The 71,586-nt window shown below is 41.6% G+C and overlaps 2 protein-coding genes across 4 annotated transcripts; one reads left to right on the forward strand and one right to left on the reverse strand.

Annotated features, from left to right (window-relative positions):
- Positions 1-4,385: 4,385 nt before the first annotated feature.
- Positions 4,386-18,702, forward strand: CLTA (clathrin light chain A). Its single transcript, XM_030237209.2, has 5 exons — positions 4,386-4,659; positions 11,074-11,111; positions 12,966-13,083; positions 14,444-14,555; positions 18,259-18,702. The coding sequence occupies exons 1-5, from the start codon at positions 4,449-4,451 to the stop codon at positions 18,428-18,430; spliced, it is 651 nt and encodes a 216-aa protein (XP_030093069.1). The 5' UTR covers positions 4,386-4,448; the 3' UTR covers positions 18,431-18,702.
- Positions 18,703-24,437: 5,735 nt separating this feature from the next.
- GNE (glucosamine (UDP-N-acetyl)-2-epimerase/N-acetylmannosamine kinase) lies at positions 24,438-56,116 on the reverse strand. 3 transcript variants are annotated; one of them, XM_050986904.1, is made up of 12 exons: positions 56,068-56,109; positions 43,192-43,400; positions 40,420-40,871; positions 39,257-39,409; positions 38,592-38,804; positions 38,269-38,356; positions 31,738-31,948; positions 29,218-29,347; positions 27,357-27,578; positions 26,357-26,539; positions 25,654-25,770; positions 24,438-24,924 (listed from the first exon to the last, which is right to left on the reverse strand). In XM_050986904.1, exons 2-12 carry the CDS (start codon positions 43,353-43,355, stop codon positions 24,689-24,691), a joined length of 2,169 nt encoding a protein of 722 aa, XP_050842861.1. In that variant the 5' UTR covers positions 43,356-43,400; positions 56,068-56,109; the 3' UTR covers positions 24,438-24,688. The 3 variants fall into 3 exon arrangements, with proteins under 3 accessions (XP_050842861.1, XP_050842862.1, XP_050842863.1); XM_050986905.1 differs by lacking the exon at positions 56,068-56,109 and adding an exon at positions 47,239-47,323; XM_050986906.1 differs by lacking the exon at positions 24,438-24,924 and having other exon boundaries at positions 25,648-25,770; positions 26,288-26,539; positions 56,068-56,116.
- Positions 56,117-71,586: the final 15,470 nt, after the last annotated feature.

The raw sequence follows: 71,586 nt of genomic DNA on the forward strand, positions 1-71,586 counted from the left end.
TTTCAAGCATCTTGATACTGTATTTGCAAACCATCCTCTTTATATTATTCTTGTCATATTACTTACTTACTACTGTTCTGCTCTGGCAGTCTAACCCTCCACTCTGCTCATCTCTGTGCAGCTCTGTGTTTCCCTTAGGTAGGGAACAATGTCTGTTCTCTGCTTACTCAGATTCTGTTTGAATACCATGCACAGCTGTGATGATTAGATACAGCTGTTGGAGCAACAAAAAAGCAGCATAGCGCCACATGTTTATTAGTTGTAGGTATGTTCCTTGTTTTACTGACTACTGGCTGTTCCTCAGAAAGCAGCTGCACCTCTTATCTTGGGATGTTTGCGTTTAACAGTGTGGACACTACCAGCAACGTCTCGTCATCCCCCCATCTAATTAAATTCTCATGGCAGCAAATCAGCTTGATAAACTGAAAGCAGCGTGGGCCACTTCAAATCCTCTTGCATTGAAGGTGACTTGATGCATTCAAGCAGCCTCTCTTATGAAAAAAACTGCCTTTCTTCTGGGGATGAGAAATACATATATTTAAAGACTGGGTTCTCTCGCACACTGCAGCAATAAACATGTTTCCAGTTTGATTGTCTGAATAGGAGAATTACTCTTTGGTCTTCCTAGGTAGTCAGAGTGGGCAGATGGCTTATTTAAGCTGCTGCTATCAGTATGAGTTATAGACCCTGGCTTGGCTTTAAATCCAGCCCCATCAAAACAAGGTGAACAGCCGCAGCATGACTCTGTAATGCAGATGGGCTTGAGCTGAATGGCAGTGATGTGTACAAATGTTTTCTTTGTGGGCTTTAGTCTTCATAAACCCATTTAGTAGAACTGTTAATTGTAGCTGTAACTGCCCAAGTCAGTGTATGTGCAGTGACCTTTAAAAATCTGCTTTGAGGGAGAATCCAGATTGATGTGAAGTGATGTGCACGGTAGCTGTTGTGGTGCAGACTGATGCTGGTAGCTTTATGTGCCTCTCAAACCAGTTCCTTTTGGCTTTTGTACCTTGCAAAGGAGTGGCAATCTGACCCCAAGTAGGCACCATCTTTCTGATACAGGAATCTAGTTATAAAGTACTGGGTTCTCATAAGTGAAAAGCTGTGAAGTTTTTCTAATGTCTTTCTGTAGCTTGAAAGTCACTAGCCATCAGCAGTTTGAGGGAACCTCTTAACTAGATTCAATGGAACTGGACCAAGTCCTAGTCACTGTGTGCTCTTACCTTCGACTTCTCACCAACTGCAGGCTCTTGTGCCGGGCACTTCTAGTTAGAGAGATTTCCTGAGAAGTGATTCATGTCCAGATGTCAGCTGTGCAATGCCTTTCTCATTTGCATACTTACACAGTGTTGTAAGGGCTTGCATTTCAATTTTTTTTTCTCTAGAAACATCTGTTCTACTAATTATTTAATTTCTTACATCAAAAACATTGTGAAAGAGTCAGAGAAATCCACTATTGTGGGATTACAATGCCTTTCTATTGCAATGACTTTCTTAATGTTGGAAGTGCAGAGTTGCAAATCCATATTTTCATAAATGCTCAAAAACATATTTTTAAACTACTTCTAAATGAAATCTCAGTACATATAAAAACTGGAATTAAATTTTATCATACTTGAAAGAATGGAGAGAAACAGAACAATCCTGACACTCCTTTATAGTCTATTTGCCTTTTCATATTTCCATAAGGGTTTATTCATCTAATATTTCTGTAATAAATTCTTCCCTCCAGTGTGACACATCAACAAACCACAATGGATGAATAACAAAGGGTATGATACTCTTGTACTACTCTCTAAGGAGTAACACCTGCCTTTAGAAAAGGAGGTATCCAAGGTAAGAAAGCAGGAAAGTAATAATAGCTTTGTCAGTGCAAGAACATTTCATAGTGCATCTGAATGATAGATGACATAAAAATTTTTTAATTCCTCATCAAAACAGATTTAATGGCTCACTATATTTTCCCTTGCATCTAAAATAAAACATTCAGTTACTCATTCTGATAGAACACAGAAAATAATTTTCTTGGGCCATTTGAAAAATTGCAATTCTGCTTATATTTCATATTCCTTAATCCCTATTCTGCAATTTTTAGACAAGCAAGTAACCGGATTTGCTTTTCATTTTAAATCACAATGTCCTACTTGTGTTTGTGTCATCAAAAATCCCCCAGAGGGCTTAGAGGCAGTGGCAAACCAAAAGAGGAAATAGCTAGACAGTCATCCAACATTCAGTAGTCATAGTTAAAGGGAAGCAGTGCAATATTCCTTTATTTGCACATAAGGAAAGAAGAGTGATAAAAATGAATGTGGGAGTGTCTTTTTAGAAGAACTTGTGGGACAAAGTCAGCAAGTTTCTGTTAGAGAGTGGCATATACTTCACGGTGGCATTCCATTTTTATTGTCTCCTGTTGTAAGTTATGGGCCAGCTTACTGCTATTGGTTTTAATTCTTCAGCTTTCCCATGGCAGCTGGAGATTATTTAAAATAAATAACCTTGCTGTTTTTCTGTGAGAGATGAAATTCAGGAAAGTCTAGGCTCCGGCCATACCAGATTCTGAGTTTTCAAAGGAAAAGCTAGGCACGTCCTTTATTTGACTAAATGAGATGAAGGAAGCTCTCTGTCATACTACAGGAATTTACTTGTGCTTTTTTTCTCAAGCAAATGATATTGATGGGAGGAAAAAGTGTAACTGAGCATGTGGTTTATCTCAGCCATTAAACTCCCATTTACAACTGTCTTTCAGAGTTAAATTTTTCTCTGAATTTGGCCTCCTGAAATATGTCTGAACCCTTGTTTGGGACTATAACATAAGCCTGGATAGAATTACCTCTGGGCAACATGTAAGCAGAATTAAACAAGTACCTCTTGCAGCAACTACACCAGCTTGAGGGCTGCCAGCGTCATCTTCTCCTTTCTTACAGAAATATTTTCCCCTTCCTCTCTGCAATGCCAATAAACTACATCCACGGCCAGCAGGTCAAAGGAGGTGATTGTCCCTCTCTGTTCACGCAGAGGGACAATCACCCTGGACTACTGCACACAGTTCCCATGCCCTCAACCTAAGAAAGACATGGAATGGTTGGAGCAAGTCCAGAGGAGGCTACTATGTTGATAAGAGGACTGGAGCACCACCCCTAAAAAGACAGACTGAGGAAGTTGGGTCTGTTCATCCTGGAGAAGGTTGTGCAACCTCCCACTCTGAAGGGTACTACAGGGAAACTGTAGAGGGATTCAATGTCAGGAACTGTAGTGACAGGGCAAGGGGTAATGGGTACAAACTGAAACGGAGGAAATTTAGGTTAGATATTAGGAAGAAATTCTTTAGTCTTCTAGGGAGAGACTGGAACAAGTTGCCGAGGGAGGCTGTGGATTAGAGGGTTGTGTCCCAGCCCTGGCAGTGTTGAAGGCCAGGTTGGATAAGGCCTGAAATAAGCTGCTCTAGTGGAAAGTGTCCCTGCCCAAGACAGCAGGGGTTGGGACTGGATGATCTTTTAGTCCATTCTAATCCATTAATATTCTACAATGGTATGATTCCATCTGTGTTATAAGCCAGATAAGAGAAAATGATCAAAGCAATTGCCAAAAAAATTGTATCAGAAACCACTGCCCTTCTGATGAAAATTTTGTCAATAGAACACATGCTTCCTGAATTTACACTGGTTTGACCTCATCAATGTGTATAAATGTCTAAAGGCAGGGGTGTCAATAGCAGGGAGCCAGGCTTTTCTTGGTGGTGCCAACCACTAGGACACGAGACAACTGTCAAAAACTGATGCACAGTAAATTCCACTTGAACATGAGAAAGAGCTTTACTGGATGGGTGACTGAGTATTGGAACAGATTGTGTCCAGAGAGGGTGTGAAGTCTCCTTCACTAGATTTATTCAAGAACCACACAGACACAATCCTGTGCCAAATGCTCTGGGATGACCCTGCTTAAGCAGGGAGGTTGAACCAGATGACCCACTGTGGACCCTACCAATACCTTCCGTGTTTCTGCGACTTAAGCTTCCCTACATCAGACAGAAGACTCCCAAAATCACGAGAGAAAGATGTTTGACACAACTGATGTTTTGAACGTATTCTGCGGGTTCAAATTTGCCTCCAAGTTGCCGACGGACCCCTGTCTTGTCCCAGCGGAGCGTCTGTGCTTTGTCAGGCTGGCAGAGGCGACTCCGGTCCGGCTACAGCCCGATGGAGCGGAGCCCGCTGCTGCCACCCGGCTCTCCGGGTACCGGAGCCGCGCTCTGCCCCGCCCCGCCCTCCGCTGCTCTCTGGGCAGTGATTGGCTCGCTTTCCGCAGGTCCCGCCAACGGCCGCTCGCTGATTGGGCGGAGCCGGCGGTGCTCGCCGCTCATTGGCGCAGGGGGGGCGGCCCCGCCCTTTCCGCGCTGCTGCCCGGCGTAGGCGCGGTGCGGAGCCGCAGCTGCCTGCCCGCCTTCACCCATGGCCGACACGGACCTCTTCGGTGCCCAGCAGCCGCAGCAGTCGCCCGCCGGGAACGGGATGCCCGACGGTGGCGAAGAGGATCCCGCCGCCGCTTTCTTGGCGCAGCAGGAGAACGAGATTGCGGGCATCGAGAGCGACGAGGGCTTCGGCATCCTGGAGAACGGCGAGGTGCCCGAGGCGCTGCAGTGTCCCGAGGGCCTCGGCACGGGTACGCCCTGCGAAGGCGGCGGGTGGGGCTGGGGCTGAGGGGTCCCGGGTCCCCTTGTCCCTCGGGGCGGCGCGGCCGGGCGGGGGTTGCCCGCTTGACCCTCGCCCCGGCGCTCTGCCCCGAGCGGGGCCCGCTGCCCGGGGGTGGGTCGGGGCCGTCCTAGGTACGCTGTGCCACAAGGTGAGCTACCTCCCTGCTCCTTCGGTTATAGTTTGTGTCCCCTGAAGATGCCTAAGGCGTGCCCGTGTCCTAATGCGAACGGCGCTGATCTCGTCTAATCCAGGAGCCTGTCTGAAGGAAGGCTTCTGAAAGCTGAATGAATCCGCCCCTTGAATTTCTGTCTTCAGTGGGGGTGATCTCAGTCTTGAAGCATAAGAGCAGTTAAGCTAATGTTTAATTTTACTAAACCTTTAGCCTTTGTTCCTTGGTAACCTTTGTACTGAATGTAGCAAGCCCGACACTGCAGAACCCGCGTTTGGAGAAGGGTGGGAGCTGTGTATTGAGAAGTATGGGTTATAGTCTAATGGTGGCTAAAGCAGCCCAAAATAAACACTTCTCCTTCTGAAAGGTTTTAACTGAAGCCTGAGTGGAAAGGGGTTGATGTTGCAACACTCTCAGAAGACTTTGCTTCTACTTGTCACCAGGGCCACAGGAACATATTTGTGACATCCCTTTGTCACTGCAGTAGGTTGCCACTCTCCTTCAGACTAAGTTGAATACCTGCTCCCCAGTTCATTGTTGGAACATCTTTAGAATTAAGTCTTCATTTTGCAACCTGATATCAGAGACTACTGATGTATCTTATGTATGAGGGGACAGCTTTGTAGTATCTCAGTCAATAAAGCTCATCTGGATAAACTAGGAGACCTTCCAGTGCTTATTTAGAGGTAGCACTGTACTTAACATCAGCTCGCTCATAAGTTCCAAAGCATATGGATTACATACTCCTGAAAAAAAGGTATTTACTGGGGACTGTTTTGCTCCAGCACAAGAATTTGAGGATAATTGTTATCAGAACACCATCCTGTTTTGGTACCATACATAATTTGACTTCCGTATTCTATGTATAGTGCAGAAACAGACACAATGGTCACTTCCCTTCTTGCTTTCAGAAGCCTTAGACAAACATCATGCCTTACATGGGCTTTGTGTTCCAAACAGACTCTGGAACATTAAAGTGGCTGTTTGAAAACTAATTTAGTTGAAAAAAAAATCTATCATTGGCCTTTCCCACAATATACTAAAACAACTGGAAGAGTATGTTCTTTACATACATGTAATGATGACTATTGCAAAGTGTTTCCTTGTCAAAAAGTTGATTTGTTCAATGCTTCTAGATTGGTTTGTTATTTAGAAGTAGCTCTTAAATTGCCTTTCAAGCACTTTTTTTCAAGTCGTGTAAGTTGACTTGTCATGAAGTGCAAAAGGGTTATTGGAGAACTTTAGGAAGAAGTTAAAATAATAAATATGATAATATGATCCAAGGATCTGGGAACTCTAGGCAGGAACTGTATGTCATCTTGCTTTCTTTTATATCCTGGGATTGCATTTGTGCTCTGGCCTGTTAAATAGGTGTGGTAGATGATGCTTGTGGACTTGTGGTGGCCCTGTTTTTTAACAGAACATTGATCTCTGAGCCTGTACTCTCTTGCTCCATGTTAAAAAACACAAACTTCAGCCTTGCAAAATGTACTGATTCAGGCATGGTGACAAATGATGTAATGACTTCTGTTGCCATTTGTGTTAGACATTTCTTATCAGTACCTTAATAAATATCAGACAGTTGTAGTCTCTGGCATATTAACTAATTAAACGCTTCTCTAATTGAATAGGTGAATGCAAATTTCTTCTTGAAACAATGCAAGTTCTTATGTAAATCCTTAAGCATCATGACCAGGGATTTGTGGATTTACTTTTTTTAACCGTAACCTTTCTTGAACTCCTTATTTACAGGTCTGTTGGATAAGTTCTTTCTAAACACTGGGCCAAAACTAATAACTTGGGCAGCTCTCAACTGAAGTTTGAAGATCTTAACTTCATATATAGTCACAAGCAGTTATCAGCATCTTGAAATACACTTTTTGGAATTATAGTTTCTCATCAACAAACAGTCTTTAATTTCATTCTCTTGGTAAATGATTAGACAAATATATGGGCAGAAGTGATCTTCATGAATTGAAAATATCAATATTGGGAATTCTGTTAATTGTCATAATGGTGGATACTGGGTGAGTATGGTGGGAATGGCGGAATGTTGCCAGGCTCGTGCGTCTCACACAGCATCATTTCATGTTGCCGTGATCAGGGTTGGAATACTGATCCAGGCCTGATCCAGTAGGGCATTCATTATGTAAATAGCTATGCCATTCAAGCTGCCTGAGCTTGCAAAAACCTAATCTTATTTCCCTTGGAAGGTGAAGCATAATCCCTGTTCCAGAAAGCAGAGAGTACTGTATAAATCAAGTAATACAATGCTGTTGCCTAGGTGTGGGTAACATGATATCTTATGACATTTATTTTTCAGTGATGAATCAATGTCCATGTATTTGCAGTGAGATTCTGACAGTAGTATCTTGAGGTTGTATTGGTTCACTTACTATGTTCTCTGAGCAAGAGAGAGAGTTCTAGGGGAAATGTGTGGTTTCTAGATGCCAATACATCATGGCAGTTTGTTAAGTAACTTCTTATGGGGAATTTCATTCAAAGACAAGCAGTTCTATATGTTGAAAATCATGCAAGTACACAAATTTAATGTAGGCTGACTAGTCTCAAACATTTCTTTTACATTTTCACCCCTGTAAGTTTTATATGAACTTGACTGAATTATGAATTATTATTATTTTCCATCTTTCTTCGAAAGATGTTAGTGAGCTTCTAGCATTTAAGAAAATTAATTGTGTCTGGTGATTTTTCTAGGTATTTCATTTAATAACCTTTCAGGAGCTGAGTATCCATTTGCTTCAAAATTGTTTAGGAAAGAATTGATACCTCCTGACTCTGTAGTTAGTACCATAAACAGAAAGAGTTCTTGTCTGCGACTATTGATTTTTTTCTTAACTGAACAGCCGTTGATCTGGGTTTTGCTATGCAATCAGCATCTGAGGCTTCAGAGCCCCATAAGACAGCCCTGGTAAAGGTATGAGAAGGGAATGGTATCTGTCTAGCTTGTGTTAGTGATGCTGCATTATTATGAAGTCAGGACAGAAAAATCTTTTTGTTTTGTTTCCAAGAGAATACTAGTGGAAATGTGCAGAAGGTGGAAATTACAGAAGCTGTTACGTTGGAAAATTATAGAAGCTGTTCTGGCAGAGTGTTACTGCAGGTGTGTTTTTAATTTTAGCCTATTGATTATATTGAAAATGAGGGAACTCGGGTTTTGATAGGACAGCAGATTAAACTAAAACACTGTAAAGAAGCACTCTTCCTGAGCTGCTTGCCTTTATTTTGCACACAGGCAATGAGAGTGAGTTATGGCTAGAAAAATTATTTCTTCTCCAGGTTCTTGCATAACTGGAGAAGAAATACTTTCATGTAAATGAAAGTTTTGTAAAAGATTCTTCTTTCTTATCATGTTAGGGGTTAGAGGTAGGTAAAATGAAAGCATGACTGTCCCTAAAAGAAAAAGGATGATAAACTAGGCCTTGAGTGGTGAATTTACTTAACCTTATGTCAGAATGTATTAAACTTTATGTTCTTCTGTAGCTTTAACTAGAGCTGCTAACCAACTGAAAGTAGCAGCACTTAGAGTATTTATTGTTTAAAAGAGATGCTGAAGGTAACTCATAAAAAATACTTACATTTTAAAAGAGTATAAGAAAAATGTTTCAGTGTACTGCAAAGCCCTGCCTCTGATGTTTCAGAAAACAGTCCTCTTTTGCATTGAGAATAAGACTTTAGAGAGGCTGGTGAACAGGGCGACGCTAACTTCCTTTTAGGCCAAGCGATACTGAGTGGTAATAATTATAGTAGCAGCCTTCAGAATAGTTGATCATCATTGTGATAAATGTCTGAGGCCATATATTGACTTCTGTGACTGAAGTGACAAAATGGCTTTTGTATTTATCTTCAAACGCCCTAGCCTTTTCTTTTGTAAGCTGTAGTAAATGTGGAGGGTATTAATGCTAGCCTTCTATTTCTGGTAAGCCTTGGTGTTGTATCTCCTGTGAATGCAAGGCAGCTGATGTGACTTATCCTCTCCAGACTCTTCCAGACTCTAAAAGGTGTCTGTGTTGTTGTATCAATGTTCATTATTACCATATTGTCAGCACGTGTTGCAGAATTGTAGATGTTTATATGTGTTCATTGCGGCAGTACTCTTAAAAATAAGAGTTTATCTAAAGTTCAAAAGCAAACAACAAGGAGTATGGATCATTGCCAACTGAGATGTTTCTAAATATGTGGATTTTAACTTCAGGAGATACAATACTATGATAGAATTGGATAGACTCTGAAGCCAGTAGAGAAGTCTCGTTGTTCATGGCTGCTGAAAATGTTAGGACGGCACTAGCAGTATTTAGGCTTTTTCTGTGGGAAGCTTATGAAATTGCATGTTTCTGTGAACAGAAAAATCTGATACACACTAGCATCGATTACTGATATGAAGGCTGGCGGACTGTTTCTCTGTTACTTAGACAAGCCTGAAGGCAGGAGAGCTGAAATGAAGGCTTGACTATTGGTCTTGTTCCAGTTAGCACACTTGTACTGGCATTTGACAGCATGCTGGTGCAGTTCTGTTTCCTCTTCTGCTTGTGATAAACTCAGTCAGCATGCTGACTCTGCAGCTTAATTGCAAGTTCTAGGGAGGTCAGAACAGATGGGAAATTTGTTCTAATACTGCTAATGCTTCTAACCTGGGTGCCCTCTGGAACCACTTAGTTCAGTGTCTGTTAGTGGCTGTTTCTGTGCAGAACAAAAATGGCCTTTAGACAAAACTATGTGTTTCATCTCAGGCACAGCCTTAAAAAGTAAAGTTGTTCCTTTTACCTGCCAGCCTGAGTAGTGAAGGCCATAACAAATGTTTTGGTATGACAAGAAGAGCATAATCACTGTTCTTGGAAGCATCCTCAAGATTTATGAGCCCTCTCACCCATCTCGTGACTTTAGTCTTTTTAAAGGCCTCCTGTACCTTGCAGAGGAATAGCAATCAGACAAAGTAGCAACCATTTCTCAGTTATGGAAGTCTAGTTATAAAATATCAGTTTCTCATAACTGAAAAGCTATTTTTTCTTAATTTGAGCCTTCCCTTGCAAAAGTTAGTAACTACGTTCTTGGGGACTAGTATTCTCCAACTTAACTGCCATTCTTGAACTGATGAATTTACAGTCCTCTACATAGCAGAGTTAATGATTGCTCTTCAGGGCTCAGAGATAAAGACTTAAAACACTTGCCTAGTTCACTGATAAAGGAGTATGAAGAACTTCCTGTGTGCCATTCACTAGAACTATGAAACTGGTGCGTACCTAGCCACAAACAAGAGGACAAAGCAGGATAACTTGCTTCATTTTAGGTCAGTTAGCTATCTGTTTTTAAGAAGGTGGTGCAAAATAATGTGATTTTTCTGCTTACAGTTTGTTACAGTCACTTCTTTCACGGAGGGGTGTAATATGGACACACTTTTGTCTGATAGATTTATCCATGGTGGTATGAGTAACATGAGTACTTGGTATAGCACGCTGACAGATGTTACCTGGCACTGCTCCAAAGAGATGCCCTGCTGAGATTTAGCACTTTCTGAAAATCTTGGTGTATTTTGTATAGTCCAGAGATTTAAATAGTTTCAAGAACTTAAAACTTTGACTCACAAGTGGTATTTGTTCCCTGCGGGTGTCTTGCCACTGTCATTTCAGAGATAATAATGCTGCAACTGAACTAGGAGCTATCAAGCATGTCATCACCGATGGTAGCAGAAAGGTGACTTTGCTAGGAATGTTAGCCATATCTTTGAGCTAATTAGGAGATAACACTAGGATAAGAATTACCAATTGTTGGCTGCAGCATTGCTAATCTTCCAGGTAGACACTAAAAAACTGGTAGTCATCCTTCTTAAATTCAGAGCAGTTGTATATTAGTCAGCTTCTAAGAGAGGGAGGACAAAGTGGGAGTAGCTTTAGAACACAGTCTATAGCAGCTTCTCAGCAGTATCAGCTCTGCTTTTTTCTGTTGTTAAAAGCAGGATCTCATGATAAAGAAATGACCTTGTATTTCTGGTTCTGCAGAACAGTGGCTCACTTGGTTTTTCATGCCTGTCCAGAAAAGTGCAGGGAGAAGGAAGTGTCCTTGCAGGTATCAAGTAACATTCACTTTCACAACTCCCACATTACCTACTTTAGTAAAGCTTTCCATACAAGTTACAGAAATCAGTAAACCTGGCTGTTCTATCTTTCTCAAATGACTAAACAAGTCACCTCTTTACAGATGCTGTTGATGGAGTGGTTAACGGGAATGTCTATCAGGTAAGATAGAAGTATTCTGTACTTAGAATGTGCTGTTCTACTCTGAGAACTTTACCTTAATATAGACTAATACTTCCTATTTCTTGTCTTTAAATAATTTTGTCTCGTATCTGAGGAGGGTCTTCTATTCTGGTAGCTCGTCTCATGGAGTTGTCAGTCTTCTTAATTATGCCCATCCTCTGAACTTAGAGGCCACATAAAGCAGCAGCAGTTCATTTTGAAATGTGGCTTAACAGTACATAAGCACTGTAAAGCAGACTGTTAGGCTCTGTGATATGACTTTACATTGACTTGCACTGGCTGCTAAGCTGAAAGTGTGCTCTGATTACCTATTTAAAGAAGAGTTTTCAGATTTGCTTGCTCTTTAAAGATAATTCATGCATCCTGTTTGTCTTACCAAGATAGTCTTACAAGGAATGGACTGAAAACATTATACATTTCTCAGTGACATGAAGATGGATGAAATTAAGCTTCTGGCTAAAAAGCTCAATCACAGTGTGAAGGCATGTTAGACAGCCATGGTAATGACAAAAGGAGGAGATACCTCCTTTATTGGTGTCAGGGAGGAATGAGGCACGCTAAGGCAATCGCTTTGTCATAACTGAATTTCACACCAGTTTATCCATGGCATAGTCATTACCTGGTGTCACAGTTGGCTTGTTAGCCTGATTTAATGCATGCTTGGGAAGGAAGCAGCATGGGAGCGATGTACTTCTCCTTAGAGTTTTAAGTGAATGCTGAGTTTTGTGGAGATGCAAACAGCTTTCACTGCCACTGACATTCTTATATCCTCAGCATTACTGTGAGATTGATGGGACAACCTGTATTTCACAGGCCCTTTGCTCTTCCTTGTACAACAGAAGGTAGATTTCCCTCTTTAGATACCTTGATTTTGTGTTTGGAATTCTAAGTGATTAGTTGCTTTGGTTGACAGAGCTTCCTCTTAATCAGAAAGAAGAGACTGAATGGGCTATACATAACCTAGGTTTTAGCTACTTGTAACTAGCTAGCCCTGCAGCTGGCCAGTTTATTTTGCTTTGGATATGAATGTGAAGCCTAGTGGTGTTGCACCAGCCTAGTGTCTTCTCTTTATTCCGTCATTGAGGGCTACAGGAGGTCCAGAGATGGGCAAGGTACAGCCAAATCTGTGGTCAGCTGCAATTGCTGCTCTTAGGAGTGGTATTTCTTAACTCTGTTAGGGGTAGGATGAAGCAATAAAAGTTGATAAATTAGAGTATCTTCTGTAGCAAATACCAAAATATTCATTAGCTTGTAAATCTGGTGTATTAATGTTAGCCCTATTAATTTCAGGTCTTTGAGATGTTACATTGTGAAAAGGATGCTAGTACTGTTCCGATGATTAAATATTGAAATGCCTCTTGGGTTATAAGCTGTATACAGCAATCCAGATTTTGTAATGTGGTATGCCAATGTCTCTAAAAGTAGACAGATAAGGTGCAAAGAATGTTTTATACTCCTGTACACAAACCATAAAGAAAATTATTTCACAACAAATAATTAAGGTGAGATGAACTCAGAGAATATATGGCCTACAACTGTGTAGTGAGATCCAAGGCATTGTCTTCTGCATTCTGCAGGCTTAGTGCTCTGGCACTAACTGCTTGAGGCACTTTTATTTCCAGTTGTCTTGAATTTTTGTTTGATCCCTGATTTCTGGAGGAAGCCCTGTGTTAAATTCCTTTGATTCTGCTATAATTTGTAGCAAGATGTTTTTTAATGGTGGAAATGTGTTATTGGCTCAGTTCAAATAGAGTCTAATTTTCTATAGCTGGCAGGCAATTATTTGAAATCACTTGTTATGCACAAATGACTTTACTATTCCTTTCCTCCAAGGAGAGTAATGGTCCCACAGACTGCTATGCTGCCATCTCCCAAGCAGATCGACTGCAATCAGAACCAGAAAGTATTCGTAAGTGGAGAGAGGAGCAAAAAGAGCGCCTGGAGCAACTTGGTAAGCATGGTACTTGTTGCCTAACCTAATTTCAGCTTCTCTCAGGCTGAGAGAGGTGGGGATGTCCTGCCTGGGGAAGAGAAGGCTCTGGGGTGACCTTAGAGCAGCCTTCCAGTATCTAAAGGGGACCTACAGAAGAACTGGAGGGGGAATTTTTACAAGAGTGTGTTGTGTAGTTTACAAGGGGTAATGGCTTTTAACAGAAGAGGGTAGATTTGGATTAGTCAAAAAATTAGGAAAAAATCCTTTATGGTGAGGATGGTGAGGTGCTGGCACAACCTGCCCAGAGAAGCTGTGAATGCCCCATCCCAGGCTGAATGGGGTTTTTGAGCAGTCTGGTCTAATGAAAGGTGTCTCTGCCCACAGCAGAGGAGGTGGAACTAGGTGATCTTAAAGGCCTCTTCCAACTCAAGCCATTCTATGATTCTTAAGCAGTAGAATTCTGAACCATGGCACTGCCTCTTCAGAGTCTTAACATGCTTCCTGAGTTCAGGGAGCAAGCCTAGATGAATTTTCTAGTAAGGAGACTTAAGACTGATGTCAGAGTCAGCAAGCGTGTCTCTGAACCTTACAGATGAGCTGACAGAAAATTAAAAGCTTTTGTAAGCTTTGATGTTAATAAATACTGCAGGCATTAGTAGTTTATTTCAAAGGATAAAGATAATTAATTTTGTAATTGCTGATGCCATCTGTTGTCACATGGATCTTAATCTAATAACTAAATTAAGAAAATAATGGATTATTAATGAAACAAAATACAGCTATCAAATGTAGTGGTACCTACTCATGGACAGTGTCTAGGAGACTACAAACTGGTGTGCTTCCCACTTAAGTGGTGGAGGAGCCTTTGCTTGAAATCGTTAGGACAGAACCTTCTGTAAAATGTAATTCTGGATAGAGCTGACCGTTTTACTCCTCTTTTGTACTAGTTACAGCAGATGAGGTTGTCCTGAACTGTAGGCTGTGTGTAAAAGTATGCAGAGTGCCAGGTTCCTTCACTTTGTCTAAGCATAGAGGCTTTACTAAGCTTTGTTCTGCCACTGGCATAACAGGATGACTGTTTCTGGTTTGAGCAGTTTGCAGAGCAACAGATTTACTGATTCTGAACTACTCTGCAAAGTGCCTATCCTAAACTGAAGTGAACTGTCCCAGTTATGCACAGGAGTTCTGTTCAGCTAATCCTTTGAATGTTTTTAGTATTTAGAGTTCTTATGAATCTAAATCAGGAAATCTCCCTACCCTTACCTGAGTTGGTGAAGCGACTGTCTGCACTAGAGTGCACCCTGAACTGTCAGTTGAAATGTTTGTGAGATGCATTTGAATACAAATGTGACTGACAAAGCAATTCTTAAATCTTCAGATGCAAACTCACGAAAGCAGGAAGCAGAATGGAAAGAGAAAGCAATAAAAGAGTTGGAAGAGTGGTATGCAAGGCAAGATGAAAAGCTCGAGAAAACAAAAGCCAGTAACAGGTAAAGTTTTTCCAGCCATCAGGTTCTAGTTATGAAAATAATTGGGAAGGGAGGTGAGAATACTTCTTCTGTGTCCTAAGACAATAGTCCTTCAGATCACTGAAGTAAACACTCCTATTACCTACCTTTTAAAGTTTTCTTAGATAATCTAGATTAAATATCCAGGAAGCACTGAGATGGTGATCAAGTATTACTGAGGATTCCTTAGAACATGAAGCTTGAACATGGCCAGAAAATATTTTACTCTACCCACTTGTTGTCATGCTCCCAGCTGCACAGGCCTTTAATGCCTGCAGTTACCTACCCTGAGATTAGCGTTCTTACTTGCTTACTTTAGGACACATGGAAGTAGCATTCTAGTTAATCTTTGCTACAGGTAATTTCATTAAATAACTTAAAATCTTTTTGCTGCTCTTTTTGGAAGCAGTTCAGAAACAACATGACTCAGTTCTGCTAGTGAAAAACTAAATGCGACTGTGTCTGCAGTGGTTTGAATTGTCTAATTATGGGTTCTGTGGTGGAAAGTGATGCCTTGGTTGCTGGAACAGTAACCAAGGCATCACTTTCTTAGAAGTTTCCTGGGGAATTTTGACTTCAAGCTACATGAAGGTAAAAGTGATAGAACTGACTTAATGCCTCTTTAATCTCTACTTCATTCTGTGCAGGTAATCATAAAGACTGCTTTATATTTGGGGAACTCACAGGGTTCAAGATGAACTGCTGTTTTGTTCATTTTGTTGCTGTTTATTTGTTAGTTTGTTTTTTTAAAATACTGCTTTTCTTAACAAAATGGCCAATAGGTTTGTCTTTATTAAATAAAGTTCTTCATAGAACTACTCTCCTTTCCAAAGGAAGAAAGTGGCAAATCCATAATTCTGCCTTCAGAATTATGGATTTGCCACTTCCACAACATTCACTGAGGAATTAACTACCTTTTGGTTGAGTGAAGAAAGGGTAACAGGATTAGTACTGTCCTAGTTGGTGGCCACAGTTCATTCATTACACCCTCATAGCTTTATTATGGCCAGTGTTTCAGTGCAGGATATGGAGTCTGGAGTAGGGCTCATTAAACAGGTGTTCAACAGAAGTGTTTGGCATTCTCATCATCCTGGTGTGATCTCTTGCCTGATGGTAGTTTCTGTCCTCTGGGAGTAGTCTAACGCATTGGGGCTCTAGTCCTCAACTAGCTGATCCCAACTGCTAGGATGTAGCAGAATTTCTGTGTTGCGCCTCTGACCAATGGCTTAATTGATCCATTCCATGTGATAACTGCTTTCCTGCTACAGTAAGTCTAGGTGATGCAAGGTTAATCTGCTTGTTAAAACTGCCTCCAGCTGTTTTCCGTACTTCTCATCCTTATCTCTTTTCTCCTGCCTGCTTGCCTGCCTGTTGGACTACTTGCTACCTAGGGTGGCAGATGAAGCTTTCTACAAACAACCCTTCGCTGACGTGATTGGTTATGTGTATGTTGCTTAACTACTAATTCTGTTTGCTAGTCGACGTGATAATAAGCAGCATCAGAAATAGTGCTGAATGTCTGAAGGTGCTTTCTGAATATTTACTTTTTGGACCACTTGGTCTGCAGTATTAAGTGCAGTTCTTCTGTATGCACTGCACAAAGATTAAGTCGTATAGTGTACATAGCACTGGAATTACGGTAATGACTTCAGTACTCTTTAGACCTAAGGGTTTACAGTTGTTTCCAGGCCAGTGAACATTGCTTAGCAAGATGCTTTGCTGGGGATGTGGGTTAGTGCCTGCAGTTTAACATGGATGCTGTATTTAGTACTTCCACGGAGAAGCAGTGTTTAACTCTGTAAACACTCTGTGACCACCTGCTTTGCCTACATATGAGAAAAATATTCAAGCAATACTTGCACATAAAGGTTCACAAGGAAGCCAAGGAAGGTAGAAGGGAATTGCCTGACATGAATCAGGACAGAAAATATGCATGTATGTAGAAATAGGAGGCTGTTAGAGAACGGATGGAAAGTACAAGAAGGCGGCATTGGGAAATCACTGTAAACTGCTAGGAGGACATTTAGGAGCAGTGTAGATGTTTTGCCAGCCTAATAGGTCAGTGGAAACAGAGCTGTGATTTTCAAGCCCCAGTGAGCATGCTATTTTCTGAGGGGTAGAAGGATTGCAATGTTCATTGGCTTGTTCATGTATTTTAATTTCTTCCCTTAATTTGTAGACTTGAATTGAAAGATGGACATGCCACAGATTCTAAGGTGACACCTTTAGAAGGTGTACTGGTGAGCTGTGTTGTGGCTTTGAGTGCATTAATATTGAAGGTTTGGTGTGAAATTCACAGCCAACTGTAGGTGGATGTAAACCAAGACTTGTGAAATGATGGATTTACAGGTGGTGTTTAACTTTCCTGAAATCTCCTGGAGTTAGTTTTGTTAGATTTTTTTCAATAAAACCCTTATTGTTATATGTCCAATGCAAATGTGCAGTGTTAGTGCTGCATAATAAAACTGGCTGCCTGTTTCCTGAATGTAGGCTAAGCTACTAGTGCATGTTCAGCCAGCTAATCATCTGCATTAAACTCATTCTCATTTTCTATATCTGACTTAAACTTTCTCTCCTTGTTTCTTTTCTTCTCTTCACCTTTAAGCACAAACATAAATCATCCTTGCTACAGCCTAGAACAGTTAAGTAAAAAAATCTTCACTGCCCCTTAAAAGTGTCATGTCACATAAAGTAGCAGTGTTGTAGTGATCCTTGTCTTCAGTGGTGTCTGTAACCTTATCATCCCTGTGAATAGTGCTGAACCCTCATGGGAGAGTCATTTTCACTGCTTTCTCTGTACTGCTTGTTGGAGTAGATGGATTTGGTTTGATCTCTTGATGCTTACTGTTTCTGCACTCAGGCAGCTACCAGGGCCCCACATCATGTAAACTAGATGCTGGAGTGTTATCCCTGCATTGAAGCAATGCTATTGGCAGCATAGAAAAGCCAAAATAATACAGCTGGGAAGCCACTGGCACTATCCAGTACATAATGTACAAAGCCTTCTTAGAATCTCCTTAGGGTGAGAGCAGGGGAAATCCATTTGTTCTGTGAGGTGACCTCAAACAAGTCATCTCCTCTGCCAAGATACACTGTAGTCTATTGCACTCACAAGCATGGGATTCCTGACTTAAATTCCTTATGATTCATGCTGCTTCACTACATCATTGGAAATCATCAGCAGATAGTTTTATGATGGCCTGTAGGCCTTGGGGCTGATTTAAATCCTCAAATGGAATTTGTTTAAGACATGCTTGCAGGCAGTTGTAAATTTCCAGGTGGCAAATGTCCAGTATAAGCCATCAAGCAGCAGAGGCTTAACTAGTTAAGACCTGGGCATTTCTCCATAAATAAAATGCCTACATAGAAGTACCTTACTTCCTGGAAGCTAGTGTGGCGACTCCTTAGGCAAAGACTCAATAAGTATTCTTAAAACCAAACACCTGTATTCCAACATTTTACACAATCCTCTGCGATCCTCTGCACTGCTTGTGCATAGCATACTACTGCAATCTACTTTCATCTCCAGGATTGGGGCAGGGGGAGCTTACGTGGCCATAATGTCCACAAGCAGCTGTCAGGTCACATTTCTTATGAAACATGCTGAAAGAATCTGCATCCTGTAAGAGGGAAGGAGTGCCTTATATGCTGGGCATTAACACAAGGTGCATTGCATTGCTTTTAGGGCAGCTGAAGAAGCCTTTGTGAACGATGCAGAAGAAGTTTTTCCGGGCACTGAGTGGGAACGTGTGGCTCAGCTCTGTGACTTTAATCCCAAGTCTAGTAAGCAGGCAAAAGATGTGTCCCGCATGCGTTCAGTCCTCATCTCACTCAAGCAGGCTCCACTGGTTCGCTGAAGCAAAGCTCAATGGAGATACTACAAATGCAATATCTTAACATTACTCAGAGAAGCTATGTTTGCAGTAATTTGATTAATTGTTTCAATGTGTATTTTTGGACCACATCATGATGTATCTAGAGCTGATCGTCGTTTGATTGCATGTTCTTCATGATGTTTCCTTTCTGTGTCTGAAATGGGAGAACCTCCAAAACTGTAGTCTCTGTGCTGTTTTGCACCGAGGTTTCACTTCCTACATTACTGATATTAAAGATCTGTTAAACAGCAAAATGTGTTGTCTTTGGATGAATTGAGGTCTCCTGCTTCCCCATGACAGAGGGTGTTTGAATTAAGTGTGAGTAAACACTTCTCTTGATTGCTAGTGATTTCACCTTGCTGGTGAATGTCCAGCCAGCAGTGCTTCTGGGCTCTGTAAGGCTGTCCTCCTTGTTTCTTTAAGCTTTCTTAAAGCTCTTGAGAGCTTTAGTTTAAAAACTTCTTCCCTATCCAATTTTTCACACTAGACAGCAGCTCAAGAAAACTTAAAACAGCAGGCTTTTTAAGGGGCTTATCTTGCTTCCAGTGGGACTGAGGATGCTGCCTTCTGCAGGTAAATAGCTGTGTATAATTTTCTGCTGTCACTCTGGCTGCCTATCTGAGACTCAACACACAGGAGTGGGCACTATGCAGTTAAGACCTTTGGTATTCTACTGCTTATTTTGTTCTGCTAGGTTTTCAATGCTGTCTTCATATGCAAAGATCTGTGGAGTAGAAGTTGTTTGGGTGTTTTTTAACTGCATGCTTGTCCTCACTGACCTTTGCAGACACTTCCTTCCACTAGGGTGGTAAGCTAGAGAGCTGGAGAGTAAGAGAAGGGAAGACTTTGCTGCTCATCTCTAGGTTGGAGCTCTGTCTGCCAAGGTTTAATCGGAAACAAACTGATCTAGAAAATCTCTGTTCTGCTTCCTTTGAGGACCCAGCAGTCGCAGAAGCTGTACTTTAGCCTTGCTCTGTTAAACCTTACCTTAGCAGTCTGTCTTCTAAAACTACTATGTTCAGTCTCCTATATTATTCCACCATGTTTATCAAAGACACAGTATCTTAAATTGCTTTAATACTTTTTAATACCAGTACAAGCTGGAAGGTTAGTCCAGGCAGATTGAAAAGGGTTGCAGATGCAGACTACGATGGACCAAGGCTCAGGATGTTACTGCACAGCAGCTGTGTTACTAGCAGCTGTGTCCTTTTGGTGGGTAAGGTAGTCAATGAATGGTTTCCAGTTGGGCTGCAGTAGTTAAGCTGTACCTTACTGTTGTCTGTAATGACTGGACCTACTCTCATGTTTGCAAGTGTATTCACACACTACTGATGGGTGGTGATGAGAATGATAGTAGATTACAGGTCTGACACCTTGATTCCATGGAAGATTAGGGCGAGAAAGTATCTTCTGAACTGCACAAGGTTATGGCAGGTGAGTCCCAACAGGACTGAAGCACAGAGCAAGTCCATAGAATACTGATAATCATTCCTAGCCTTGACTAGTTATGTATCCACCTTGACCAAAAATTTCCTTTTTTGCTGCACACTCAAAAGCTCTGAAAACAAGGTGTTCAAAATGAGCTGATAACTTAATAAGGAAAAGTCCACTACATGAAATATACAGTCTTTAAAGTGTTAATATGAATTTAAGAGAATCTGAAAGATTACCAGGTTAGAGGGGTTCCTGCACACTGGATTATGGTATTGACCACTGCATTTTCCTATCTTACAGAATATTTTATCTGGCTATGGGTGCAGCTTAGAGTTGCAATCCAAGAAAATGGGCAAAGACTCAAGGCCAAAGCAATGTTACAGAAGTTAAAGCAGTATTTTATATGCTGGGTTGGCAGAGCTTAAGAATGTGTTTGCAGATTTTGAACATATTTGATCCTGCGGGAACAGCTCTGTGGGTTCTGATTATCTCCACTAACTCTGGTGTAGAGATTACCTCTTCTGCCTGACATTCAAGTATGCTAGTTCACTGTCTCCTTTATCAGTGCTGTCACAAAATCATAGCCTGGCTGTGGTTGGAAGGGATCTCTAGAGGTCATGTGGTTCAGTTCCTCTGCTCAAGTAGAACCATGTTGAGCCTGTGATGGTCATGCCCATGACCATATCAAGACAGCTTCTGATGATCTCAAAGAAGTGAAATTCCACTTCCTCTCTGGGCAACCTCTGCCAGTGCTTGGATACCTGTACAGTAAAGAAGCGTTTCTGATGTTCAGAGGAAGCCTCCTGTGTTTCAGTCTGTGCCCAGTGTCTCCTGTCATGGCACAAATGAAAGGAGCCCTTCTTTGCACTCTTGCTCAAGGTATTTATATACATTGGTAAGATTCCCCTAAGCCTTCTTGTTTCCAGGTTGAACAGTTCCAGCTCTCAGCCCTTCCTCACAGGAGAAACTCTGTAGTTGCTGTATAATCTTTGTGGCTTTTGTTGAGCTGTCTCTGGTGTGCTTATGTCCCTCGTGTACTGGGGAGTTCAGAACCAAACACAGCATTCCTGGAGTCAGGACATTTTCTGTGTCTGAGAATTGTTTTACCTACTTAGACCTTGTGACAGAGCACAAGAATTCTCAGGTTTATTTGGGAAAATCAACTCTCTTGTCTGTGTTTCTAAACATTGACTTGTTTTTTTCAGAGGTCAGTATCTGTCACTTTGTTTTGTAACTTCATGTGACAGTATTGTGCCACATCTCTGGCCTCCTGTGTGTGCTCAATCCTGTTCACTGGCTTTAACTTCCCACTGTTGCTGCTTATCTCCATAGCATTAGTCTGTGGAATCTGGAAAAAACTTGGATGCTTCCTGTCCTTCAGATATAATCCCAGCTGCATGCGTGTGAAGGTCTCATGCAGTATTGAGAGAGTTGCTGAATACATCCTGGTATAGAACTTGCTTTGTTTAGCTTCTGATCAGGTGGCAGCCAGCAGCCAGGCAGTCTGAAATTACAATGAGCATTTGTAAAGAAGAAGGGGGATGGAGAGGTCATGGGTTCATTGGAAAGCAGGGAGCCTGAAAACAAGAGCACAGTGCGTTCATCCTCTTAGCCTGTGGAGCACAGTTAAGTTTTAAGCAACCATAAAAAAATCATGGTGTGGCTTATCTTTCTTGCTGCTGTTTTTTTTTCTGAGCAAACACTTAAGAGGCAAACATAGATTACTGGCTTGTATATCAGAATGGACAACATGGGTGTCTACAGTATTTGCCAAGAGGATTCCTCCAGTAGTACTTGTCATGCAGGCAAGAATGCTCCTTTGCAGAACTGTGTGCTGTGGCACTAGTTCTAATCCAAATATAATTATCTGGAATGGTCCAAGAGGTGTACAGCCCCTTACTAATGCCTGTGGTGTCTCCATGGCATTTGAAATCAACACAGTGATCAGATTTCACTGAATCCAAGTATAAATCCTGTCTGCACCTCACTCTGTGTTGCATTTTTTTAATGCAAAATTGCCATTGCCTCCATTGATAATGCGTGCAAGTTTTTGACAATTTTGTTACAATTAAGTGGAGGAAGGACAGTGCTTCAAGACCACCAAAAAACTAATGAATTTGTTATTTCCAAGTGTCTGGGTGGCATATCAAAGATTCAAAATACTGAATAACTAAATTTGATGGTATGGGCTGTTCTAAAGGACACTGGGCCAGCATCAAGTAAGCACATTACTGCAGATATTCTGTGAACATCTGAAGTTTGCTCCTTCTGGGGCTGGATACAACAGGGGATTAATATCCATAAAATCTCTGGTCCACATTAAAGTACCTGAAGTTCAAAGGACACTTCTGAACAGGGAAAGAAGTGGAGACAAATAAAACCACTATTATGCTATTAAACATGACTTTTTATTCTTTCTGATTTTATAAACTGCTTCTACATATCCAGCAAGTTCTTTGCCAATTGACAGAAAAAAAAATCATTTTCAAAAGCATTTGAAGATTGAAGATGTAAAACTTGAAGTTTTACATCTTAAACATGACGTTAAAGATGTAAAACTTTTCAAGTGTGTTTTAGTCTGTTGTGTTTTTTCTGTGCCTGTACCCTCCCTTCAGCTGCTAGGGAAAAGCATTTTGAGTCTGAGATACCAGAAATACAGAGCTTCAGAGGGTCTGGAAAGCAAAAGCCTGGTCCCACTTTTAGCCAGGCATTCTAGCCAGGCATTCCTTGTGATTGTAGAGGATGGAAAGATCAAATGACAGGCCTCCTCACTGTCAGAACCTCAATACTCCTGATCTGAGCTACTGTCACTACAGAGAAATGCCAGTTTCTCCTTGACCTGCTCATAGAGCTAATGCTCTGGTATTGAAGGGAATCCCATTACCTTCAATACTCACCAAGTAAACCAAGATTTGTAGGAAAACAAACTAAATCTTCTTGGTTACACAAAGCCCAGTATAACTTGGCAAACAGTTAAGAACCAGTTATTGGCAAGTGGTATAGAGGCTGCATAATTGTTCCTGGAGACATGAGGAGGGAGATCTGGTGGTCCTGAAATCTGCTCTGAAGATGTGAGTTACCAGTAAGCATTCCTTGTGGAAGAGAGGGTGAAGTAAAGACAATCTGTATAGATTATATCCTAGAATTAGCAAATTAACTAGGTGCTATTCAGTCCAAGTTTGTAGGGGGACAGAATATAAGAAGGATAGCATAGAAAGTAATCTTACCCCTAAGGAGTTGCAGCTGGGCCAATTAGCTTATTCCTAATCTTATTCCAAGATTAGGAATAGGCCTGACTTTAATGGCCACAGCTGTAACCAGTGAGAAGAAGAGTTCTATAAAAGAGTGGGTTGGCTGGTCGAGAAGGGAACTGGAGTCAGTTGGCCGCTGTGTGAAGAAGAAAGAGCCAGTACTCCGAGGAGCTGTCCAGGAGAAACACCAAGAAGGTATGAAACTTTTGTGATAAGGAGGCAACAGTATGGAACCCCTGCAATAAGATGACAACACAAGTTGATTGTATAGGACATGGCAATGGCTGCAGAAGATTGTTTCATTTTGATTGGAGGAGAAGTTCAAGTGTGGAAATAGCCCCTGTACTAACACAGTACTGGACTCCTGAGAATATCAGTGGTTGAGTTAGATGTCAAAATTTAGGTCATTAAATTCAGGACAGGATAGTCTTGTGACTGGCCCTCCAAAGTTATCTTTCTGGATTAGCTGATTGATGGGTTGGTTTTTCAATTTCTCCAACATCTTCAAGGACTCATTAGAGAAATACAAACCACACTTAGGAGGCAAGCCTTCACTGGTACTTGACATACTTTTCTCCTAGGCCTCTGAATGCTCTGAAGGCAAGGATAAGGGCCAGATTTGACTTTCCATCCTGAAAGCTGATGGTGAAAGCAGGACAAGAACAGTGCACCTGCAGTCACCTGAATGGCTGAGGGCATGCACTGTGTCACTCTGTAGTGAAAGGTTCTTTATTTTTAGCTGTGCCATGTGGCTGAATTTCAGCTAACTGGCTACCAAAGAATAAGCAGCTCCCCTCTCTTAAAGTAGTAGATTAAGTCTCTTGAGAAGTCCCCCAGGATTAAAATTCAAATAATTTACTACTGGCCATAGCCAGAAGACAAAGATACTCACTGCTCTACTTATCAGTTTGTTTGGACTCCTCTGCAGGAGTAAGCTCTCTAGACTGTAGTTTTTTCCTTCATATGCAAAGCTTCTAAAATGGGACTTTGGCCTTTAGAGATGATCTAATAAACAAACTTGGTTGCCTCTACCAAGTCCTTAATGAAAAGGAATTTCTAGGTGTAACCATTTTTTACTGTAGAGGCCCTCATTTCCACCCACTTAAATTACAACCTGCTACTGGTGATTACATCATATTTACTTTGTGGGTGGAATCCTGGAAACTGAAAAGCTGGTAAATGTCTCATTTCACGTAAGTGGGAAATGAGATATGGATCCCCAAGAGTTTTATAATTTTACACACCATACACATTATCCCCATACAGCAAGAGATGCTCATAAATAATTCAGCCACACTCAAAAGTAATGTATAGGCTTAACAACAGAGGTGCTTAAAAACCAGAATTGCACATTACTTCCAATGAAGTCAGCTGAAATTTAGGAAAAATACAAAAAGATAATACCTCAATTAGGAAATGCTACAGTAGTCACTAACTACTCAGAACACTACTTTGATTCATTAGCTGCTGTCATCAAAGCAAAGTTTGGGGCAAAGTATTCCCTCCACCCATCAGGAATTTGAATAGTCCAATTCTCCAATTCTTCTGTAATTCTTTAGTATATTCTACGTGTAGTATAATCCAGTACCAGGCTGGCAGCTCCAAGAAGAGCAGGATCTGCTAGATTTGAGACCACCACATCCACTGTTTTAACAGAGGACAGCGCCTGTCGATTTATGACATCTTTGACAGCATTAACATAGTGGTTAGCCAGAACTCCAGAAAGGATCACAAGAGACGGGTTCACGGTGTGTAGGATGTTCACAACGCCAAGGCCCAACGCCGTCCCAGCTGAAAGATGAAGTAAAAAGAAATTGAGTAGGATACTCACAGCAGTTCTGACATCAGTAGTTGAAACAGTTCTGTTGGCGGCAAATAACACTGGAAAGTCAGTAAAATGTTTTGTTCCACAGAGTTTTATGTTATCAGGTAATATGTGTCTGCTATTACATTTTCTTTCAAAAGTAAAAAAGGAAAGGCAAACTTTTTTTGCACAATATAGCATTATTCAACATTATGAATGTCAAAAGACAAAACAAGGCATTAAGCATGCTTGTAAGCAAGGAGAAAATAAGAAAGCATTGCTCTACCACCTTAGTGTTAACCACTATGTATGAGGGAGGACTATGCTTAAAACTAGTGAATCAGTAAAATCCACCATGTAAAGCACATAACATAAATTGCCTTTGCTACTTCAGACTAGCCATTCCATTCACTTGCCAACAATGAAATGTCCCAGAATTTTCCATTACGATAATGTTGAGACTTTACTGTCTTCTTTTTTAAACTGATCTTTGCAGAGCCTTTAAATCTCCTTTTTTTTTTTTTTTTTTTACTTTTAACTTTTCTGCTGACATTTTCTCCAACGTTTATATTTAAAATCTCGTTACCATTAGTAATTTCTGTAGTGAGAGGGCCTCAATATGTACAGGCTGCTTGTAGTGTTACAGTGCACTACCATTTCTGTATCCCCTAAAATACAGTCATGGAAGTGTTTCACCCTCTGGGCTATGTTCTCACCTGTTCTGAGAATGCTCTCTGCTTTTGTATTCCCAAGTTTAGCTGCTTGAATAAGGTGTGCAGCACTAACAATCTCCTCCTCCTTCATTGACATTCCTTCTACTAAAAGCAGATCATCTGAAAAGGAGAGAAAGCCAAGAGCAAAACATGATAATGTGGCAAGTCAGAAGGTGAAAAAATAGGCAATTAAAATCTTTCCATCTTTTTTACTTGTATACTGTAGCCTGAAAAATCTGTTCAATCCTGAGTTTAGCTGAAGTAATCATATCCATATTATTCAGGACACTACTTGCAGAAGCAGGGAATCAAACTCGAACAGTTAGAGTGTGGTAATTCACTAGTCTTGTTGGACCAAAAAATAAATAAAATATAAATATTTTCAAACTTATTTAAGACAGAAGCTTTTGCTGAAAGACAACCCCTGTGAAACCAAATGTCACAGAATGCCTGTCAGATTAGTTTACATCAAGCTTAAAAAGAAAATACCAGCTCTGCTGTGTGCTTCTGCAAGTTCTGAGACCAGTGCTTTCAAATTTTCCTTGCTACTGAAAAATATCTGTATTACGTAGACTGCCTGTGCACCTATTCTGGTCTCCTCCTAGAAAAAGAAGGCAGATTGCTTTTTTCTTAATACCTTCTTTTAAAATGTCTTCCTATACTGCAGTTTAGTAACTGTGTTTTCAAACCCAGAGTAAACAGATACCATCATGCAGTTTCTTAGCTTCTCTCTGTAACGCTATTCCTGAGGCATATGCTTCTATACATCCTTGGCTGCCACACAGGCACTCTGGTCCCTCCAAGGATACGACAATATGCCCGAGCTCAGCAGCACAGAAAGAACTGCCGTGGATCAATTCGTGTTGATGAACGATACCACCTCCAATTCCTGCAAAAATATTAAGGCTTCTTTTGTTTAAAAAAAAAAAGACAAACAACCCCTGTTCCTATCAGTGTCTTGTAGTCTTTTTAAAGACTTCAGTGATTTGACACACCTAATACACAAGCTCATAGTTCCCTCCTATTGGTACATGGATCAAAATGGTATATAATGTTTGTATTTAAAAAAAAAAAACTATGGATGGTACTGAAATATTACAGCTCTTTTAAGTTTGTGAGTTATGCCCTTTACTCAGAAAACTACCCAAGTGGCCTTAAAATTTTGCACTTCAGAGGAGAAGTTCTAATGCTGTATTTAGACAGTTAAACCTGTGTGTTAAAGGGCCAGGACAGGGGGCCTTTGCTACCCCTTCCCAAATTGGGTGTAGATTCATCAGCTGGTTCTTACTGCCACCATCTGAAGGACTATATACTTAACAAATGAGAAAACTTACCCCACATTTGCATTTAAGCATACTTTCTTATATTCAGTTGGTTATTTTCTAGATACATATTCTGTATTTCTAAAGTTGAAAGAGAATTAAGCTATAAAGCTGAAAAATGCAAAATTATTCCAGTTGAAGTTGCTCAGATTTTCCTTACTTGCCTGTGTAGCAGTACCAGAAGAACTTCTTTCATCAAAAAGTCTAGACTATGGAAGTGGTTTTATTTGCCAGAATAAATTAAAAAGCACCATAAACCAAAGAAACAGTGTAGTAAAAGAATTTTTGGTTTTCCAGGCATAGCGGTAATGTTTATGCCTACAGAACACCTGAGCCTCCAAGTGATGGTGGACTTTGGGTGTCATTGAACTACAACATACCCACCTGTACCAGTAATCAGTGTTACAAAATTTTCTATTCCTTTTCCATGACCAAATTTTCTCTCTGCTAGTGCAGCACAGTTTCCATCATTGTCCACCCAGACTGGCAGGTGCAAAGCATCAGATATAGGAGTTCTGAGATCCACAGAGCTCCACTCCTGAATGAGTTTTGTAGAGTGAAGCACAATTCCTTCTCGAGGGTTTACCCGTCCACCTGTGGAAATACCTAAGTCCCAGAAATACCGGAGAGAAAAATGAAAACTAAGTCTTTGTAACAGACTTTAAGTAAAAACCTATTTTTATTTCTCTAATGACAAGACTTTTTCCCCCTGATACTAGGCTTTGAAGCAGAGCATGAAAGTAAAAAATTCTGAAGTTTTACTAGCAGTCCAACTTTTGACACGTAAAGAGCACAAAATCATTGAATGGTTTGGGTCGAAAGGGACTGCTGGAGATCATCTAGTCCAACCTCTCTGCTAAAGCAGATTCACCTACAGCAAGTGGCACAGGATTCTGTCCGTATGGGTTTTGAATATCTCCAGAGAAGACGACTCCACAACCTCTCCAGGCAGTGTGTTTCAGTGCTCAGTCACCCTCAAAGTAAAGAAGACAGTTCATAGAATGCCACACCTCTAATCACAAGGCACCAAGTATCTTATGACTAACTAGATGGGTAGTGGTTAATGTTAGTTAGAGAGTTAATGTTCCTACTTCAGGCAAGATTGCAGCAAATCACTTAATAACTGCCTTTCTTTTTAGTGGTGTACAAAAGATATAACAACAAAAATAAATTATTCAAACCCTGGAACTCTATTAGTGTCTGGAAGTCTGCTATTACTCTCAAGATTCAGAATGACTAAAAATAATTACTAGACCTAAAGTAGTGAATTTTCCTTAAAAACATGCTGTTTTTGTGAAAGATCAAAACTGTGTTCAAAGATTTGGACAATACAGTTTGAACATTTTATTGTACAGAGGTTATATAACTGAGTCATATACAAAGATGGCTCCAGGGTTAATGCTGTAATGAAAAGCAGCCATAAAAGCTCCAAAACAGGCAGCTGAATTGAACATTAAAGATGTAAGAAAGATCAGATTTGGAGGGCTAACATTTCTCCTTACAGCTTTGTGTACTTAACATTGTTTTTAAAGAATACATGTTCAAGTTAACTTTTCTTTGTAGTGTGTGATTCAGGTAAGTTTTCATCTGGAACAAACTACTTTTCTTTAGGAACATTTCTCAGCTAAAATGAAAATTCTATCCTTCTTAAAAATCCAGGACACATTAATCAACATCTTCATAAATAACTAGTATTTAAGGCCAAATTTCCTAGTCACTATCAAACTGAAGAAGTCCTGTCTGATATAAGCACAGTTTAAGACAGAACTGTACTGCAAGTGAACTAGAAGTCGGCAGAAGGGCGGCTTTTGTCTCTGTTAGCTACAAATTTACTCCTAATATACTAGCCTTTTTTGTTTGCCTTGGTATATCTGAAAATTCTGCTGCACAGTTGATCCTAGCCCTAAAGAAAGGCTTACAGAGAGCAAAGAGCTGTTTTGATAAACCCTGAGCATCTGATTTAGAAGGCCAAGATAACAGAGAGCTTCACAATACAGAGTTCTAAAAAACCACATTTTAGATACAGTTTGTCATAACTTAACAGATTGTTTAATCATTGTTGCAAACTGTAGAAACTTCAGTCTTTATGGTCAGCTTCTCATTTTCAGCTATTTAGAAATGTTTGTTGAGAATATGTAAGAACTTAAAGTACAGGAGATCATTTTAGAGAAGTGTTTTAAATTAATGAGTAGTGATTTAATTTCATGTTGAAAAACATAGATGTAAAAAGTATTTGTTAACTTACCTACTCCCAAAATTCTGCAGTTTACATTTACTGCCTCTGATGCAGCCTCTACACACATCTTTAGAATTAATGCTAGCCTGTCTTCATAGGTTTTAGGGTTCAGCTGGGTATACTTCTTAACTATTTCACCCTAGAAATTAAAAACAACAAAACATGCCCCAGAGAAATGTATGTCATGATGAAATTTCTCTTCCAGATAAATTACAGGTCAATTTAAAAATAGAGAGCCTATAACTTATCTCTTAAAAAGAACACAGATGCTATACTTTAGTCTTTGGGCCTGCAGGCAATGTTCTGGACAGCTCTGGGGGACAAGTTTGTAAGATTAAGCATTGCATTCTGCTTCTGTAATCAACCTCCCATCTGAAATTAAATACATTTTAAGGAACACATAGCTCGTGTGAGGAAGTATCACCAGAGCTGCTGCAATTGTTGTTAGGCATAAACCATGATGCAGAGTACAGAGCTTAAGTACAGAGCAATGTACTTAAGCTCAATACTGAAGTGTCAAAATAAGAGAGTAACAATTGCTAAAAAGGACAGAAAACCCACAGTGCTTTAAAAATAAAATCTTTGCAATCTGACTGCATGAAAGGTTTCTGTGGTGTTACAGACAATGCCATTTCACCAAAAAAAAAAAAAAAGAATCAGACAGAAATGCTAGAGATTTCAAGGCAAAATTGACTATAGTTTCAGAAATATCTTCTAAGCAATTACATTTCTGAGTCACTTGCAATATCTCTGGAGTATCATCAAGTGTCATACATCATAGAATAGTCTGGGTTCAAAGGGACCTCAAAGATCATCCAGTTCCAACTCCTTAACATGAGAAGGGACACTGAACCAAACCAGCTTGCTCAGAGCTCCATCCAACCTGGCCTTGAACACTTCCAGGGATGGGGCATCCCAGACTCCTCTAGACAACCTGTTCCAGTGCCTCCCCACCCTCACAATAAAGAATTTCTTCCTAATATCCAATCTAAACCCACCCTCTTTCAGGCTGAAGGCATTCCCCCTTTTCCTGTCATTACATGCCCTTGTAAATACTTTGGAGAGGGTGGGGAGGGGCCATAAAGATTATTTTCAACCCCAGTCATGCTGCATAATGAAAGTATTCATGAGGCAGGCTTGGAATCTAAGGGTACCAAGGAACTGATCTTCATTCAATGTTTCCATGGCAGGATTAAGCCAGGAGACTGCTGAAGGTATCCTGTGTAGCAGTGTTATTCTCCCTGTTAAATCCCCTGAACCATGTATCTCAGTGAACTGCACTGAATTAATACAACTCAGCCAAGAGGAGTAACAAAGACAATCTATAAACAACATGGCTGTGTCACTGTTGCTGAAGACTTTGGAAAATTCCAGACTGATAAGAGGTTTGAGTACTGGGTCCCACCATCTCAGTATCACCTAAGTGACAGAGTTTGTGGATTTTAGATGCTTAGTTTCTTCACTTTTAGGTTCAAGGGCACATCAGAGAACTTGTTTTGGAAGACAAGGTTGCAGCAAATATTATCAGAAGACATAAGGGCTTCTAAAAGGAATTTTTAAATCTCTTTTTTTTGTGAAAATAAAATTATATCTCATATTCTACCACTGGCTGTTAAATGCTTACATCTGTTGTATAAATTTTCTTATGAAAGTCTGATTGTTTTCACTAGCATTTCAATTTTCACAAATGTCACTTCGAGCTCTGTAAAGTAGGCAGAATTTTTTTACATTATTTTTTTCCAGTCTGTGTTGACTCACAGGAAAATTGTGGTGTCAATTTTGCTTCTAAAAATATTACACTTTTAAAAGCTGTCTTTAAGACCTTGAAGATCTGTCAGACATCTCTTAAATGAATGTGAAAATTCTGGGCTGTGTCAGGTCCCTTTACATAACCCTTCATGCTTCAGGCACCTTATTCTGCCTTCTGGGCAACTATTATTGAACTGATCTAGTTATCTGCAAAGATGGAGTGTAACTGTAGGCGTAATTGTCCAATACTGTTGAGAACAACAGCAGAAGACTTCTCATCATGAATTTCATTCACATCTTGGAAATGCTGCAGAGTTCAGTAAATTGATTTGCTAGATGATGGTTGTTTGCTCAGAAAGGTCTCGTCAATTACACGGAAGTGTAAGGCAGTGGGGAAGCAAAAAGTCTACTACTGGAGCCCTCCATGTTTTGCTTGACATACAAAACATTGCAGGTTGAACTGAGTCACCTTTTAAGGAGAACCAACCCATGAAAAGCTGTTCTAGTCTTCAATGTCTGTAGTCAACCCACAAAGAAGCAGCTAAAACCTTGCACCACCAAATGGGCATTGCTAGTTTAACATCAGTCTTAGAAGAGCAAAGCAGAAAGCAAGCTGTATCAGGACTGTATGAGAGGCAGGAAAGAAGGTGAGAAATATTCTTTATCCCTCAACAAAAGCCAACGGACTGCTTTGTTTTGGAGCTCTTTGGCATCACAAGCCCATATCCACAAAGCCCGGAGGAGTTTGCAGAATATCTAGACACACAACAGAATATTTACCTTCATACTGACGATTGCTACTCGGAGATTTGTACCGCCTAGATCCACTGCCAGAGCACTCTGTGTCTCTAGAATATGGTCAATATCTTGAGAGATATTATCTTTGACAGGAGGAAAACAGAATTTCTTTTGCAATGGTTCTTTGAGGTCAATAGATTTAAGGAATTTCAAAATCCTTGGAACAGCATTACCATCTCCATATATCTTTGAACTATAATACAAAAAAGAATTCATGTAATTGGAAATAACACTGGAATCTATAAAGTTCTTTGCATGAGAAGAGTGTAACAGTATTATTACAATATTATGATCTGGCTACTCTGGCAATACTGCAGCTCACACTATGACAGACTGTCATGAGACATGGTACATAGTGACAGTAGGTTAAAGAACACACACAGATCTTTCAAGTCTGCCATTAGCTCCATTTTGGAATATGAAACTGGAATGTAGAAAACTGCAAACTAATGATACCAAAACCCCTGTAAAATTAAGTTTAATGAAGGGATGCCCACCACGAAGCAGAAATAAAACTATGGACAGTTTATGTGCTACAAATCAAATAAGATGTACTCATCGCACAGGTGCCAACTATGTAATAATAAACTGTACATTCATGTCAGTTTTCAACATGAGTGTTTCTACAATATCATACATGGCGTCAGATACTTGGTATTAAAGAATTCAGTTTTACTGTTCAGTTTAGATTCTTAAGATATACTCTTTTTATCCTTGTCCTTAGTTGAACAAGTATCTATCAAACTTTATAAGAACTTACGTGTTAGAGGAATGAAAGTTAATACTCTTTAGGGCTGAGGAATGAGGAAAAGCACCTTGTCAGAATTCTGCAGCTTCCCTGGAAGCTTGCACTCAGGACTCTCTATGCATAATGAGGTCAAATCAGCTACTGAGAATTGTGTCACAGAAGCACAGAACAGCTTGAGTTGGAAGTGACCCCTTGAGATCATCTAGGTCAGCATTCCCCCAGGGTGGATCACATTGAGCAGGTGACACAGGAACTCATCCAGGTGGGATTTTAATATCTCGAGGGAGGGAGACTCTGCAACATACCTGGGCAGTCTTGTGGTCTGCCACCCCCAATGAAAAGCTCTTCTTCAAGTTGAGATGTAACTAGTGTTTTGGTTTGTAGCCATTACTCCTTGTCCTGTTGCTGGGAACCACTGAGAGAAGTCTGGCACCATCCTCTGCCTCAGCCTTGGAGATATTTTTATATATTGAAGAGATCAAAGACGGGTACAGACAGTCCATGTTCTCAGCAGGATAAGTCAATATCAGCAGTGAGCAGGACCCATTGTTTCAGGACTGGTTTCTATTGGAAACCAGTCTAGGTCCAGTGAAGAAATCTGCAGGCAACACTTAGCAGGCATCCTGCTTCAGTCAGGCCAGCACTCCTGGATCAGAATTACGGGGGTCTCAGCCTCAGTCCTTTGGAGGGGGGCTTCAATCTCCGTCCCTCACAGCGGTAGTGGAGCAGATGAAGGATTTTCCATGGGGTGGCTACCACAGGTGCCCCAGCAAGTTCATCTGGCCAAGAGGTGGGAAAATTTCTGGGCTGGTGTCGCCAAGCAGGCGCAGGCATATGGGGCACCTCACCTGCTGGCAGGCCCTGCTAGAAGCAGTCACTGTAGACACAGCTGTGAACAATCACTTGGCAGGCCAGAGCTCTGCTCAGGGGCCTCGGGATTTTTGGCATTCATCCACCACCAGCAGGCCAGAGTTCCCATCAGGGTCCTCAGGGTCTCGATGTTTGTCCTTGGGACAGTCGTGAGGCAAATGAAGTGAACTTCAGACTGTCTTTCACACCTGGCATTCCAATGCCAAACCACTCTTTCTGTGAATAATTCTTTCTAATATTTAGCCTAAATTTCCACCTGGCTACAGCCTTTTGTCAGGGAGTTGCAGAGAGTGATAAGGTCTCCTCGAGTCTCCTTTTTTCCAGGCTAAACAACCCCAGTTCCCTCAGCCATTCCTCTCAGGATCTGTATTCCAGGCCCTTCACCAGCCTTGCTGCCCTTCTCTGCATGAATTCAAGCATCTCAAAGTCCTTCCAAAATTGAGGAACTGGACACAGCACTCAAGGTGTGCCTCACCAGTGCTGAGTACAGGGGAAGAATCACTGCCCTGCTCCTGCTGGCCACACTCTTGCTGCTATAGGCCAGGATGGCATTGGTCTCCTTGGAGCCCTGGGCACGCTGCTGGCTCATGTTCAGCCAGCTGTGGACCAGCATCCCCAGGTCCCTTTCTGCCTGGGCACTGTCCAGCCACACCTTCCCCAACCTGTGGTGCTGCAGGGGGTTGTTGTGACTCAAGTCTAGGTCCTGGGACTTGGACTTGTTAAACCTCCTATTGTTGAGCTCAGCCCATCTATCCAGCCTATCCAGGTCCGTCTGCAGAGCCCTCCTACCCTCTAACAGATCAATACTCGCTCCCAGCTTGGTGTCCCTGACACCATCTGGCAATCCAGGAGGACACCTGTCCTGAGGGCAACCTCTCTTTCTGTTGAAAATTGAGGCAAAAAAGGTGTTAAGTATCTCTGCCTTTTCATCATCTTTAGTTACTAAATTCCGTTCCCCATCTAATAATGAATGGAAATTATCCTTGCCTCTCCTTTTGCCATTAATGTGTTTATAAAAATGTTTTTTATTGTTCTTCATAGAAGTGGCCAGATTAAGTTTTAATTGGGCTTTTACCTCCCTAGATTTTTTTTCCTATATGACCTAGCCACATCCTTAAATACTTCCTGAATTACCTGCCCCTTTTTCCAAAGGTCATCATCTTTTTCTCTCTTAGTTCCTTCAGAAGTTCTTTCTTCATCCAGGCCAGTCATCTTCTCCAACAGCTCATCTTTTGGCACACAGGGATGGCCTGCTCCTGTACTTTCAAGATTACTTTCTTCCTGGAACCCCTTGTTTTTAAGGGCTGCTTCCTAAGGATCTTTCCGAATCAGCTTCTTGAATAGGCCAAAGTCTGCCCTCTGGAAGTCCAGTGTGGGAGTTTTATCCCACTCCTCCTTGTTTCAACAACTATTGAGAGTTCTATTATTTCATGATCACTGTATCCCAAATGACCCCCAGCCACCACATCTCCCACCAGCTCTTCTCTGTTGCCCTTTTTGAAGATGGGAGTATCACAGGCTTTCGTCCAGTTATTAGGCATCTCGACCACTCCATGATTTTTCAAAGATAATGGAGACTGGCTTAGCAACATCTGCTAGCTCCCTCAGCACACATGGGTGTATCCTATCATGTCTGTAGATTTATGGATGTTTACTCTGCCTAACTGATCTCTAACCCAACCCTCTACAAACAAGTCTTCCATTCTCCAACCTTGTCCTCTTACCTCTGAGGTCTGAGATCCTGAGGGCTGTTCTCAGCAGTGAAGACTGAAGCAAAGAAGGCATTCACTAATTCTACCTTCTCAGTGTCTTCCAACACCCGGACACCCATCTGATTCAGCAGCAGCCACACATCTACCCTATTATCCCTGTTGCTGCTAATGAATATGTATAAGTCCTTCTTGTTGTCCTTTATATACCTGGCCAGACTGAATTCCAAGTGGCCTTTGGCCTTCCTTCTCACATCCCTGCATAGTCTGACAATGTTCCTACAGTCCTCCCATGTGGCCTGTTTCCTTTTTTCACATGTTGTAAATTTCTTTCTTCTGTTTGAGTTTCACCAGAATCTCATCTATTTAGGGCTCCAGCCCTCTTTGCCTGGTTTCTGGATCATAGGGATGCACTGATCTTGAGGTCAGAGGAAGTGATGCTTGAGTACTGACCAGCTCTTTGGACACCCTCCTCATCTGGAGTCCTAATCCATCAGATTCCTTCCTAGGCCCTTGAAGGTCAAAGAGCTCTTTGCAAGTTGAGGGTTATAATCCTGCTTGCTGTTTTGCTTCCCCAGTGCAGGATTCTGAGTTTCTAATAGTCACTGCAGCCAATGCTGTCCCCAGCCTTTCCATCTTCAACCAGTGACTCTTGGTTTGTTAGTAAAAGGTCCAGAACACACCTTTCCTCACTGGCTCCTCCACCACTGCATCAAAATTATCTTCACTGATCTGCAGGAACTTTCTGAACTGTGTGCCAAGCTGTTTTGTCACTCTTAACAAATACCAGGTACAAATCTCCCAGGAGAACCAGGGCCTATGATGCTATTTCAGCTGCCCACACAAAGCCTCATCAACTTCCTCTCTTTATCAGGTGGCCTCTGGTAAATACCCACAATAGAGTCACCCATATTAGCCTGTCACTTAATTCTCATCCATAAACTCTCAACTTGTTCATCTGTCCCTGAGTAGAGCCTGATACAGTCCAGCTGCTCTCTCACATGAAGAGCAACTCCACCACCTTGCTTCTCTGACCTGTCCTCTCTAGACAGAGCCATCCATGACAACATTTATCTCGATACATAGCCATCCATGACAACATTCCAGGTATGTTGCCATAATTTCAATGAGATCATGGCTCTGCAACTTCACACAGATTTCTAGTTTATTAAATTACCTCGTTTATACCACTTGCTGAGTGCATTGGTATACAGGCACTTCACAGAAGATCAAACAACCACATTGCTTTAAGGGGTGTCAGAGTCATGAACACCATAGCCATAAAAACCAAAAATATGTTTTGCCCGATGATGCAGTCCTGGGGTTATCCATAATGTTCTGTATTCCACAATTATCTGTGCCAAAAAATCATTACTGTCTCTTCAAGACCCTGCAGGTGGGGACTTTGTGTGTGTATGGCAGGTGGGGGGGCATTTTTAAAATTGCCTTGCCCAGACAGTTTCCTGTCTTTTGCTGCGTAGTGATTGCTTTGAGGGCTGTTTCATCTTTGTTTTTGAAGTTTTCTCCCTTCCCTTTTTGGGTTCTCTTTTCATTTCCTCCCCACCTTGACTCAGACAGATTCCAGCTGGCATTTCTGGGCTGTCTTGGGGTGAAGTCTGTATGTGCCCTCTTGCTGCTGCAGGGAGGGGCTGGCTCCACCTCAGTCCAAGCTGCTCCAGGAGAGAAGACTGCGGGAATAGAGCTTCTTCCTTTTGTGGCAGCCTTGGGTTTGCCATTCTAAAAACTGCATTTTAGAGTTAGAAACTCTTTCAAAGTGAACTTTGCAAGGTCTGCTGGCAGCAAAAAAGCCAGGTTGGGCACCCTGTGCCAGTGCAGACAGACTGATCCTTCCCCGCCAGGCCATCCCAGAACCATGGTGCAGAGTATGGCAGCAGCACTGGCAGAGCCCATGGACAGCAGGAGGAAGTGGCAGCAGCCACCTGAACCAGCAAGTTTCCATCTGCCTCCAGAACTGCTCTGCGGACTCCTGCCTTCCCAGTGGGGTTCTCACCATCTTGCCTCTTTGTTCCTGCAAACGTATGGTCACCTGGGAGACACCCTCTCGGAAGAGAAAGGTGAGATGCCACCTTCCCTTTGTATTTCAGCCATGCAGCAGCTTCTGGCAAGCACTACTTCAGGAACAGTTATTCCTGGCATTTCGGGTCTCTCTCTGTTCCCATGGGGTTGTGAGATTTAACAGTTTGGTATCTAACAGTTATTTACTTCCCCCCCCTCCCTGCCTGCTGCCATCCTCTTTGTTAATAAACTTTTTTTTTCACTTGCACCGACTTGTGTGTGGCTCCTTATTGGTGAAAAGGGATTGGCTGGAATCAAGGGGGAGGTTACTCATTTCAGAGTGCCCATCTCTTCAAATTGCCTCAAAACAAGACAGATCTGAGCTGCAGCCAAGGTACATCTGACTCTGCAGTGGTTGCTATGACCTGCTCACCAGGAGGAAGCAATGGCACAATCATTGCCATTTGCACCCTGACTCCCAGTCCTTCTGTTTAAAGCCCATCTCACCAGACTGGCCAGCCTGCTGCCAAAGACACTTTCCCCTTTTTAGCTGGGGATCCCATTCCCCTGTAACAGGCTAAAAATAATAAAAACACACTGTTATTAAAGTCAAAACCTTCTTGACAGCACCAGCCACAAACCCAGACACTGAACTGCACAATGTGTCTGCCTCTGGCTGTCCTGATTTCTCTAACAGGGAAAATACATGAGGAGGTGACTTGGGCAGAGATGTTTTTCATGTGCCTCACCAGGGCTTTATAGTCTTCCTTGATCCTGGCCATTTTTTGGCTCTCAGTATCATCTGTACCCACACAAAAAAGTGTCCTTGAGGCACAAGTCAAAGTAGGCAGACAGGATATTCTCCCCCATGCTGCTCCTAAAGAACAAGCTCTCTTAATCACACTGGTCTAGATTAATATGAATTTTGTCTTCTTGAAACATGAACATGTTAAATGAACTTGTATTGAAACATTACTAGTAACATTTTGCTCTATAAATACTACGGCATACCAGACATCGCATTATGGTTCTGAAATGAAAAATTATCAGTAACCTCAGATCAGTGCAGTAAAAGCACTCCAATCAAATATGATGCAACACCTTAGGACTAAATGCCTTTTCTCTACTGCTGCAACATCCCCCTCAATGAATTGAAATGACTGTACTCACCATGGATATTGCTTCCCAAACTGCAGCTGGAGAGCATGAAGAATCTTATCCTGTGTATCAGCATCACGAACATGAAGAACATTTTCACCTAGACAACAAAAATTAACATAATAGGACAGAGCAGATGCTCAAATTGCATTAGAGTAAAAGCTGCTTTAGAAATGAAAAAAAAAATTGTTTTTATTTCCTCTGTGAGGGCAAGATGCCCATGAGATTGACGTCACTCTTCATCAGCTCTGTGCCTCCCCTTGCTTCCACTGAAGCAAGTGACATCTCTGATACAGTGTCCTGCATTACAAAATGCTAGTTAAGCAAACATGTACCTGTTTCTCTTCCTGTCTGCCGTGTCCCCAGGTTGATGACAGGTGTGCCAAACGCTCCCACCTCTCTGACACCGCAGCTGCTGTTACCAATCATACAACCAGCGTGAGCAACTAGCTGAATGAACTGGTCAAATGGCACATGCTTTACTGCCCGAAAATTGGGATGGTGTTCAATGCCCTTCTTCCTCATCACACGAACCATCTCTTTGCTTCCTACAGAAAAGCAAAGTAGAATAAATGATTTAAGTTCTACTTTTAAAATCAAAGTCGAGGCAGACAAAGAACATAATAGCCAGCCATTCACTGAATTGCCAGCTCTGAACAGGTTTTTGATCTCTTTTTTATCCTTACACTGTAAATCATTTAGCTCAGCACATTTGCCAAAGTTTGATACAAGAATTCACTGCAAAAGTATCTTTGTAGTTTTAAGCTAATTTAAGAGGCACTAATATTGCTCCTACATGTCACCTGGTTTCTCCTCATTTTCCTTCCCACACTGAAAAACTGAAATGTCCTCTAGCAATGTGAACATAGAGCTGCAGCAGATGCACCCACGAGGCTGACACAATCCAGCTATTTCCATCTGACTGGAGGACTTGGAATAAAGGCACTATTTTGAAGACAATCTGTTATGTGTTACACTAACATGAATGTATTCTACTCACCTGCATCCACATTAGGGAATAGAACAAGTGTTCTCTTGTTGAAGGAGATAAGTGCATCTAGTGTCAGCTCAAACATTTTTATGGAATGCTTAATATCTGTAGTTACAGGATGCTGCAGAGCAACTATATAATCTCTGGTTTTGACATCTTCACCTGTCCAAATGGAGGGCAAGAAAAGTTTTTTTATTGGCATAGAATAGCAAGAGGAAGGAAGGACATACTTTTGGAACTACAGATGTGAAACCCTGAAAAGTCAAAGCACTGAAGGGATCAATGTACCTAATACACAGGGATCAATTCTACAATAAAAATCAAGGGACTTACAGGGTAGCCTAGCTTGTTATTTGCCTCTCTATGCATGTCTCATAACTTTAGAGACCACTACCTAAATGTCTACAAACTGTTAACTTGCAAGCTTACTTCTGAAGCTTTCCAAGACTATACCAGGAACAAGAGACTGTTCTCACACCACTATAAATCTGTAGTAACTCCTGGAGCGGCTCTGATTTTCTGTCAGTTGTCCATTCTCAAGCAAAGACTTCATTTCCATTGTTTAAAAACACTCAGTCATACTTGCCTTAGTACATTTGATAAATGTATCAAGCAAAACATACTGATTGAAAAAGATTCCAGCTTCTGTACATGGTAGCCACACAGGAGACTGCTTTGTCAAAGATAAAAAGCAAACATAAAACCCCACTATTTACAGGAATTATTTCTAAGTCAGTGAGTATTAAACACCAAAAGCCTTTGGTGCAGGTTGTCTTGTTGCAGTGCATTCTTCAAAAAAAAGTTCATAATACAAATTCTGTGTGATTTTTTTATATTAGGCCTGAACAATTTTGATTCTATTTAACTAAAACTCTACTACACCAAAGTAACTGCTCATGTAAGACTGTTCTGCTTTTAAATTGTTCAGCTCAGAGAAATTACCCATTTAAGGAGTTATTTTTTGACTTGGCAGAAGGTCTGGAAGAGTTCAGTAAAATGGATTTCTAGCTTTTCAGTTGTATGTGGCAGAATACAGAATGAAAACAAATAAAAAGAAAGAAATACCAGGTACTAATAAAAAATATATATTATTTTTTGACTGATAGCCTACTTACTGAGTTTGTCTAGTGTTGAAAGGCACGTGAGAAAAACATAAGAAGTGGCCTGCTTACCTAGCCACATGCTAATAATACTCATGTAGTCCTTGTTTTTGGCGGAGAGAAGCTTGTCATATGAGGGGCAGCCTGCTAAAAGGATGCGGTCGTGGTCTTCACACATGGCTATCAAGTGCTGCTCTGCACTCCTCGTGCAGCACACGTGGTAATGGGCCAGTTTGGTTATGGCATGTCTGATGGAGTCATCGATGGTCCCGCTGACTTCCCCACCTTCAATGTGAAGAATGCGGATGTTCATCAGGGCTGCAGATGTGGCCAGGGCCAAAGCATCGAATCTGTCCCCATGAACTATCATTATGTCAGGTTTCAGGCGGTTGAGGACATCAGGTAACTTGACCAATGCAAGGCCCACCGACTCCACCATAGCTGCCTCATCCTCCCCTCTCACAATGGTGTGCAATCTTGTATGAATATCAAAGTCATCTTGCTCAATCATACGATAGGTGTTACTGAAGGTCAGAAAAAAGGGTTATTAGAGTAAATACAACTTGATTTTACAGCAATATTGCTTCACTAAATAAACATGAATTGTAACAGCTGTACTGGGGTTGAAAAAAGACCTGCTTTCCACATCTTCTTCACTGAAGAAAGTAGCTTTTTAGATTTCAACAGAATATTCTCATCCATGTGAAGATCCTCCCTAATACTCCAAACATCCAGTTTTTCTAGACACCTTTAAGGAAGAACTGTTCTGAACACATTGTGGAAATCCTCAGAAATCAAACTCTTTGTTCATGTGTCCACTGAGACTTTCAGAGAATATCATATGGCATGATTTCCTGTTAGAAAGGGTATGTTTATTGACTTTTCTGTGGAGAACTCTGTAAAGACAACAACAAATGTGATGCAAAGCTAGGGCCTGTATGTTTAAAGAAAACATCCTGCAGGTAGCATATATTATTTCAGATTATCTATTTTTTTAAGGCAAATCCTTTTTATTTTACTGAGTAAAGGGGCTTGCATTTATATAGCATAAATTTCATTAAATTTCCAACTCCATTTACAAATATCCTTCGCAGACATACCATCTTCCTGATAACTATATTTATCTCAGAAAACTTTTCCTCTCTTTGTTTCTGTATTCTTTGCCTTTTGAAAGGTGAAAATCTAGACAGACAGACATCCAAGACTGCATTTCTCATAGTTTTGTTTCCTTTATGATCCTCCAAGCATTTCAGTAACAGACACTTCACAGGATCACTGTCATCTGACTTCTGCTACCGTTGATTACCCAGTTCACATCACTAGAACATTTATGTTCTGAGGACCCACTAATTTCTTAGAATGACCCAGATTAAGGGGTGCAGGGCTAGGCCCTGAAAAAACCCTAAGGACTACCAGGGTTTTAGAATACTTATTACAAAGAAACTAACAGCAAAAACGTTTGCCAGAGCAAAATCTCTACTATTTGCTTTGTGCATTACAAATCATTCACAATGCAGAGACAAATGTTAAACACCTTGAAACTGGAAAAGTAGTATTTTGTATTACTTTGCACAAGTCTTGCAGACAGCGAAGGGTTATGTGATATGGAGAAATCAGGGCCATGTTTGTCCTTTACAGCAAATGAAATAGGATTACTTTATTTCTCCAATCAGACAGGGTGCAATTCAACACATTAACATGTCAAGAAGTTAAACTGTTTTTTTTTTTTTTTGTCTGGTTTTGTTTTGAATCAGGTTAGTTTTGTGACATTGAATTCACCCTGCCATGTTACTGGATGGAAACAATGTCCAGTACAAAGCAAGGAACAGAGTGCTATGATGTGTGCAGAAAGAGAACAGTCACCAGTGGAACATCCTGTCTTACTAGTTAGAGATAATACAACTTCCTCCTGTCCTGGCATATAAAATGTCAAAATTTCTCACTGGAAAGTCCAAAAAGTATCTCTACTTGAAGATACACTTACACATTTCCAAAGTTCGACAATGCTAATATACCAGCAGACCTAAGCCAAAGTCTGATTTTGTTTTCCAGAATATGTGTTTTCATATCTATTTCACTTCCTGGGTCCAAACTAGTAAACACAGCCTGAGGAAAATCAACCAGGATCTCAGAAAGGCTATCTGTGCTGTTTCTTCTACCTTTTCTCCAGCAACCAGGAGAATATCCACCTGGGATGTGGGAAGTCCTTCCAAGGAATGGGATTTGGACCAAGACATCTCATCCTCCTGGATGGGTGATTTGACTGCTTACTTATGCAGAGCTATGGACAGGGACTCTACTCTCTCCCACCCACCCATACACCACCCAGACAACCATATATCTATCATTTTGTTACTTATTTTGTCAGAAATATACGACCAGACTTTCCTGCCTCCACAATACTGGAATTAAGAACTAAAAGTGTTCTCCTGGGATATGCAATATATAAGTACTTTCTTCAATAACTGCAAAGCAGAAGAGCTGCCATTTAGAATGACTGAGAAGGCTCTTTTCCACATGAAAATTAAAAAACTGTAGTACATTTCCATTTCCAAATCACCAGGTTTCAGGGAAAAATGAATTTTCTCACTTCACACAGTCTGTGATCCTTTTTGGGGTCTTAATTACAGTATTTACACAAAACTTTCTAGAATTCAAAGACTGGCTGAAAAAAATGATGGCATGAAATATGCAAGCTCATAAGGAGTTGCAGAATAAAATTCTGGAAAAAAAAGTAAAACTTTGTTGAGTGCACTCATGATGCCAAGAGTTTGTTTTACCTAATGATCATATTATCATTGCTAACACCTCAGAAACATAGTGGTAGATAAAAATTCACCTTACCCATAATCATCAATCAGGTGGGAACCAAGCACTACGACATCAAGCTCAAAAAACTGTGGTTCTGCCTTAATACCAAACATAATGGGAGCTAATTTTGAATAATCAGCACGGTTGCAAGTAGCAACACAAACACGAAGTTTGTGGTTGTTTCCATTCTTCTCCATGACTTCCTTTTGCTTCTGTTTTGAAAGATTCTTGAAGTACACCTCCTGAGATAATAGAGAAAACAAGAAGTGTGTCATTAATAATAGTAATTTACTTATATCAAATAGAATTGGTTTTTTCCAGTTAAAACTCAATTTTAATATTTCTGTTTCTACAAATAGCATATAAAAATTCTGTATAAACAATGTAAGTGTTATGAAGTTCAACTGTAATTAAACAGTAAAATTACTTCTCCTGTTCTGATGGAAACCTCTGTATAAGCAGAAAAACTATTCTGCCTTAGTAAATGAAAGAAAGAACATCTCATATTCCAAATAAAAGAATGGAAAAAATTGCTCAGATGCATCCACTGACAGGCTCAGTTAACAAAAAGTTTTTGACTAAGACAGTTTATGTATCTCCATTAAACACATTCTGGTGAGGTAAAGCAAGTTAAACATTAATTTCTAAAGTCTTACATACCCTTTTGTAGGCCAAAATACATTAAGAAAATCAATAATACAAAACATCAAAATATCCCAAATTTCCTCTCCTCCCAAACAGAAATTACTAAGGTGTAGCAAGAGTTTAAGTAAGTACCATCCTTTTGGTAGAAATCTCATGTTATGTCAGATTTTTGCTCCACTCTGCAGATGGAACTTTTTCTGGATTAATGGACAAGGCTTGCTTATCCTTGACTCAAAGCAGTCTTATCCTTGACTCAAAGCAGTCAATCTCTCTACTGATTTTGCCACCTAGAAAAGCATGACAGTACATGATAATATTAACAGGAGCAATTCCATGCTCCTTTTAGACTGCATACAGATTTTTTCAGTAAGGTCTAAAAGAAAGGCTACTGTGACATCACACTCTCATGAAACTTTCAAAATTCATCAACTTTTCAAGATTTCCCTATTTTAAAAACATTAGTTTAGGTTTCATCACATGTGACTAAACAATGCTTTGGTGTAATAGCAACATTAGGGTGATCAGGAGTCTATGCCAAGTTGTCAAAGGTAAAGTGGTATTTCTAGTCCACTTGCAATCCATTATGGCTCTGCAAAACTATCAGTGAAAATTATCAGTGACTATCACTGGCAGTGACACCAGCCAGACTCAGATCTAAACACACCCCACTGTTTTTCCTCATTTCTAAAACAACCTCTCTTCAGAGGTGGTTCTGAGCAGGATGTCCTGTCATTATTTAAATAAAACTAGTTCAAATAAAATGGTGATCAAGTTGTGAATGCCACTTCTGCCACACCTATAAGCTTGTCTTTGAAACCACATGAAAAGTATTAGTACAACTAGAGGCAAACCTCTCACAAAACTCTTCAAGTTGGCCACTGCTGCATACATATTCTATATTGTATAAAACAAGAAGCCAAAGTAAAAACCTGCAAAATAAGGAAGTGACAAAGCAAACTAATCCAAAGTCTGCTAACTCCAAGTTACCTGTTGTTATTCAAACCACGACACCTGTCTGAGCTAGGACCACCATGACCCCTCTGACAAAGCAGCTTATTTTTATTTATGCAAAGCAGTCTTTTAAGAAGCAGAATAGTTCTCTGTCCTCCTTTTTTCTTCCAGCATTGTCTAAAATTCTAAAAAACCTTCCATCCAGACACAGAACATACCATTTCCTAAAACAGAAGGCCTGTAAGTTGAGAAAAAATAAAATATCTTTTTTCACCATAACTACAGAAATGAATCACTAGCCCACACATATTCCCAGCCATGCAGATCACAATTAATTAGTTAGTATCTGGCTGTAATAATAGTCTCTTGAAATAATTTTAGACGTAGATGTGGAAACACTCCAAATCTGTCTGAATTGACCAAAATCAAAGGCATTTCCTGGTATTTGTCCATTTCAACTTCTGTAAACATTACATTTCAAAGCAGAATTATTTCCAGTACTGCCTTAAAACTCTGTAATACAGTAGTTTCAAAAAGCTGCCAAGTGACCCACACACTAGCCTTGGTGCAGACAGGTTTTCTATTGCTGTCAATTTTAAACACCTGCTTATCTGAAGAACCAAAATATTTACCCTAGAATAAGGTAGGTAACAATGCAATATAATTATCAACTGCATGTGGAAATTTGCCACTAATTAAATTGGTTCATTGTTTTCTAGGATAACTTGGATGTTTCCTAAAGAAACATGAGATGTATTGCTACATCACAGTTTCATAACAGACATTATTCTATCCTGACTCCAAACTTTTCTGAGCCTAAATGCAAAAGAATTCTGTATTTTCAGACAGTATTCACTGTTAAAAAGCAATGGCCAAGTCCCTTCAGCCATTAATAGCAAATTCCTTCAAGCAGAGCTGGGATGCCCTAGCTACAAAATTTTGTTACCACGGTGGTTTTAGAATTTATTATCAGCTTTTCCAGGTAAGTCATCTCTTTTCTGTTCTGGACTGTTCAGCAAAATTATTTGAAATAACAAATCACTAATATTTGCCTCTTAGTTTCTAGATGTTTAATGATATACTGAGTTTGATCTACATAGAACTCTCTGGCTGGGAGATCCTCCTGTTCCAAGGTCTATCTCTTCCACCTTGCAGGGACTAGCAATCTTTAGCAGAAGGGAGAAGAAATAAAACAGTCTTCCATGAAGGACTACTTGAAATACTTAATCTCCATGTGCTTTGGTCTACTGCTCTTCTATATTCAACCATAAAACTTTTAGATGATTAGAGATTCAAGGACTTTTTAAGACTGGGAAATTCTGGGCCAGACTTTACAGCAGCCAAGCAGCTACGATTTCTGTTAGCAGTCCCCAGAGCATGAGACACCGCTTGATCACTGTTCTACAAACAAATGACACCACCTGTATACTCTATATTCTACATTCACACTTCTGAAACACTGGGTTATAAAATCAAAGATCCTTTCTCTTCACTCTGTGTATGCCCTTGTGTTGAAGGCAATTTCATCTTCCCAACTGCTTAGCTGTGTGTCATACAGGATATTCTGCCCTGAACTCTTCCCACACCCTGTACCAGTATGTGTACTCCCACCACCCTTCTCCACCCATCCACTGAACCATCAGTTCTACATCGTCTGAGTGCACACACATCCACAGCCTCTTTCTAGAGCCCAGTGCAGGTGACCAAACATCAAATGACACCCTCAAAAGCCTCTGTGAGGGTGGAAAAGCATCCATCGCCCTGCACATGTTGTAGGGCAAAAAATGCTCCCTACCATTCCCATGAATATGGCTGGAGTCTTCACCAGGCCCCTTCCTGGTGCAAGGGATCAGCCCCTGTGCTTTTCCAAATACTAACACATCAAGAATCACAAAATATGATAACTCCAATGCTGAACTGGAAGGAAACCACAAAGATCATTGAGTTCAACTCTTATTCTTGCACAGGACACCCCAAGCATCCAGGTGCCCGAGAGCACTGTCCAAACCCTGTCAGGCTGGTGCTGTGACCACTTCCCTAGGGAGTCTGTCCCAGCTATCCTCTGGGTGAAGTGCCTTTTTCTAATATCCAGCCTAAACCCGCCCTATCGCTTCAGGCCATTCACTTGTTACACAAGGCTGCGCCGGTACTCCCCCACTTCCGCACATCCCGGGACAACCCACGCCTGCAGCCCGCCGCTCGCTGTGTTCCTCTGGACAGCGTCCCCGTGAGCACCTTTCCCCTGCGGGGGCTCTGGATCCCGCTTTTCCCGGGGACCCGCGTCCGGGATCTCCGGGGCTCTGGATCCCGCATTTGGCGGGGACGCGCCCCGGCCCCAGCGCTGCCCCGCCCCCAGGCACGGCCGCGCTCCCGCCCGCGCCGCGCTCCCGCCGCTGCCGCCTCCCCGCACATCTGCGGCGCGCCCGGCCCGGCTCGGCCCGGGCTCTGCGCGGCCCGGACTCGGCGCGGCCGCCTCGCAGTCACCTTGTCCTGCGCCAGGAGCGCGGCGCGGCGCCGGAGCGCTGGGATCCGCAGGCAGCAAGCCCCGCCCCCGCAGGAAGTGAGCGCAGAGGAGGGGTCTGCCCCGGCCGCGCCCCGCCGGCCACAGGGGGCCAGGGCCTGGGCACCCCCGGCGCGTCGGAAGGACCGCATGCAGCTTTGTCCTCACAGAATAACAGAACCGATTAGCTTGGAAGAGACCTCTGAGGTCATCGAGTCCAACTTAGGTCCCAACACCTCCCTGTCAACCAGACCATGGCACTGAGTGCCACATCCAGTCTTTCCTTAAACACCGCCAGGGACGGTGACTCCATTGCAATGGCAACCCGTTCCAATATCTAATCGGCTTTTCTATGAAGAAATTCTTCCTAAAGAGGAATCATATCGTTGAGGCGGGACAGCATCTTCTTGTTGGTCTATATATGGAATGCTCCATATATACACATCTGAGGTAGCTAGTTAAAACTGCTGAATGATCTCACAGCTTCAGTGGCGACTGCCATCATGTTAAGAGCTTTTAAAGTGTGGGCTGTCAGGGAACTAGGGGCTGTGGGGTTGCTCTAGGAGATGCACAGTTAGGACAAGCAGCCTGCAGGGGTGTATGGAAGAATACCGCACTAGCCTGATCGTGCAGGCTGTGAGGAACTGCAGCCCTCCTGTCAGAGCACCTGCCAGTAGCTCTCGAAGAGTGCCTGGGTGTGATGCAGAATCTCATAATTTTGGCATTAATTCAGCCCAGGGCATCGCCAAATGACAACTTCATCAGCATGCAGCACAATCAAAAGAGCTGTTAAACCAACTACCATGTGTTGCTGTCATCTGTGTTCCAGTTGACTGTAAAAGAGATGTGGTTTGTTTTCTCAAGCTGGAGGCCTTTCGAGGTCAAGTCTCATATTAGTCATTAGTGAAGTGACTATGACTTGGATCCTCGCTCAATACCTGAGGCAACATGTGTACTATATTCTGTGCCTACTATATTGTGCTATGAAAACAGCTAGCTAAAACATTTCAGTAGCTGAAATGGTGTCACACAGTCCTAGTAAAAGGACAATTCTTCGCCCATATTTATTTCTCAGATTTCACATTTGTGTGGCTGAAACTTGAGTCTAGTGTGGTAGGGCCATACATCTGAACAAGCCTGTACAACATTCAGCTATTTGGCACCTGAACTTTACCACAGTTTTTCAGTCAAGATTGTATCTTTGTTCATCCATATAATACTTGAGGGGTTGCAAATCCCTTCTAGTTTTGCCCTTTAATTCTTAAAAAGATTAGTCATAAGAGTGGCTCCTGTCTGACATACCTAGAAGTAAGTGCAAGGAATGACATAGTTGGATTTCTGGCCTTTACTAGCGAGAAAAAGTTTGACTTACCTAGCAGTTACAAATATTTGTTTAAAAGGACTTGAAGAAACAATTTTAGCTGAAGTTTTCAGCTAAAAATAAAAATCTTCAAGAGTGATTATTAAAGTAAAAACTCTTAAAGACTTGCCCTGGGGAATTTAAAGTGATGATTTGACTGTTTCCCAAGAGAGATAGAAAGGATCTTATCCTATGCTGACGTTCAGAAAGTCCTCAGACAGCTGTGGTTCAATGAGTCATAGCTCTACAATGACTCAGTGTTTTGAGAATATTGCAGCACACCCACTTCTGAAGTTACCAGGCATCTTTGCTTGCAATACTGACCATACCCAGTAATAGCAACTGATAGACCTTAGGTTCAATTCATGTCCAATTTAAATTATTTTCATTGTTCTGTGCATCATTAGATTTACTTTATGTACATTGCTTAAAAACCCATGTACATTCGGGAAATGCCATATTAAATACATTTGAATTGTCTCCTGTAAATGCTTTCAGGTTATGATAAGGTTGCCAGCATATCTATGTTTGGTTTCACTGAAACACTGAAGAAGAGCCTGAATCATATTTGAGCATGAGTGTATGGAAGTGCGAATATGTGGACAGACTCTGGTTTATACTAGTACTAACACAGCTAGAATCAACTACATTGAGAGTTAATTACTCTTACAACACCATCAGTGCATCTCTTCATGTGATTTTTCAGTAAATGTTCTAATGGTGTTTCAGCATGTTGCAGTAAAAGGTGCAGAAGAAACAAGAAATTTTATGTTCCTTTTGGTTATTTCTCACAGACCTCACATATTACATAAACAATATTAAATTTTTCTTGTTACTGAGTGAGCCCTGCCTCAAGGCTTCCCAGCAGAGAGACAAATGCTGTGTAGAGAAATGAGATGGGATGAGAAGCCTCAGCCCATAATCTGCCTGCTCTACTTGGTTTTATGCTTTGCTGCTCACAATCTCCAATGACACTGTGAAGAGGACTTTGACAAGGCCTGTGGCTGTGAAGGGGTTCATTAGAGGAGCAGGATCTCAGTATCCAAAAGCTTTGCAGGAATAGTAAAGGCTCTGCAGAGACTTAATGGTCATTAGTGTCAAAGTGGTGGGAAATGTTGGAGATGAGAAGATTACTAATTTTGGGAGAGGTCATGTGGCTTAAAATCTGAACAGAAGAACCAAGAACAGTGTGTTTGGTTTGCAGCTGGTTTGGATTTGCTGAAACCCATCTTGCAAATGGTGAAAGGTGCTTAACTGGGATGGTTGGTGCATGACTGTGCCCAGGAGATGGATAGTGTGGACAGACAGAATCAGTAGCACTCTGATCTTCTGCACTGGTTCCAAGTACTGTGTGTTGCTTATTCCCTTCTGAAAGCAGAGCATTTTGACTTTTCAACGTCTACGTGATGTGAATCTTTATTACCTCTCCTTAATTTTTTATTTACGTCCATTTTACTTATGTCAAAGACACATGCTGAGAGTAAGAAAACTTCCACTAAGGTTTTCAAAAGCAGCTGAACATATCAATTCTGTACTGTCCAGCCTAAAACACCTGAAAGCAACTTGAATTTAAAAGATCAGGGCTTTCAGAAAAGCAGGCCCTTCTGACACAGCCAAACAGATAACCTCTGAAGATTTGTCATGGTAGTGTTCAGCTACTGTGAATGCACTCCATTACAAATATTTGTTGCAGGAAGAGAACAAGTACCATGCACTACATGATATAAGGAGAATATAAACAGTTACACACAGTAGGGAACGCCTTACAAATTTTACCTTCCTGCATTTTCCTGTTTGTACTTCCTGGTTCAAAGTACCAGGTGAGATGTGCAGTTAGTAGCAATTATGGGCAGCCACATCACAGTTCATATCTGATGTTCCAGAGAACGGGAAGAGATCAGGGATAAGACAATGCCATAGATGCTATGAAGAGAGAAATGTGGAGATTTATTCTCTTCTCATCACAACACAGATCTCTTACATCTTTGCTCAGTTTCTTACACAAAATAAGCATCTACATGTAGGTAAGATTGTAAGACACAGAATTCCCGGCTAAGGCAGAAGAAATCAATAACTATATGAAAACTTGTTCTTTGTCTCTGGAAAGATACTGTCCAAAGAAATCAATCAAGTTGGTGCAGAGAGGTATCTTATAAGTAGCAAGGTGGGTTTCAGTTTCTTTTCCCAAGTAACAAGTGACAGACAAGAGGAAATGACCTCAGGGTGTGCCAGTGGAGGTTTATTCTTCGATACTCAGAAATATTTATTCACTGAAAGGATTATCAAACATTATAAACAACTGCCCAAGGAGAAATTGGAATTATCATCCCTAGAATTATTTAAAAGACACATAGATAAGGCACTTAGGAACATGACTTAATGTTGGATTTGGCAGTGCTATTTTAATGGTTGGACTTGATGACCTTAAGGTTCTGTTCCAATCTAAATATTCCATGAGTCAGTGTTAAAATTAGGTGCTTCAAAAACCCAAGTAACAAGGAGAATTGTGAATCTCATTGATGTAATTAGGAATTAGGTAAAAAACATCTAATACTTTTTTTTTCAGAGTTTCCAATGTTCTGTAATAGATTAAAATCCCTTTTTCTTCCTTATTAGAAAGATGGCATATTCTGGTGTCTGGTGTGTTACAAAATAATGGCATTTGCACATATGCTATAAAATGTGAGTAAAGTTTATTGGAACTAGCTAGAGTTGTAGAATGTGATAGATACATGACATAAAAAGCAACCTCTGTTGTAGAGAATTCCTTGATCAGGAGTGTGTGTGTAGGCTAGGATAATATCCATCTGAAACCCATGCAAAGCAATGGAAAGAGTACTGGAAACCTCAATAGTTGGGGTTTTTTTCCCAGTTCATTCAACGTCTTGAGCCTTTATCTTAATTTCTGCTAAAAAACACCAAGCCACAAAACTTTCCCTTCCCACTCTTATCTAAAAATAGTGGAACTGACCCACTTTTTGCTGTCATCATGTGACTAACTCTGCTTATGTGATCAGTTTAATTCTGCAAAAGGGTCTGTTTTCTTCACTTGTAACCAATGCTGTTAAGGTTACAGCTTGTCTGTTTCTTCTGAAGCTCCACTTCTTGTTCAGGACTGCTGCTGATGATTTTTGACACACATCAGACATCCACTGGGAAATCTGATGCAGTTCAATATATCCAAGCTGGCTTCAAACCAGTTGGTCTTGAACAATGATGGCAGCCTAGGCTGGGGTGGTTCTTTTGGTGTAATTCTTCCTCTTACTGTGTCGTGCATCTACACCCCTTGATCAGTAGACAGTGTGGTTCACTTAAAACAACTTGGGGTATGTTCAAAATGGAATGAGTAGAGTTGCTGTACATCCTCAGAATATTTGGAAGTGATCCAGCAGAGATGAAATTGGCTGGAACTTGTCATCACTAGGTTAGACAGTGGGTAACTTTGCCAAGATCCCAATTTCCACCTCAGGTACAGGTGGGAGAATTATTTGTTATACATGAATATATATATATATATAAAAATATATAAATATATATAAATAAATAAATAAATAAATAAATAAATAAATAAATAAATAAATAAATAAATAAATAAATATATATATAAAGGAAACCATGCAGAAGAGCCAATGCTGCAACAGCCAAAGATGCAAAAACCTCTCATTTGTGAAAGTCTGGAAAGAAAATTCAGTTAAGTTTTCCCAGTATTGACATGAAGTGCTAAAAAGAAAGTTAAAAGTCTGGCAGGAAGGAGGAATCTGGCCATTTCTCACTATTAATAAATACCTCCCATGTTGCACACTGGTCTAGCGATTCCTCTTTGCTGTTCCTGTCCAACTGGTTTGTTCTTTTTTTTTCATCTCTCCTAATCCTTTTGAGGCTTTTTGGCATCCTACTTGAATGCAACTGTGTTTTTCAATGTGACTATCAGATTACAAATATTTGAAATATTGTGTCTTCTCTGGTAATTGCTAATTTCTAATTTTAAGGAGTACTAATTCTACTACATAATTACAAAAAAAAAAAAAAGAAAAAAAGAAATCCATTAAGAAGTGATCCATTATCAGGATTAAATAGTTATAATAGTAAACATGTATTTCCACCCTTTATGCCATATTAAAATAATTTCTTTATGTATAGTTTGTGGATTTTGGATATTAACTAAGACAAAAAATATGATGAAAGAAGAAAATGAGATTGTAAAGTTACAAAGCAGATAGTCAGTTTACCTTTACTAAGACAGATGAGGAAATTTTGTGAGACAGAGAATATAAAATGGACAAAGAAGTGTAGCAGTAGCTACCCTTCACTAAGTCTAGATTCTCCTAGACTTAGTGAAGGGTAGCTACACACTGGGTGTATTAGGTGAGTTATTCAAATGTCTCCTTTAATCATGTGACTCTCAGAGGAATCTTAAATCTTAATCTATTACATGGCTCCTATAATTTCCTGAAACACTTTCATAGATTTTCCATTTGAAGAAGCTTGTAGAGATGCAACAGAAGGCTTAAGTGACAGTCAAAAGCACAGTAGTATGAGGTATTCCACAAAAGTACATCTGTGGTTTTATTCCAGGTCAGTAATAAAGTCTCCTTGTTTTTTGAAGTATCTGTAGGCCTTATTTTCATTACCAGAAATGTCCAGATAAAGTTTGTTTTTTCCTAACAAAAAATAAAAGTTAACAAAAAGTAAAAACAAGCACACAATTTAAAAAAGAGGTTCTGTTTCTAAAGCCTTCAACCAACAAACCTTCAGTAAATTTGCTTTGATTGGACAGTAAATCAAGATCTTGATGATAAAGAGTAAATCTTTGGAATTCAGGATGACATTTAGAAAAAAACCCAAAAGGCCCCACATGCTAAATTGCCATTTACTTCTTTCCTTCCAGCTTTCTGATACTAATCTGGGAAAAAAATCACATGAAGAGCATCTGAGTCAGCTGTTAATCTAGAATAGTCTGATTTTCTCAGCTGGATTTGCTATTCATGTTCTTTTATTAAAGCTTTGATTTAGTACCAGATGTATTAATGAAAAATTGTCCAGAATTACAGAGACATATACCTAACTGCTAAAATGTTCCCTGATTTTTGCAGGAAGAGCAGCTCTTCAACAGATGTTCTAATCGATACCCATGTTGTTAGGCTGTGCCGAGTCCCTCCGAGAAAGACTCTTATGAGAATACACTGTTAGGAGAATAGCAGCCTATTTTCCCAAGGCCTTCGGTGTGCCAGGGTGTAGGAGGTTACTCAGAATCACATGGACACAAACCACGTTCCGACTGGTCTGGCTGCTGAGGCAGTATTTGTAAAAAACTCAGCCTGAACGTATCTGACAGTGAGACTCCAGGTTGTGAAAGGCTCTCCCTCTTACTTTTCCTATGCTTTTTGAAACCGTCTTGTGTGTCTCTGAAAGGCAGTTATGAAATACTGGCATTGTGTGGCATGCTCTCATGCCTGTATTTTCTCATACAAAGATCCAATGATCCAGCTCAATCCTTTGATTAGAATTAAAATTTGCTTACAGTTGTAAGAAAAAGCATAAAATTTGAACATGATTTTGGAAAGTACAAGCCTGTATTTTCAAAGCTAAGTACTTAGTGGAAAAATCCCTATGATTGGCTTCTACTACATGAAATCATGTGTATTTACAGAAAATATTATGGGTGTCCTTGACTCTGTCGTAGTGTCAATTTTACATAGCCCATAAAAATCTGTCTTCCCCAGGCAGCACAGTGTTGGGAGTCATGTCCCTGAGTGTGAGCCACCAACCATCCTACTAGTTAAAAATCTCTAAGCTGCAGGTAGACTTGCTAAGTATGATATGCTTAAAGAGCAGTGCAGTAGAGGTGAGAAATCTGGTAGAAGAGTGCTCCCAACTCAGTCCACATAGTTCCTGTGCACTGACATTCTCATTTAAAATCTTGGGGGATATGCAAACATTGTATAATTTCCATCAGCACCCTTGATTTCCTTAATATGAATGGGGAACTTTGTTAATTTTCAGTTCTGCCCCTGAGTTGGTTTACACTCAAGTATCTGATGTGCTGACATGGTGGTTTCAGATTTGGACTCAGAGAACCACAGGAAACATTGCTACAAGAAGGCAAAAAATGTCAATTAATTTCTTACTTAAAAATAAATACAACAGATATATTTTCAGTGCTTTTTCGAAATCAGTTTCTTTAAAGCTTATATTTGAGTCCTAGATGGATACTTTCACTGGTGAATATCCAAACTGATATTTCTCAACACCTCCAGATCTCAGGGAGACCTGGTGCCAAACCTGAAGTCAAAGCTGGCTGGAACACAAGAGGAAAGGGAGGACAGGTAAAGAAAAGCTTCAGAGAAGTAACTGACATGGTAGGACATTCAGATTGAAATGGGACAGGCCTTCCTTGCATGATAGGCACACACCTTTTGTTTTGTATTTTGGCAGACATCACCTCTGATACCTGTTGCACACCCTTCAAACATGCAGAGAGCTTTAGCTCTGGTAGTTAAAGCCAGCTGCCAGTCAGCCACAAAACCTGCTCTACAGGTGACAAAGTCAATGGCCTGGGGCAATAGCATCAGGAGGACTATCTGCAGTGGCACTGCTGGTCAAAGAGCAAAGATTCTGGACCCCTCCCTCCCAAGAGTCTTGGCCCCCTCCCCAGTGCCATCTTCCCAGCCTTTCGGCACTTGCTATCCTCCCTGCCTTCTCCTCAATGTTGTGTTGACTTCACAACTTTCCTGTTGGCTGAACGCCTTCTGAGAAAACCTGCCTGAAAAAATTATCCCACACAGAGCTCAAGTCCCCTGGTTATCCCACCTGTTTTCATGTCTCTTCTCCCAAACCCTGTCCACATCCTTGGAGCGTGCATGCCTTTCTTCCTTGTATAGCACCTGGAATGTTGGGGCCATTCATCATTGCCACAGGTACATGAACAAAATAAAACTGAAAATTATTCTAGACCCTTGCCGAGACTCCCCTCTAGGGTGGGTGAACCTAACGTGGGTGAATCTAATTTCTCATCTCCCAAATAATAGAAAGGTAGTCACAATTACAAGGAACAGTTGGAAAGCAGCTTTGGGAAGGTCACTGGCTCCCCACAGCTTGCTGTAGATTCGGTAATGAAAAGAATCCAGAGAGAAAGGGAACAAATAGGCAACCATTCAGCACAGGTCTCACGAGAACTTCTAAACGCCCAGAACATCAGCCGGCACACCAAATCCCGTGTGTCCGCAGGAGACACGGAGAAACAGAGGCGGGTCCGCGATGGCCCTGGAGACGGCGCCTGCCGTGACATCCTCGCCGAGCGGGCAGGGCAGCTCCCTCCCGGGTGCATCCCCCCGTGCCGGGAGCAGGCTCGGCGCAGGGCTCGGCGCAGCGAGCCCCCGGCGGGGCTCAGCCGCGGCACGGCCCCGCAGCGCCCCGGCCCGCCCGCGGCCCCCCGCGCCCAGCCCTGACTTACGTGGGGGCCGCGGGCCAGCGGCTCCCGGCGCGGCGGCGCGTTCGTCCCCATGGCGGCCGCCGGTCGCCGCTGCTTTCCCTGGCCGGCTCTCCCGCTGCCAAGCCGAAAGACACCCGCAGCCGGGGCCGGGGCCGGGGCCGCGCCGGGACCGCCCTGCAAGCGCCGCCCTCCGCCCGCCGCCGGGAGGGGTGCGCGCGCTGCGCTGGAAGGCGCCGGAGGGTCGAGGGATGAGGGGATGTGCTGAGACTGCTCCCTATTCCGGGGTGGCCCAGGCGTCCAGGGCTTTAGCACTACGTGCGCTAAGACCGTTCAGTATTCCCGCAGGGCAGAGTAGGAAGCGGGGTCCTACTCCGCGTATCCCCCGGTATCGCCTCCTAGCGCTCCCCTGCGCCTCGGGGAGCCATTCCCCTGCTGGGTACCCTCAGAGCACTCACAGCGGTGAGGAAATGCCTGTATTACTGCTGCCGAGCATCTCAGTGGATATTACCCGCTAATATCCATGACACCTAGTGTGTTTAACTAATCACCAAGACTACCCAGGTACGGTCAGAACAACAGGAATCTGCAGCTGTCTCAAGGCAAGGAACCTGTCAAGTGCGTCTTCCCAAACACAGGGTTGGAAGACAGCAGCAGCCAGAAATTCACAAGCCTAATTCCAGTTTCTTCTTGTCCCAAGACAATGTTTCAAGGCTGTGACATGCTGTGTCTTGTAGCTGTACCTCTGGCCCTTTGGAAGTCTTGAGGCCGGCATATATCCACCCTGCCCCAAGGGAGCCCTGAAGTTACCCTTCTCATGCAGAGCCTCAAGCTGCTCTAAACACCTGTGTGCCCACAAATTTCTAGGTCATCTTGGGGTGCTTGCAATTTTTTTGTGAATGTCTTTTTATTTTTGAGATGTGTTCCTTAGTGTTTGCAGAGAAATTGCTTGTCTCCAGCCATTCTCTCCTTTCCTGCTTGTTTTTCCTGGAACACAGATGTTCAAAGAAACACATAAATTTACAGCACTTTACTGTAGTTAGCAGGTCAGCACACAGCACCTGTAAATTTTACTGACTGGCTTTTTCTCTGTGACCAGATTTACACCTGTACACAAACAATTCAACAGTAGTGGCCATGAATATTGCTGTGATATTCTTTTAATTCGAATCAGTGTGCTGTACTGGTATCAATTTTGATTCCTCCCGTATAGCCATGGCAGTTTTAATTAGCAATTTTTTTTTTTTTTTTGCATTCTGTTACCACAATGTTTTCCTAGCTGCTCACTCTATCCTGTTAAATATCTACAAGGTAAGTTACTAAATAAAACATCAGAACAAAAGGAAGGACAGTAAAGCAGGACAAAAGACTCTAAAAACGTAAGCATTTGTAGAATTGGAAAAGGAGGCATTTCTTAGTTTGCTGTGAACTGTACATTGCCTTTTCCCCCCATTTTACACAGCATGCAGATCTGTGTGATTCTCTTTTCAATATTTTCATTGTGAGTTCTTTGCTATCATCTTCTTTCTTTGTCTCAGAAATACAATAATATTTTTTTCTGTCTCTAGTCTAATCTGAAACCCACAGTGTTACACTGTGTTTTACTGAAGTCTCATCCGGCACTTACATATTTTCAGCTCTTATTTCTTCTCAGCATTGAAACATCCAATTAACAGATTTTCTTCCCCCAGGGCTCCATTACACTGGTGTATATGTGTAGACATACACATAAATATATACGTAGGTATATAGGTTTTAAACATATTTGCTGGTTGTGGGAGAAAACAATCTCTATTGAAATTTCCCTTTGTGAGATACTTGGTTGCTAAAATTTCTATGATGCTGACAAAGAGAGAACCTTAGATTTAGAACTTGAGGCTCCTTGTCCTCGGGACAACTCTACTAAAAAAAAGCCCAAATTCCTTTGCACTTCTCCAAACAGCATTCTTTTCTTACTGTACTTTTCCACTTTCGCAAAAACGTGTCATCCTGCTTCTTCAGATGTCACTGAGTGTTTGTTTGGCATGGGACCTTTACTTCCTACTCCTCTGATGATTAGTACCCTTAAAGATGGGCCTTTGTTTTGGATTGGTACAAATGCAAGTTCATTTATTTAGCTCTTTTTTTTTTCCTTTTTACTGTAGCACTGCAGAAAATTCTCATCTGCCAGGAACTATGTCTGTTGTGTTACAGGACTTCTTACTTTTCCTGAGACTTAGCAAAAGTAGGAGCCCAAGAGTCTGGGATGTCAGCCTGGGACTTTATTGAGTCTTCTCTGAAAACTCACCAACTCCTTCAGACAAATGAGCATACCTGAGTGCTCGTAGGGACAGTCCAATGTTCCTGTCCTGGTCCCTTTTGCCATGTGAGTTGTACTGGTGTGCAGAAAGTCATGTCTTTGGAGGTGCAGTGAGGTATCCCCAAGGTCTTTGAGGCTCTCAGTATTATGTGCCTTTGTCCTGGCCTTCCCAGCTGAAAGATGATTGTTATTCTCGGGCAGCCTCTACAGACATACCTGTTTAGGTTCGGTAATTCATAAGTGTAAGGCTTTATTCAGGAGGGATGGCAGGGGCTGCATAAAGTGAACCTTTAGCAAGGTTTTCCCTCAGTCTCCCTCGATTTGGAATAGCAACAGGTAATTTCTGTAATATGTCCATGTCCTGGTTTCAGGCAGGATAGGTTAATTTTCATCCGAGTATGTGGTATAGTGTTGTGTTCTGGATTTAGTATGAGAATAATGTTGATAACAGACTTGCATTTTCAGTTGTTCCTAAGTTTATAGTAGTGTCCATCCCAAGTCTGAGAATTTTCAGCTTCTCCTGCCCTGCCATCAAGAAGGCTGGCAGGACACAAGAAGCTGGGAGAGGACACAGCCAGGCCAGCTGACCCCAATTGGCCAAAGGGATATTCTATACCATATGGTGTCATGCTTAGTAGATGAACTGGGCCCTGCTGCTTGGGAAGTGGCAGAATCAGTGGGCAGAGACTGAGCAATTTCTTTATGCATTACTCACTCTTTATATATTCTAACTATTATTACCGTTGTTGTTGTTCTTGTTATTATTAATCATCACCACCATCATTATTAATATGTTCTCTCTGTCCCCATTAAACTGTCCTTATGTAAAGGCAGAAGTCTGAGTCTGCTGATTCTCTGCCCCTTCCTGATGAGAGGGTGGACTGAATGAGAAGCTGTGTGGTGCTTCATTGCCAGCTGGGGTTAAACCACAGCAGTCTACCACTCCTTGTCTGCACACAAGACAAATGGAGAGGGTTGTGTTCTCCCTAATCTTCAGCAGGCTTGTGAGACACCTGAGGTTGTGCAAGCTACTTGGACCTGAGCGCCTGTCTTCTCACACAAAACCAGACCTTCAAGCGCCTGGCTTATCTTGTCTTCTGGCCTCTCCTTTAAGGAACAAGTCTTGGTAAAATGCTGTTGCCCAATGTCAATTCTGTCTACAGTCTAAAAGAAATACTGCATTTTAAATAACATATTGGTCAATTTTTGTCAATTTGGCCAAAGTTTAAATTTCTCCCTCTCTTTCCCTGCTTTGATGAGACTAGTGACTTGCAAATAGCCATAACTCCATTGAACAGGGTGTTCTGAGGAAGAGGGAACTGCACAGGGAAATTGGATTGCCTTCTGCTGGCCAGCTAGGGCAACTGACATGTTGCTGGCAACAGCCTGACTGCTTGATAGTGAAAGGGGAATAAAAAAGGCTTTGTCTTTATAAAGTTGTATGTCGTATTAAAATGAGTATAGTCATAAATAAGACATACACATATGACTTCACACAGCCATGTCTGTTTTCCACACATCTTCACTGACCTTTCCTATTGAAAGGGAGGTAGCATCACCCTTTTCCTGCTAGTATTGCCTGGGCTTTCAACAACATCTTACAGGGTCTACTTGATCTCTTGGCAGTTTATACAGTCTGGAGACTTATGCCCAAGTGATGAGGTATTAGATGTGAAGGAAGCTGATGTGTGGGCATGGATGATTTGTAGAAGTTTTTTTCCATTCCTTTGTGGGCATTCAGAGCACTGAGGTGATGTTGCAGGAAGGTGAGAGTAAATATTACGTCCTCTGACCCCTTCTAGGGTATACATACTTCTCTCTGCTTTAGGGCAAGGAGGGACAGAAGGAACTTTTCAAGTAATCTCTGATTAAACAATTAACCTTGCTTTACTACATTATCTTGCTCTACCCTCCTTTATTTGCCTCCAGGCTGTTCCTGTAAAAAAAGCATGTAAAAAACGTCTACTAAAAGCAGACTACTGTTAAATAGCTCATGCAGGCTCAGCTGAAAATGTCACCACAAACACTGGAGGAATTCAGTAGAACAATTAGCACAGTACAGTTGCTGAAGGAGAAAGGAAGGTCTAAACTTCCAGAATGACAGAAATAAAGGTGATTTCTACCAGCCACTGCCACGAGGGACTGTGGATGAGGCAGACGAGCTGGGGCTTTCCCCTGCCCTTTTCATCTGCTGCATGATTGCCTGACCAGACTGTCCGAAAGAAGTGGAATGTGGATCCTGGACCCACAATAGCAGGGACTCTGCATCAAGAGGGAGGTGAATGGAAAAGCTCTGTGTAGAAAATCCCCAGGTTTGCAGACTTAGTAAGACCCAGTATTTTACACATATTCAAACAGATGATGATGAAAAGACCTTACTGATATTTAGCAAAAAGACCAGTACTTCATAAAAGTCCAAGGGTGTTAATATGGTAAAAACTATAGAGTTTCTATACCTAGTAACATAACAGTATGGTGAATGGTTAATATATTTAGTTGAACACAACTCATTAAAATAAAACCAGGAGCCTCCCCAGTATAATAGCATCTTTCTGCTAGCAGTAGCAATATCACATTTGTTACATGTTCACAGCCTGTTAAAACACTCAATGAATTCAGATCTTACTCCTTAGCCAGTTTTTGGCTGAGTACTCTGCTATATCCCAGTAATGTGGCTGTATAGCAACAAGGTTCTCAGAGTAAAGGTTTAGTACACAAGCTATATGGTGTTAGAGGAAAACATTTACCTCTGCTTTTCTAATTTCAAAAGTTTCAAGCTCTGAAGGATCCTGCACAGATGGAGTCCAGTGAAGTGTTTGTATGGTGATCATCTTCTGACTGTTCAGGCAGAAATAAACTGCAATCCCTGCTACATTTTATTGAAGCAGGAGTCTGGAAGCACTAGATTTATATAGCTAAGTATGTATGGAAGGAGGCTGAAGTAAGGATTCTTTTGAGATGGTATGGAGTTTTTACCTAGAAAACAAGAAAGGCCCGTCTGTTGCCCTGAATTTAAAGAAGGTAACATTTTAGTTACAGTTTTTAACCTGTGAAGATTTCAGACCCCTTGGTTACTTAGATTGATGCTTGTTTTGGTGCTCCAGAAGGGAAATGAAGGTAACAAATATTTGAGGAACATGAGTGAATAGCCCCAGGAAAGTCTTGTGGATCTTAGAATTTTCTAAGGAGGCCTGTGACCATTATGCAGGAGTCGCAAGATTTAATTAAGGAAACAGACCCATGGGACTGTTAGGCCAGGTCACATCTGACTTTTGACAGAAAAGAGCACTTGCTTATTTTGGACAGAACATACCTGCCTTAGGATGGTCCTATGACAGCCTCTGTCCTTAACCAAATATTGGGAAAATACCTTTACCTGCCTTCTACCTCAGGGCTGTGATGAGGTGTACCAGAGGGACCAGTCAAGATTCAGCACTTTCCAATAAATCCTGGTTCTTCCCAGAGCTGGCTGTTTATGAAGGATGCACTGTTGTCAGGTGTCAGAGCATGAGAGAGCTCTGGCTGGTGTTCTCAGAGCTGCCTGTCATGTCTTCCCTGACAGAGCAGTGAGAGGCACTGAGTGCTTCTGTTCCCACTCTGAGATGTGTCATCATATGTCTAGGCTTGAAAGCTGCTTTTGGAAGATTTATCCAGCTGTTCTGATATAACCCTGATAACTGCTCACCCTCTGTCTTTGGTCAGAGCAGGGAAAACATAAGATTTTCTTCCACAAATTATCTGAGCAGGAGAGGACAGCTAAAGATCAAAATATAGAGGTTTTTTGTTAGTAGCAGATAGACAGGAGAAAAAACTCCCATCAGAAAACAACAGTGATCCATGTGCATACACGGATCTCTAAAGAATGGTCATCTCAGTTAGTGATAAGCCTTGTCCCAGCCCTATGTGGAAAGTGTCATGCTGAGTAAACCCGGGCATACACAAGAAACACCTCTTTCTGTTCTCCTATTGCTGTTAATTTGAGTTATTGATGCTAGTGTATTTGTTCAATTCCCAGCACTTGGGAACAACCTATCTCACTTGCCAAATAACAAACCAAGGAGCTCAGAATTTGACACAGGAAACTGAAGACACCATTCATGCATTGCCAACCCTTGGAAGACACCTCTGTCCCTTACCTGCCTTGGTCTGTATCGATAAACAATGGCTTCCTCATGGTTTACAAGGAGTGGTTTGGCCACAATATGACTGCTTGCTTGTCAAGCACTGCTTGCTTGTCAGGCACTGTAGGAATTAATTTGTTTAAATGTCAGTGAGAGGAGGCGAAGTCTGAAGGGAGGAGGATTTAGTACAGTTTTTTTTGGAAGATATTCAAATTACGGAATACTTAAGTAAATTAATAGCTAGTGCTGTGGGCCCTGATGCTGTGTACCCATGAGTGTAGAGGGAGCTGGCAGATATAATTGCGGGGCCACTCTGAGTTATCTTAGACTGATCATAGTGACTGGGAGAGGTTCCTGAGACCTGAAGGAAAAAGAATGTCACTCCTGTCTCTCTTGTCTTAAAGGACAAGAAAGCATATACAGGCAACTATAGGTCCGTAACCCCCGTCCTGACTCATTAGTAGGAGAGATGAAGTGCACCTTCCGCAAACTTGCTGATGTCACCAAACTGAGTGGTGCTGTTGACACTCCTAAAAGGATGGGATGGCATCCAGAGGTGCTTGGACAAGGTTGAAAAGTAGGCCTATAGGAATCTCATGAGGTTAAACAAGGCCAAGTTCAAGGTGCTGCACCTGGGTCAGGACAACCCCCAGTATCAGGGGACAGGCTGGGGTGAACAGATGGAGAGCAGCCCTGTGAGAAGGACTTGGGGGTGCTGAGGGTGAGAGGCTGGACATGACCCAGCCATGAGCACTCCCAGCCCAGAGAGCCAAATGTGTCCTGGGCTGCATCCAAAGCAGCCTGGGCAGCAGGGGAGGGAGGGGATGCTGCCCCTCTGCTCTGCTCTGGTCAGAGCCCACCTGGAACCCTGCATCCAGCTCTGGGGTCTCAGCACAGGAAGGACACGGAACTGCTGGAGTGAGTCCAGAGGAGGCCACCAAGATGACTAGGGGGAGGGAAAACCTGTCCTACAAGGAAAGGCTGAGAGAACCGGTATTGTTCAGCCTGGAAAAGAGAAGGCTTTGGGATGACCTAACTGTGGCCTTACAGCCCCTGAAGGGAGCCTACAAGAAAGAGAGGGACTTTTCACAAGGGCATGTAATGATAGGACAAGAGGGAATGACTTCAAATTGTTTGAGAGTAGGTTTAGATTAGATGTTAGGAACAAATTCTTTACTGTCAGAGTGGTGCGGCATTGGAACAGGTTTTCCAAAGAAGCTCTTGATGCCCAGTCCCTGGGCATGTTCCAGGTATTCTGGATTGGGCTCTGAGCATCCTGGTCTGGTGGAAATTGTCCCTGCCCATGGCAAGGAGGTTGGAAATAAATGATACTTAGTGTCCCTTCCAACCCTTTCTGTGATTCTCTGTCTCATGACATGATGGTGAAACAACTTTCTGGAAAGTATTCCTGGAGAGAAGGTGATTTGGATTAGTCAGCATGGATATACAAAGAGGACGTCCTGCTTAATAAAGTCAATAACCCTCAATGATGAAATTTCTAATTTGATATATGAGGGGATAGCAGTAGATACTGCCTACCTTGACTTCAGTTAAGACTTTGGATACTCCCATAAAATTAATGGGTTTGATGAGCAGACAGTGTGGTGGATTGAAAACTGGTTGAATGGCAGGGCCATTCAGAGGGTAGTGTTCAATGACATGAAGTTTGAGGTCAGTAACTGGTTGTGCATCCTGGGGGTCCATACTGGGTCCAACACTTTTTAAACACCTTCATTAATGATCTGGATGATGGAACAGAGTGGACCCACAGCAAGTTCACTGATGACACCAAACTGGAAGGAGTGGTTGATACACCAGAGGATGGTTCTGCTCCTTACTGGGACTTTGACATCATACAGTTCAGCCAAGGGAAGTGCAAAGTCCTGCATCTGGTACTTGTTGGAGGTCAGTGGGCCAAAACAACTTTGTGGGAAGGGACCTAAAGTCCTGGTGGGCAGCAGGTTGAACAAGAGCCATCAGCATGCTCTTGTCCCAATGCAGTTGAACAGTATCCTGAGCTATGTTAGGAAGAGTGTTACCAGCAGGCTGAGAGAGTGATATTTCCCCTCTATTCAGTACTGGTAAGGTCACACCTGGAGTGCTGTGATGAGCTCTGGGCTTCTCAGTACAGCAGAGATACAGAGTTGCTGGAGAGTCCAGTAGGACTCCAAAGATGGTTAAGGGCCTGGAGCATCTTTCATATGAAGAAAGTCCAAGAGAGCTGGTATACTTTCTCAGAGAAGGCTCAGGGGGAAATCTCATCAGTGCATTCCAAAATCTGAAAGGAGAGCAAAAAGAAGGAGCCAGACTTTTTTTGGTGATGCCCAGTGACAGACAAGGGGCACAAACTCAAATGCTTGAATTTTCCTCTGAACATCAGGTGAGACTTTTTTACTGTGTGAGTAATCAAGGTGATGGATTCTCCTGACTTGGAGATCTTCAGAGGTCAACTGGGCATAGTCCTGGCAACCAGCATGAAGTGGCCTTGTTTCAGCAGGGTGGTTGGACCAGATGAATTCCAGAGATTGCTTCTAACTTCAGCCATCCTACGTCCACCTCACTCATTCTACCTCACACTCTACATCTGTGATAGATGTCATGAAATACTGAAGACGTATAAGTTCCTACAAATTGTGTACTGGCAACTGAGGGTTGTTTAAAGGTCTCTAAATTACATCAGATGCCTGTGTTTAAGTGCCTGATTTACTCCTTAGTGTCTTGGCAGTAACTTCTACACAGAGCAAACATGTTCCATTCAATGTTGTATCTGTGGATGGGCAGGAGCAGGATGTGGATCCTGTTGAAGAGGAAGAGCATATTTGTCTTAAAGGTGTTGGCTTGTTTGGTGCATGAAATGATGCATTACATCATTTCAAAGACAAAGACATTCCTGTATTTTTTTTTCCCAGGAATGAACTTTTTACAGTTGATTTTTTTTTTTGGGGGGGGTGGTTGGTGTCATTTTTTGATTCTACTGTTTTCCAGTTTGGTATCTTTGTCAGACCAGATACGTGTTTAGATTTTTGGTGGTAAGGGACACTTTAAAATATATGACCTCAAGTATCAAGGTAGCAAGGTCTGGGAGCCTGAGTACCCTTACAGATCTGAACCTTGCTGCTTGATACTTCAGAGGTGGAGAATACAGCCTGGGTGGCCCTGAGCCAAGTGCTTGGGATTTGGGACTTCATGTTTTCAGAGAGGTATGCATCAGGAGACTTTGACAGAAGAGTTGAAATCAGGGTTTGTCACTGCTGTCCTTCAGCTGAGAATCTAGGCTTAGAGTCCAGTTGGCATTTGGGGTAGCAAGAAAAAACCCTTTTACCAATGAGAGAAAATTTCCAGGATTGTACTGCTGCTGCCTACAGGCATGCTAGTTTTCCATCCCAGATCACCTGCAATCTCATCCTGCCTGCTTCTGACTGTGAGATAAATTATCACAGAAAGTTACTGCTGATACCATTTTGCTCGGTTCTTCTCTTGAAGAATTATTGATCTCTGTTTGATTTGTCTTTTTTATCTTGTGCAAACTATGATTGACAGGACATCCTTGCTTATGTGTCTGTTTTTTACTGTCCCAAAACCAAAAGGCCAAATTCTGACATGAGAGTTTAAATGAGGATCTGAAATATGCTGGGTCTGAAATGTGCTGGATTCACAACTGCAACAGATCATTGAAAATCCAGGGCTAGGAAAACAAGATGTAAATTATGCAGATTTCCTATATATAAAGGATGTAGTAGAAATATTTGTGGGCATCACACAGAAGGGAATATATAGAGCCACACTCAAAGGAGTATTTATTAAGCAAGTTTTCCTTGGAAGGCAAAAAGACAGAGCCATCTTCTTGCAATTTACTGTTCTTGCTAAATGCAAAGGGAGCAACACAGATTGTACTGTGTGAGAGCAGCCCTGAAGGAGAGGTCATACTTTGAGGTGGACAGGGGATGGGGCAGGACTTTTTGTTCTTATCAAATGTATTTGTAATGAGCTGTGCAGCTGGCAGTCTGCTGCAAAGAAAATAAAAACCCTGCTTACATACTGAGGTTAGTATTTTTTTTAGTTTACCTGATGAATAAGGGAGATCCCTGCTTGTTTCAGCACTTTCTTCATCCAAATTTTGAGATGCTCTATCTGCCAGCAAAGTGCTTTGGCATCAGTGCAGTTCTGCTGTTCTGTGAGTCAAAGTGCCATACACTTTTATCCTTTTACTCCAAGAGGAAAAGAGATACAGGAAGGCTCTGGAGGACATTCTAGCTTTTATTTTGTTTTAATTGGGTTTTTACTCCAAGTGAAGACCCTAGCAGATTCCTTTGTTTGGGTGAGGCCAGTAACCTACTATGGAAGGAGAGTTTAGGAAATGAAGTTGTAGTGTACAAGTGATACTTCTTTCACAAATTCTGCAGTGACATTCAATGCTGTACAGACCCTCTGCACAGAGAGTCTTAAGGTATGTTCCCCTCTAAGCCTTCAAAGCAGAGTCTTTTCCCAGTGCTTTGGGTTGTCCATCTTTGCAAATGTAACACTTGCTTCTAGAAAGCACAGGAAAGCATGTGTAGAGTGCACAAGTTCAAAAAATTCCTACCATTAAACCTATTGAAAGTTTAGTGCTTTGTATGTGTTGCAATTGTCTGTATATTGGCTTGCTGGTATCTGAAAAGTTTTTGAAGATGTTCTGTTCTGAATGATCTACATCAGTTATCCCCAAAAAGCCAAACTGAAACCCTTCATAAATGAGGAAAATAATCACCTCTGAGAGAGCAGACTGCAAAATTGCAGGCTGAAACAGATTTTGTTTAAGGAAGTTATGTACAATAAAGAAAGTCAGAGGTGCTGAAAATTGTGAAAGGCCTAGTTGGATTCTTCTCAGCCTAGTTTGGAAGCCACTTTTGGCAGTCAGGGCTTGCTGGATTTTAATTGAGAAAGGCCAACTTTTTACAACTTTTTAAAGGTACTTTGGCACTTAAAATATATGAACTGTGAATTTTGAATATGCATTGGAAGAGGACAAGATTCAGAACTCCCTTTCCCTCCAGTATCTAGCCAACTGGGATCTAACTCAACCAATGCCTTTGTCCACGCATGTGGACCTCAGTGGTTTCAAGACGCTGACAGTGTGGTGTCCAGTTTTTTTCTGAACAGGAGTGATGTCCTGAAACATAATTTCTGAGGCTGTTAAGAAGCTCAGAGTGCAATCATTCTTGACTACATCCCTGGCAGAAGGTAGGGAAAGCATTAGCAAACCTGCCCAGCCAGACTTTGGGACTTGGTTCCACCTGTGTGGGCTCTTGCCTCTTCTTTTGTGTCAGAGGACTTCCAGGGGTGCCACATCATGGTACAGCAGGAGACAGAGTGTGCGGAACAGCATGTCCTCTGCTTCCTTGTTTCCTTTAGGTCACGTGGTTGTTTTAACAAAGAGGTACAGTTCTCACTCCAAGCCACAACTCCGCCCTCTGGAGCATGGAGTCCCACAGGAGTACTGTGCTTGGCAAACTGTTCAGAGTGTTCTGCAGCCAGTCTAATGGCTTGGAATTAAAATGTCTATTTGTGCTTTTGCTTCCAGTGTGTGACTGGGTTTTCCTAGGTCTCTGTTTAAGCTGCAGAACTCAAGAGCACACAGTTCTTTCAATGAAGGAGCAGCAGACAATAAACTGCATAGTGAAAGTCTGCTGTCAGGGAAGGAAAGCTGTAGTACTTATGTGAGAATGGCATACCTAGAACTAAGCAACTCAAGATTGCCAGTATTTGGCTAAAATCTATGGCATAATATACCTGGCATAGACCAGTCTTTCCCTTCTTGAAAATACAGATAAGAATGAGTCAAAAATAGCTTACAGAGCGTGCCTGGCATCAAAATCTCTCATTGTCTTTTTAGTGAGTAAGACAATAAAAATAAAGTATCTGGGACTCTCTCCTCTCTCTCCACTTTCCACTGCTCTCCTTCAGTTCATTTGTGCTTTGTTCTTTTTTGGAAAGTGAATTTCCTGAGACTGTGAGGACCCTATGACCTAAGCAACTATCAAAATCTGTGCTGTATCTTGGGAATCTGCATGCCAACATTTCCAAGAGCAAAGGAGTCCTTCAGTGTTTTCTTAATCAGCTAAGTTTAGAGACAGTGAGGAAGGCCACGGACACTTTACCATGGCCATTTGCAGAAAAGATTGCTCTGAGAAATGCTGTTTGATAACTTAAGGTGAGGACTGCCCTGTCAGAATGAAATATTCTGAACTAGTCAAAACAATGGATTTTGTGGACTACAACTGCTGCAAATCAGCAGGGGAGGTACTTGTGTGGGTCATTGGGGTATCTCTCTGAAGCTTCACGGTGTGATTTATTCAGGTCTTGCCAAGTAAACTGTGCTAGGATGTAAGAAGTCAAGGCAAAGCTATGTGTGCAGGCACTCAGGAGAGCTGTAGACACGTGTCCAGAATTCAACTACAGCAGCAGTGAAGGGACCAGAAAGAAATGACTTCAAGTAGAGGAAGCCCAGACCCTTTTAAATTGGGTATCTCTTTCTCAACATGGCTGAGCACAGATGAGCGCAGGCCAATGCAGTCTTCCTGGAAGAGGTCACCACAGCCACTGGGTCTCTCTGCAATGAGGACAGCATTTGAAACCGACATGGGTATCATGAGACACCAAGGCAAGCATGTCCTCCTCGGAAGATCAGAGAACAGGTTATGGACTGAAAGCCAGGTATCAAGGGAAGCTGTAGTCAGCTTTACCTGAATCAAGCTGAGTCTTTCACATTTGAGGAATTTGGGTTGGGTTAGGTGAGTTGTGTCTTCCAAGGAGAGGTGCCAAGAAGCATGGTATTGTCCGTGCTAGAGGTCTAAATGCCAGTCCCATGGTACTTGATCTGAATTTGGACTTTAGGAAAGTGTCAAAATGAATTTATAGCTCTTGGGACTGGGATTTGAGACATTTTCTCTGAAGGTAAGGGGAAAGGTAAGACCTAAAAGGACTCAAAATAATTTAAAAAGCCAAAAGTCAATCTGATAGGGATTGGCGTTTCTGTGATCCTATTCTCTTTGCATTCCTGGGTGACTAATCCTCATTTCCTGCCCATATGTTCCAGTCCTGACTGAAGCAAATGCTAACCTTCAAGACAAAATTGGATTCCATGTGCTGGACCTTTGGATCTCTGGTGTATACCCCTCTGATATGGAAGAGACATCATGTACTCCAGGTGTACAGTTCACTGACAGAATGGTGAGACTCACAGCCTAGTGTGCTGAGAGAAGCAGCTTGTTATGGGGCTTGCATGCTGAGAGGTGACTAACCCAAACACTTTAGCACTGCTCCTTTCATCTGCCAGTCCACGATTTTGTTCCAATTCCAGCTGCAAGCAATACTTAACAGGAAAACTTCAGTGATACTACTTCAAGGCTTGGAGGGCACTTCAGTGTGAAACATTGTGTGCTTGGAACTTATGGGTTAGGTATTCTTTCTTCAGTACCTTCTGTTTCCAGGTAATGAGCCAAGTGGTGATGGAACTGTATACGTAAGTGATAAATTCAACACTCATAAGTAATTTAGGTTTGCAAACAGGAACTGCCACTCCACCTTCTAAGAAAGCAGAGTGCTTCATGCAAAAATCTCCATCTAAGCCTGTGGAGATTTATGCAGTCTTTTCACATGCTAAAAGTGTAATACATCAAGGCAAAAAATGGTTTTCTCCTCCAAAAAATTTGTTTTTCTTGATGTTCTCAGATGTTTCTTTATCCCCACATTTTTTGTATTGATTAGTTGATCCCACTTGTAAGTGTATAGCAACATTTGTTTTCCAGTCAGGGTTTTACTGTATTATATATATTTTTACTACATTACTATATTATATATTTTTGAAGATGATGATGATGGTGTCCTGTGGTGCAGGGTACTGACAGGAAATTCAGAGCCCCTTTCCTACCACAGACAGCAATCTTATTCAGTGTTAGTACAACTGTCATAGGGATACACCAGATGTGAGGTGGAGAGAAGAGAATGAAATAGCATATGGACATTGGCAGGAGGCCATATGGACAACAGTCAGTTGTTTAGAAAGAGTGTGAAAGGGTTCCAAAATGCTATGTTTTGCACATTCATTCCTGCCTCTGAGCAGTGTTCAGCTATTGGGGCTACTGTAACTGTAGGAATCTTTCCCCTCTGCAATCCTTCACCTTAGAGCAGTGTGTTATTGAGCTCCTTTAGTTAAAAATAAATGTGTTGCAGTAGTTCTGAGAATATCTGTTTTAAACAAGGCAACTAGAAGGTGTTTCTCAAGTCACTCGCGAAAATTTTCTATGCAAGACAGACTGATCTGATCTTTATAGGTAATTATTTCTGTGCAAATACTTGTGTTAAAGTTTGACTGAACCTGGCTCTTTGTCCTCTCCTTCCTGTCTGTACAGAGAGATGAGGCAGTGTGTTATGCAGACAGCAGAACGGCAGCTGTGCCAGTCTGCAGGCAGCAGTTCCCTCTCACATCCTGTACCTGTGATGGGGTTCAGAGGACAGCAGCTCCTCTCTCATGCCAGGCAGAGCAGAGATAAGGGTCATATGCATCAGCAGGCTGGCTCTGCCTGCAGAATATTCAGGTTGGCATGTCCTGTCTAAAGGCAGAAATGTTGAATGTTTCTTGTTTTGCCACGTTGGCTGAATCACATCTTGGTAAGGTATTGAGAGCTGGCTGAGGCTATATCATTAAAGCTCCAGTACATTTTCTCTTTTCATCTATTCCTTCTATTCCTGTATGGTTGGTTTGTCATTTAATAAGATTTTTTTTTTAATTCAAACTGTCCTTTCAAACTTGTATTCTCACTGTAGTCACTACAGGTCCTTTGAGATTCCCATAGTATTTGTGGGAATTAGCAGGTTGGAATCCTGATTCTAGAGCAAGAAATTTATTTCTAGCTTGCAGACTTGTATTCAGCCCACCACAGCTGACCTGGGATTGGTGAACTTCACTGGAAATGGAGTATTTCATAGTGAAATGACTACTCATCCTCAAAACTCCACAGAGATTTTTATTTTGATATACCAGCCAAGCTGATGTATGTTTCCATTTTATGTTGACTGACACCTCAAGGACCAAATAAAGATTTCTGTCTTGCTGGCCAGCCAATTCCCATTAAGGGTTTTCTT

The sequence above is a fragment of the Serinus canaria genome, chromosome Z, assembly GCF_022539315.1.
Source record: "Serinus canaria isolate serCan28SL12 chromosome Z, serCan2020, whole genome shotgun sequence".
NCBI lineage: Eukaryota > Metazoa > Chordata > Aves > Passeriformes > Fringillidae > Serinus > Serinus canaria.

What these genes read in the sequence shown, in the direction of transcription:
- CLTA (XM_030237209.2), top strand. Translation starts at nt 4,449, where the DNA reads ATGGCCGACACGGACCTCTTCGGTGCCCAGCAGCCGCAGCAGTCGCCC. An exon ending in TTAACGGGAATGTCTATCAG is followed by an intron (nt 11,112 to 12,965) that starts GTAAGATAGAAG and finishes CTTTCCTCCAAG; the next exon opens with GAGAGTAATGGTCCCACAGA. An exon ending in AGAGCGCCTGGAGCAACTTG is followed by an intron (nt 13,084 to 14,443) that starts GTAAGCATGGTA and finishes TTAAATCTTCAG; the next exon opens with ATGCAAACTCACGAAAGCAG.
- GNE (XM_050986904.1), bottom strand. Translation starts at nt 43,355, where the DNA reads ATGGAGAAGAATGGAAACAACCACAAACTTCGTGTTTGTGTTGCTACT. An exon ending in GCAGACAGGAAGAGAAACAG is followed by an intron (nt 38,357 to 38,591) that starts GTACATGTTTGC and finishes TTTGTTGTCTAG; the next exon opens with GTGAAAATGTTCTTCATGTT. An exon ending in CTGCAGAATTTTGGGAGTAG is followed by an intron (nt 27,579 to 29,217) that starts GTAAGTTAACAA and finishes TCTGGGACTTAG; the next exon opens with GTATTTCCACAGGTGGACGG.